At 48.7% G+C, this 70,000-nt stretch overlaps 4 protein-coding genes and 2 pseudogenes across 9 annotated transcripts in view; 1 reads left to right on the top strand and 5 right to left on the bottom strand.

The window, feature by feature from the left end:
- Positions 1–813, bottom strand: part of LOC100834244 (magnesium/proton exchanger 1) — a 5,373-nt gene extending 4,560 nt beyond the window's left edge. The window contains exon 1 of one of the 2 annotated variants that reach the window (XM_010239157.2): positions 687–813. The gene's annotated coding sequence lies outside the window, so the exon portion shown is untranslated. The remainder of the gene's footprint in view (positions 1–686) is intronic. The other variant, XM_024454807.1, reaches the window with a different exon arrangement.
- Positions 814–20,845: 20,032 nt separating this feature from the next.
- Positions 20,846–27,806, bottom strand: LOC100844600 (annotated as a pseudogene).
- A 1,157-nt stretch (positions 27,807–28,963) lies between these two features.
- Positions 28,964–33,451, bottom strand: LOC100833931 (probable LRR receptor-like serine/threonine-protein kinase At3g47570). The gene is made up of 2 exons (XM_003577221.4): positions 29,727–33,451; positions 28,964–29,599 (listed from the first exon to the last, which is right to left on the bottom strand). Exons 1-2 carry the CDS (start codon positions 32,632–32,634, stop codon positions 29,211–29,213), a joined length of 3,297 nt encoding a protein of 1,098 aa, XP_003577269.1. The 5' UTR covers positions 32,635–33,451; the 3' UTR covers positions 28,964–29,210.
- A 699-nt stretch (positions 33,452–34,150) lies between these two features.
- Positions 34,151–38,642, bottom strand: LOC100844297 (probable LRR receptor-like serine/threonine-protein kinase At3g47570). 3 transcript variants are annotated; one of them, XM_010239156.3, is made up of 3 exons: positions 37,488–38,634; positions 34,860–35,411; positions 34,151–34,729 (listed from the first exon to the last, which is right to left on the bottom strand). In XM_010239156.3, the coding sequence occupies exons 1-3, from the start codon at positions 37,903–37,905 to the stop codon at positions 34,338–34,340; spliced, it is 1,362 nt and encodes a 453-aa protein (XP_010237458.1). In that variant the 5' UTR covers positions 37,906–38,634; the 3' UTR covers positions 34,151–34,337. The 3 variants fall into 3 exon arrangements, with proteins under 3 accessions (XP_010237458.1, XP_024318807.1, XP_010237457.1); XM_024463039.1 differs by having other exon boundaries at positions 38,366–38,634; XM_010239155.3 differs by having other exon boundaries at positions 34,860–38,642.
- Positions 38,643–39,808: 1,166 nt separating this feature from the next.
- LOC106866673 lies at positions 39,809–56,825 on the top strand (annotated as a pseudogene).
- A 1,968-nt stretch (positions 56,826–58,793) lies between these two features.
- LOC100843690 (protein MICRORCHIDIA 6) lies at positions 58,794–68,036 on the bottom strand. 3 transcript variants are annotated; one of them, XM_010239151.3, is made up of 21 exons: positions 67,880–68,036; positions 67,668–67,737; positions 66,298–66,660; positions 65,461–65,535; positions 65,306–65,340; positions 65,124–65,202; positions 64,926–65,015; positions 64,775–64,850; positions 64,107–64,182; positions 63,717–63,851; positions 63,345–63,443; positions 62,874–62,975; positions 62,648–62,794; positions 61,759–61,851; positions 61,216–61,264; positions 60,885–60,996; positions 60,445–60,650; positions 60,263–60,372; positions 60,147–60,178; positions 59,499–59,541; positions 58,794–59,324 (listed from the first exon to the last, which is right to left on the bottom strand). In XM_010239151.3, the coding sequence occupies exons 3-21, from the start codon at positions 66,650–66,652 to the stop codon at positions 59,184–59,186; spliced, it is 2,055 nt and encodes a 684-aa protein (XP_010237453.2). In that variant the 5' UTR covers positions 66,653–66,660; positions 67,668–67,737; positions 67,880–68,036; the 3' UTR covers positions 58,794–59,183. The 3 variants fall into 3 exon arrangements, with proteins under 3 accessions (XP_010237453.2, XP_014757498.1, XP_014757497.1); XM_014902012.2 differs by lacking the exon at positions 66,298–66,660 and having other exon boundaries at positions 65,442–65,535; XM_014902011.2 differs by lacking the exons at positions 67,668–67,737; positions 67,880–68,036 and having other exon boundaries at positions 65,442–65,535; positions 66,298–66,556.
- Between the last annotated feature and the right edge of the window lie 1,964 nt (positions 68,037–70,000).

The following is a 70,000-nucleotide window of genomic DNA, read 5'->3' as shown; positions in this document are numbered from 1 at the left end:
CCGATCGACAATCCTGTTAAAAAATTCCCATATATTTCAAAAAGAGAGACTTTTCTTAAAATATTCTCTCCTCAAAATTGCCCAACTCCAACAGTTTTCCTAAAATATCTCATTTATTCTCTATTTTAACCATTATAACTTTGATTTTCCATTACCAAAATCTCAGACAAAAACAAAAGGACAGAGATATAGACATATGACAGTACCAACAAATTTATTCAACACAAGTAGGACACGAGCAGCAATTTCATCGACTCCTTGCACAACTAGCTAAATTGGAGCAAAATATAATCATAAACTCTTAGAATTGAGAGCAATTTAGTTAAATATTTCACGAGCAACAACAGCTCCCATCATCTTCTTTCTCAGCACGAGCAGAAGCAACGCCCAGACTTCTAAGCATGAGTAGAAGCAACCATGAATGGAATCGAGCATCTCACCCCTCCCAATCCCTCCTCCTTGCAACACGAGCGGCGGGCTGGCCGCGCAGGCCCCCGACGCCTCTTTGACGCCCGCCCCCAGGGCCCAGTCTACGCCGCTGGCGCCGCCTTCTCCGGCCTCGTTATCTCGTCCCCATCGGCAGCTCGAGCGCGCAGCTCCCCGGCGGCTCCTTGACGACCTTCCAATCCCAATCCCGAGCTCGATTTGGTATCAATCCGAACCAAAAAAACGTGCGGGGGACGTACCTGCCAACGCGCGTGGTGGTGCGGAGGGAGCGAGCGGTTGTTCCCTGACATGGATAGGGGAGGCCTCCACCGCCCCGGTCTGCAGGGGAGAAGGGGGGAAAAGGAGGGGTTGAATGGAGGAAGCCGATCTGGAGCTCCGTTTTTGTATTTTCTTCCCTAAAATGGGTATGAAAAAGGACAAGAGAGCTGCTGGGCTTGCTCTAAGTGGTAAGTCTGTCATTTTATTCAACAATTCGGTCGACAAAATTAACCCTCATGTTAATTTGTGATTAGGTGTCGCTATCTCGTCAAAGATTTGTCTCTCTCAGATGTGAAATACTCCATACGTTAAGTATTGGCACGTGGAGCAGCGTCTGCATCACATGCTTTGTTTTATTTTATATAGCATGAAAAGTCTGCATCCGCTGTGGTCGTGTGGCAATCGTGACCGGTTATTTTACGCTGTCAAATCACAGAATCGGCTCATACGAAGAAAAAAATTAACGATAAATCGCTACTCCGTACAAGTCAAAAATCCAAAACTGTCGTGCAGTTGACGCATTTGAAAATGTTCGAAGTGTTGACATTTCTGCGCATGTGGCCCGGCCCAACTTTGCAGGGCCATATTACTGTTTGGGCCATCTCGAATTTCAAAAAAGAAAAAAGATAGTGTCTAATCTGAGGGAAGAATTGAGATCCTCTCCCTGCAGTCCGTTGGCTTGAGTAAACTCTGTTGTCCTTTTCAGTTTCATATGCTCTTTACCTTTTTCGGCAAGCAAAGGTGTAGACGATTTAAATCACGAGCAGAAAATTGTCGGCCACTTGAATGAGCAGAGAAAATAGACGATCAATTGTAATGAAGGCGACGCTTCGTAATCTGCCTTTCATATTTCATATACTCTTTGCCTTTTGGGGGTGTATACGATTTATATCACGAGCAGAAAATTTGGCCACTTGAATGAGCAGAGAAAATAGGTGATCAATTGTTATGAAGGGGACGCTTCGCCTATAAACATGTCATTATCAATCTTAATTAATAAACTCTAGTCAAAGATGTTGTTTGTTCTTTAGTATAGTTCGTAGGCCATTGAGACCAAAAGAGGTAGGGTTTGTTTTCCTCCTCCAGAGACATACAGGTCAGAGGTGGTAGCGTCAGGAAGATCCTATATATATTCCTATATATTACATGTGTGGGCTATCGATCGACCTGGGCGGTGCACTTACTTAAAGTCAGGATTAATTAATTAATTAAACGTCTAATTTGAACTAGTCACTCATCAGCTCAAGAGTGTGCATATGTGGCCGGTGTTTTATATATCCAAGAAATTAACTTCATGTGCTTGGATATTAGCAGAAGGCGTACACAATGTCGACCCTGCTGATTCAAAGCGAAAAATATATAGTTGCATTTTGCCTACCATTTTGCCTAAAAAACTGTTGTAATATTGATCATTTTGATCAGGTAATACTGATTACAAGACACACAGGAATGGATAATGTTGTAATATAATAAAATGCTTACATGACCGGGCCATAATTCTACGTGGCGACGACCAAGTCAACAAATTCCAAAGACCGGTTAAATTGCCAACTAGGCGCCGATCAAAGGAGTCAACAAGTCAAGCATGTCATGCCATGGTCAAAGCAGAAGGGAGCTTGAGTAGGGGCCAAGAAAAGATGTAGGAAGGAGTTTACCACTTTGCCTTCACTTTCCCTCTCCCTCAAGGGTAGCCATGGTTTTTTGTCATGAACCCCTAGGCTATAAATACCCCCCCATGGGGGCATGTATCGTTCACTCTCCATTGGAATAAGATCAAAGGGAAGAGGGCTACAGCAACCTAAGGAGCCCGCTCTCGAGTGCTTGGGTCGAGCTTAGTCTCGACTCGACCTCGGAGACGCGACTTGGGAAGCCTAGTTTCGAGGTTCCGGGCCGTCTAGTACGACCTCGACTCGAAGTAGAGGGATCGGGTTAGAGTCTCGAGGGTATCCCAACCTCGCTACTTGGGAAGACAAGTTCGGCCCAAGTCCGAGGCGGCCCCTAGAGATCTCTCGCCATAAGTGATTTGGGAAGACGAGTTCGGGCCAAACACCCGGCTAATGACCCCCTCGAAGCCTCTCCTAACATAGGACTAAGTCGTGCCCGCAGGGTCGATCGAACCTATTCAAAAAATATCGACGTGTCAAACTTGTCCAAGTGTACGGCGACCTTCGCTATAAGGCCGGCGTACACACCCTACATACTATTCTCGCACTTGAGCCATCGAGCATTGGCACCTCGTACTCCTGTTGTTTTCTAGAACAACAACAGTGGCGCCGACCGTGGGGAACCCTCGCCGCAATTGAAGATTTGATGGCACCGACGAAGCCTACTGGATCGGGTGCCCAACTTCCCGCGAAATCTACACGGTTACAAACGAAGAAAGCAAACGCCTCAGGGACTCCCGAGGAAGGAGAAATTCTCACCAATCCGGACGTCGCCGCAAGCATGGGCGCTACGACGGAAGTCGTGGCCGCACCCCCGCTCCTGGCCGTCCCCGAAGGAGCCGAAGCACTCGGAGCCGTCGTAGGCGGTCCTTCGGTCCTCACCAACGTGGTGGCAAGGATTGGCGAGCTACTTGCGATTACCGCCCCCGCAAGGGACGCAGAACTCGGTATGCCTCGTTCGATGGGCTTTGCGCCAGCTCCCTTGCAACCGGTGGTAACCTTGCCCTCGGAACCTACAAGGGGAAACAATGTGGCATCAGGAAGATCCGCGCCGGAAAACCAAGGAGTCCCGGCTTACGACCCCTCAACCCGGGACTACCTCCATTAGCGCTCGCCGCGATCGCCCATGGAGCTCCTTGGTACCACCCATATTGGGGACTTCCGCCGCATGGCACTCTCCAAGTCGCACACGCTCCGAACCAACCTCGCTTTGCAAGCGCCCCGCAAGCGCCCCTTGCTCCCCCCGCCAGGGCCGAACAAGGTGGCAACCAAGCTCGGCTTCAAGATGTGCCCCGCGGAGAACGAGATCCCAGCGTACACGGAAACGAGCTTCAAGCCAAATCGCCAACCCGCCGTCAACGATCGTGATCGACGCTTGCATGCAAGGCCTTCACCAAGGAGAAGTGAATCGCGCTGTAAGTCGCAACCCTCCAAAGACGACCGAGGAGCTCTATCGAATCTTGCAAGAATATGCTTGGGGCAAAGATGAAGACATCACCAAGAAGGACACGCCACGCGGCACGCCCGAAGGGACTCCCTCATCAGATCCGCCCCAGGCATCCGTACCATCTTCCAAGAGGAAGAGGAGGCGGGGGAAAAAGGCGCCCGGCGATCAAACCCGAAAGATCTTCGCTGTCGAAGGGCAAACCTCGTCCCAAAAGACTTGGCAGCCCAAGAAGCCTCCTCGCACCGCCAAGGGAGGTGCCGGAAGATGCCTTATCCACAACTCGGCGAGCCATAGCACCGAAGAGTCTGATACACTCATCGCAGCTCGTGAAGAGTTCCAAGCACGAATGCAAGCCCGACGTAGGGATGAGAAGGAGCCCGAGGCTTCGCGCCCCACCAACGTCCTCCTTGCCGACCCTGCGCCCAAGAAAGAGAACTTCCCGTTTCAAGAACCCGCTCACCATGTCGGGGTGATACTCGGGGGCTCCGCCACAGGCCGAGGGTCAAAGAGGCAACGCAAGGAGTACGCGGGCGAAGTTAACGTCATTAGAACCTTCACCCCAACACCACCACCCAAGTGGGGGAGTGTAACCATTTCCTTCACCGAAGAAGATGCTAAGAGAATACGCTTCCCACACGACGACGCCCTCTTCGTGACGGCCATCGTCTCAAATTGCGAGCTCAAGAAAATACTTGTGGATGGCGGAAGCTCCGCCGACATCTTGTACCTGAGCACGCTAAAGAAGATGATGGAGCCACAAGGAGGGTACAAGAACGGTTCCTTGCAACCGTCGCTTTACCCCCTAACCGGCTTCATCCCAGGCAAGTCCATCTAGCCGCTCGGCCAAATTGAGCTCCTCACGACCTTCAGAGATGCCACTAATCACCGGACCGAGCTCATGCGTTTCGATGTGGTGGACATGGAGGCCTCCTTCAACGCCATCCTTGGCAGAACGACCTTGAACCGCCTCTGCGCTGCCGTCCACCACAACTTCCTATGCATGAAGATCCTGGGCCCGAAAGGCGTAATCACGGTCCGTGGTGAGCAATCCTCCGATAGGAAGACGCTATATCGCCACGAGATTAAGTGCGCCGAGAAGGGAGAAGCATCCAAAAGTGTCCACATGCTCTCAGGCACAGGGGAGTCCAAGACCGATCACCCGGAACGCCACGTCCCTAAGCCCCTTCCTGAGGGAGAGCTTAAGGAGACACACATCTCCGGCAATGACTCCACGCGCGTCGTGAAGATCGGGGCCGACCTCTCGATCGAACTCGAGAAGAAGCTCATCGACCTACTCCGGGAGAACTCCGACCTTTTCGCCTGGTCTCCCTCCGACATGGGAGGAGTCTCACGCGACATCATGGAACATCAACTCGCCTCCTGACAAGACGCCCGTGAAGCAAAAACTCCGGAAACTCTCCACGGAGCGAAGCGAGGTCATCAAGCAAGAAATTGCGAAGCTCTCCGAGGCTGGACTCATCCGAGTAGTTTGGCACCCCGAGTGGTTGGCCAATCCGGTCTTCGTGAAGAAAACCAACGACAAGTGGCGGATGTGTGTCGACTTCACTGACTTGAACAAGGCGTGTCGCAAGGACGACTACCCTCTCCCGCGGATCGACCAGCTAGTCGACTCCATGGTGGGATGCGAGAGGTTGAGCTTCTTGGATGCCTATTCGGGGTATCACCAAGTCCACATGGCCAAGGAAGACGAGGAGAAGACCAGCTGCATCACTCCCATTGGCACTTTCTGCTATCGCAGAATGCCTTTTGGTTTGAGGAACGCCGGTGCGACATTCCAACGCCTCGTCAGCCTCATCCTCAAAGAGCAATTGGGGAGAAAGTCGACGTTGATGACGCCGTCATCAAAATTTAAGTGGCGAATATCCATCCCGAAGACTTGCAAGAAACCTTCAACAACCTCCGCAAATATGGCGTGAAGCTCAATCCCGAGAAGTGCGCGTTTGGAGTTCGAGGAGGAAAACTCTTGGGTTTCCTCGTCTCCCAACGGGGCATTGAGGCCAACCCGGAAAAAATCCAGGCCATCCTGGAGATGGAGCCTCCTCGCTCCGTCAAAGAAGTGCAGCACCTAGTAGGGAGGATGGCGGCATTAGGACGATTCGTCGCCCGATCAGCCGAGAAGGGTCTCCCTTTTTTCAAAGTCCTGAAGGGCCTTAACAACTTTGAGTGGACCGATGAAGCTCAAAGGGCCTTCGAGGAACTCAAAACCTATTTGTCGACTCCTCCACTCCTCACGAGCCTGAAGCAGGAAGAACCTTTACTCCTGTACCTCGCCGCGACTCCGGTCGCCGTGAGTGCAGCCCTCGTGAAGGAAGAAGATGGGTCGCAACTTCCGATGTACTACGTGAGCGAAGCTTTGGGAGGAGCAAAGGGTCAATACACCCAGATCAAAAAGATCGCGTACGCCCTCCTCATGGCCTCTCGAAAGCTCCGTCATTACTTCATGGGCCACACCATCATGGTGCCGATGGTGTTCCTGCTCAAAGAAGTCTTCGACAACAAGGAGGCCACCGGGAGAATCGCCAAATGGGCAACGGGACTGGCCCCCTTCTCGCTGGAGCTCACCGCGAGGACGGCTATAAAATCCCAGGTCCTCGCCGACTTCGTGGCCGAGTGGCATGCACCGCTAGCCCCGCCCGAAGAGACGTCGCCCAAGACAGGGCCCCCCGAACCACATTGGATAATGAGGTTCGATGGCTCCAAGCGCCTCAACGGTGTTGGGGCTGGAGTCGTACTCATCAACCCCGAAGGGAAAACCTTGGAGTACGCCGCCCACCTCGACTTCAACGCAACCAACAACATGGCGGAGTACGAAGCACTCCTTCTCGGACTTTGGTTGGCTAAGGCCATGGGTGTTCGACGCCTTCTCCTCCAAGGTGACTCCCAGCTGGTGATAAACCAAATGGACAAGTCATATGAATGCCTTGATGAAAGGATGAAGAAGTATATTGAAGAAGTTCGCAAGATGGAACGGTACTTCCTGGGAATGGAGGCGTGACGCATCCCACGAGGAGAAAATCACCTCGCTGATAGATTGGCCCGAACGGCCGGTTCAAAGGAACCTCTGCCACTCGGCGCATTCTTCGAGGTGATCCATGCCCCATCCATAGGAGAAGAAGCGGATGACTCTGACAAAACTTTGAAGACCTGCATGGTCATCGACAATTCACCCTCTTGGATGACGCCAATTATCTGCGCCTTGAAAGGAGAGGTGGATGAGGAGGCGGAAGGCCCAAGCGCTAAAACTTTGCTTGCAAAAGAAAAAAATTATGTCCTCCTCGACTGCACCCTTTACAAGAAGGGTGCGGCCGCGCTACTCAAGTGCATAACCCCCGACAAGGGGGCTGAGCTCCTCCAGGAGATCCACTCCGGAGTGTGCGACCATCATCTTGCGCCAAGAGCCACCGCGTCGAAGGCTTTACGACAGGGATTCTATTGGCCCATCATGGTGCAAGACGCAATCACAATATTGAGAAGATGCGAAGCTTGCCAAAAAATGGTTAAGTCAATCCACGCGCCAGTGACGACCCTAAAGAATATCCCAATAACTTGTCCATTTGCACGCTGGGGAATGGACCTTCTCGGGCCTTTTCCCGCATGCATCGGGGGCTGCAAATATCTCGTGGTGACGATTGATTACTTCTCCAAATGGATAGAAGCTGCGCCACTCGGCAAGATCACGTCACAGGCCATCCAGAATTTTTTCTGGGAAACATCATATGTCGATATGGTTTCCCACGAGAGCTAACCGTGGACAACGGCAAACAGTTCGACTGTGCAGAATTCATCAAATTCTGTGAATGCCTCGAGATCAAGCTGCACTTCGCATCCGTGGCCTACCCTAAGAGCAATGGCGCATGCGAAAGAGCCAATGGACTAATCTTCCAAGGACTCCGCCGAAGGGTAGAACACACGGCCAGCAAGGCAAGAGGAGCATGGGGGGACGAACTCGCCAACGTGGTTTGGGGCATACGCACCTCCGTAAGCCGTTCCACAGGCCGAACACCATTCTCTTTGGTGTATGGCGCCGAAGCAGTTCTTCCCGCCGAGGTAGAGTTCCGCTCACCTCGGGTTGAAAGACTCCAAGAAGCTACTCCACTCGCCTTCATCGAAAATGAAGAGCATCACAGGACGGCCGTCGATCTTGTGGAAGAAGCTCGTGACAAAGCCCTCATGAGGCACGCCATCTACGAGCAGAGCGCCGCACGCTTCTACAACACGAGGGTGTGGGAACGAGCTTTCTCCCAAGGAGGCCTCGTGCTAAAAAAGAACGTCGACCCAAAACTCCAACGCAAGCTCGACCCTAAATGGGAAGGACCATACCGCGTCGCCGCGGTATTGGGCAATGGTGCATACCACCTCGAGAACATTGAAGGCAAAAACCTCGTCCATGCCTAGAAAGGCGACTAACTTCGGCGTTTCTACGCCTAAGGAGAAACCTCAAGGACGACCCTCGCTGCTCCCGAAAGAAGACTATCAGCGCCCAACCGGCCACTTCCCTACGAAACTTTGGGGCATCGTAAGCGCCAACGAGGCCACGTCTACATAAGGCTTGTAAGTACTCGTCGAGCCATACCTTAAGACACGCAAGCGAGGGATCAATAAAAACAAGTCCTTGATAAGAGTGACACGAGACACTCATACGACCCACCGTCGTAAAGGGAACCTCGTCGAACGGCAATGTCGCGAAAGGGCAATCCCCAAAACCGAGTCGCTGCCCTAGTGCCGCTCACCAAGGGACGCCGAAAGGCCTACGCTGGCCCAGGCATCACCTAAAAATGTTTTCGGACATAAGTCGCCACCAGCGACCCGTTCCTTGGTGGATCCTAGCGTGCCTCGAGGCCATCCGTCAAGTAGAACCAAGTCCCCTGAGGGCCGGAAGCTCCTTAAAATGCATTTAAGGAGAACCACAAATAAGCGAGTTATGCATGAGCTTACTTACCTCGGAGAACCGTGCTACCCGCGTGCGAGACGTCGTGCACGGGCCTGCATGAGTAACCGAATTAAGGCTCCATAATAATCGCAGGAAAGCATAACTTCCTGAAGTCCGAAGAGGAGAAATTCCGCATGAATTTCCCCGAACAGCAGGTCGAGACGTTTGGATCACTACCGGCGTATCGATAGCAACCCCCACAAGGGTACTAGGATCCATGGCTCGTAAGCATGGCCTAAGGCACCGAAGCCAAGTCGTATCCCAACGGCGACAGCAATTGATTACGCAAAAGCATGATCATAGCGAACCATCGCGAGCTGTATAAACTGAGGAAGTATAGTACTTCGGCAAGAAGGAAATATAATACTCGAAAGAACACATGTTGAGCCAAGTTAACATTTTCGATAATGTTGACTACATGGTGAAAACATGAGAAAATACATGCCGAGCTAAGTTGACATTTCCGACAATGTTGACTACATAGCAAAGCATGAAACACATCAAAAAAGCTGCCTTACAACCGCTATGTCTAAGCCTAGAACATGCAAGTCATGAATGGATATGCAACATCGCATAAGTAAGAAGCCGGGGTACCTTGTCGCCTCAAAAGGCAACAAGACTCAAGCCCCACCGTCGCTCTCCTGAAGAGCAGGCTCAAGGCAACGCACGAAGCGTCGAACCAAAGCACGAAGAGGAGCTCCCTGGTCCGCCAGAAACTTCTTCGCCCCGTGAGTCATCTCACCCTCAAGTCCACTCGTCCCGGCATCGCCGTCCAGGACAGCCGCGACTGCCAACGAAACAAGTCGAGCACCCGTACTCAGCAGGCACCTCTTCATGGCGGGCTCAAGGAGCTCCACCTGTGAAGTGAGCACCCTACTCGCCTCATCCGTCGTACGACACGGGGGAAGATCTGGCTGAGGGGAGCCCTTCAAACAGAGTATCATCTCTCAAATCTCCAAAGCCTGAGCAAGCAGGAGCGAGACCACCTCCGGACGGCTGTCCGAGGGGGCGCGAGCACGAGGGGCAAACACCGGTCCGAACCCGGCGTCCTCCGACTCCGCCTTGCGGGAGGCAACCTCCGCTCGAGCGTGCTCCACGTTGAGGTTGGCCACCACCAAGTCCTCCTCGGCACGACGGGTCTTCACGATCGCATCCTTCTGGCCTTCCTCGGCAAGGTGAGCCCTCGCCTCCATGGCTGCATGCTCCGCCGACACCCGAGAAAGCTCAGTCTCGACGGCCTCCCGCCACGCCCTCTCCGAAGCCAACTCACTCAGGGCAAAGGTAGTTGTTTGACACGAAAAATACTTAAAAAGTATCTCTCATGCGCCGGTGGAAGATAAACGCGGACGTGTGCCAGTGTACCTAAATACACAAATAAAACATAGGGATGCATTTTCTTAATCTCAATTTGAGAAACAAAATTACAATTTCCCATAATGGAGTGCTCTCCGTGGCCTGCAAGTGTGGCCAATATGACATGGGCGATTGTGGTGTCTTGGTTCACGGGGCCTCGTAAAGCTCCCGCTTAATTACTCCCACAGCTCGAGCTGCGAGACACCTCCGATTAAGCTGCTGCAATGGTCGCCATCTTCGAGTCTCTCTTCTTCTTGATGTGCTTGGTGTAGACGATAGTGGTGCAGAGGTGAAGGCGAGTGGTGGAGTAGTTCGCCCATCACTCCGGCGATGCTGAGCCATAGCGCTGCGGTTTGTCATGTCCGATGATGAAAGTATCTATAGCCTCGTCGGCTTAGACAGGTAGGTGGCCTTCGCCTTGTCGGTGCCGGGCCTGGTGATGTCCGCCCTACCGATGTCGGACGGGATGACTTGCTAGCACCTCATCGGTGCAAGCAAGTAATGGGTTACCTCATCGAAGAAGGACTAGTCGGTGGAGTATAGCTTTGCCTCGTCGGTTCTTGGACAATGTCGAGGATGACTGTCAGAGTAGATATCGGTGGCGGTGTAGACTGCGATGTGCCATGGTGGACGCCGTGTATGGCGGTGTCTCGACGATGGACACCGTGTGGAAGGCCACCTGAGCGGCAACGTCTAGCACGACGCCAGGTTGATGAAGAATACGCCAAGGCGGGCACCATGCATGGCAGGCGTGAAGAAGAATATACCGGCATGCTGCGAGTCACAGCCCGCGGTGACATGTCACCACCATCTCCTGCAGTGACCAGCAGCAGCCTTCGCAGGCCGGCGGTTGACCACCCGGCATTGAGCATACCGGTGGCCGGCAATCTCGTGGCGAGGCCTGGAAGCATGTGTGCACAAACACAAGACGACTTTTATCTGCATAAAAAATAGTTAGGTTCTAACCTGAAGTCGTGTGCATGTCCAAGCTAGGACACACGCAAGAAGGGATCAACACCCTTGGTTACGATCTGGATTTAGGCGAACAACACCCGTGGGGTGTCGATGGTGAGGGCGCGTCCATGGCGCCGATAGTGATGGCCACGCCCGGGTCGATGGCGTTCATGGACCGCGCGTCGGCGCCATTGCTCTCCTAGATGGCACGCACGCCATCTCGAACTGGCACGGGATTCCTGTGGCGATCGATGCCGCGGCTGGCCGGCGACGAGCAAGGCGCTATGGGCACACGCCTTGTCGTCAAGCTCCAGCTGCTTGGTGTCGTTGTAGCTGCAGTAGCTGCCTGCAACCACGTCCTTGATTCTGCGTGTGAAAGAAACATCAGAGGACATTACCTTCTCGATGCATGGCCACTGCCCTTTGTCTCACCTCACGGCTGAGGCTGCCATGCCCAGACGCGGCCTGGGGCGCCCGGCAGTTGATCCTGTACGTGAGTTGTGGTTATTCTCTTGTGCGGCTGGCCGCCGCCCATGCCCTGGGCGTCGCCGCCGGGTCACACCTCCTGGCCGAGGTCCCCGCCCTCCGTCTAGGGCACGCGCTGCCGCCCTTACCTCATGGACGAGGCTGCTGTGCACCGCCGCCGCCTGGGGCGCGTCCACCTCCGTCTAGGCGCTGCCGCACCCGCGCTCCTGCGTTTCCTGGAGGTGGCTCTCCCCCGTTATGTCCTGGTTCCTGGTATTTATAGACACGGCAAAGGCGGTAGGTTTCAAAGAAGAGAAGGCAGTCCGGAGGATTTCCAAAACAACTAATATTTTGTGATTGATTGCCAATCTCGCTGATGCTTTCCAAAGTAATTGACAGCTTTTCATATTTCCTTCTATGAGCAGCGCCAGAAATCTTCACGCGCACGTAGGGCATGCAGCGTGTGATTGATCCTCCTTGCATGCAGCTAGCATATGGCCGATATATACACATGCATGTGCTGCTCGTGGTATTTAGCTAATTGGAGCTCACACACGTATATGCATGCATGCGTAATATGGAACTATGGATCAAATTAAGGAGGACTGCATGCGTATTGTCTGAACTTGTACCCATGTAATATATTTTTATGCATGTCTAAAGATATAAGAGTTAAATGCACAGGAGGTCCTACAAGTATTAGCGTTGTGTCATCTAGGTCCTAATAGTATGAAAATGCAGTTTTGGGTTCTAAAAGTACTTTCAGTGTGTCACCGGCGGTCCTAAGCACGCCGGAGAAGGTCTGACCTGTAGACGTATCATGTTGACCCATTTTGACCATCCACGTAGGATTAAGAAAGGGCAGTAGGAGGCCCAGCCTTCCCCCGGAACGCGTTGAGGTTGAGCCGGTAGGTGAGCTCCCCGAGGGGTGCCACGACGGCCGTCTCCATCACCTTCTCCGGCGGGCGCTCGTTGGTGGCAACGTGGATTGGGTTCCGCATGGAGACGTTGGTGGTGCCGGGGGTGTGGTAGAGGCTGCCTTTTAGTGGGGCGGAGGTCGAGCATGGAGATGAAGGGTTGTCTCATGGTGCGTTGGAGAGGTAGACGGAGAGGGCGTCGGAAGGCGTGAGGACGATGGATTCGTTGGTGATGATTCGGGAGTCGTCGTAAATGACGATGGTGGACCGGCGGGTGGCGCCCAGGTAGAGGTCGAACTCCGGGAAGACGACACCGTCGTCGGTGCCGCCGCCATGGTCGTGGAGGAAGGTGGCCCGAAGGAGGTAGCAGGTGCAGGTGGTGACCTTGAGGGTGTAGCAGTACTTGTTGCCGTCCGCCGGGAAGTAGCGCAGGCTGCTGTACTAGGTGCTGCTGCGCTGAGGAGAGGAAGAAGAAGGGGGGATGGTGATGGCGGTGCCGGAGGTGATGAGGCCAGGGTATTTTTAGGGGGGCAGAATGCAATTTTAACTCCCCTTTATTAATCCTATGTGGCCGGTTAAAATGGGTCAACATGACACGTGGGCAGGTCAGACCTGCTCCGGCATGCTTAGGACCGCTAGTGACACACTTAAAATACTTTTAGCACTCAAAACTGCATTTTCATACTATTAGAACCTAGATGACACTACGCCAATACTTTTAGGACCTGCAATGCATATAACTCGAGATATAATTGGGTACAAAATCTCATTGAACAGCCTTCGAGGTCTCGGCATCCAAAGCCGTCGAAAGAACCCAACCTGAGCCTTGAGAGCGGGAAGAGTGCCCACGGCCTCGACCAAGCCTCTCACCTGGCAAAGGAAGAGAAATCATGAGCGCTGACCGACAAAATGGACCTAGCAAGAAGGGAGACGAGGAAAGAACACTCACAAGCTCCAACGCCTCGAGCGGGTCCCTCACTCCACCGGAATCGGGGGCTCGGCCTCGGGAGCATCAGGCGCCGCAGGCCCCGTACCTGAAACAAGACAAGAAAACTCCGTGAGAACATTGCCGAAAGGGAATTAAAATGCTTGACACGTGCGCACTCACCGGTGGCAGGAAGCTCCTCCTCGACAGGCCCACGAGCCAAAGAGAACACGGGAACACCCGCGCGGCTGGCTTCCGAGGAGGTATCCACCACAAGCTGAAGCCCGGTCCTCTGTGCGAAAACCGCATGCTCGTGAGGCGACGGAGGCAGGATCTTCTCAATGTCGATCTTCCCGGCTAGGTGCATGTCCATGGACCCTCTCAAGGGAGACCTCGACTCAACCACGTCGGCTAGCTCAGGAGAATGAGCCTTCCTCTTGCGTGAACTCGGAGGACGAGGGATCTTGGGCATTGGGGCCACCGGCACACCCAACCCAAGCACAACCTGAGGTTTCACCTTCCCACAAGTATCTCTAAGGTGAGAACCAACGGCGATCATCGACAAAGTTGCAAAACGAGAGTACCGCTCGCCGGCCTTGATGAGCTTCCCGAACTTGGGATCCGGGCGCATCGGTACCGAGTCATCGAAGCACGCCGCCACGATGTTGTGGCATCCTCCCTCATTGATGGTATCGACGTAGGCCCAATGCTCCACCGAGTTGTACGGTCCGACCATCTGGGAAGCCCACTCGGCCGCCTTCTCTCGGAAGAAAGCCGCTGAAAAACAAGCACAAGCACTAACCAGGGTTAGTGTCAAGCAAGCAAAACTACTTGAAGCAACGACTCAAGTGTCACGAAACTCACGCTTAGCCGCACGGCGTGGGTGACGAAAGGCCAAGGGGATCGCCAACTCTGCCTGTGGTCTTGCCCTCATCATGAAGTGGCCTGCCATGACCATCTCCTCGAGAAGGTCACGGAAGCTACGCTTTGAACGAGCCGACTTGGTCCCAGCAAGCTCCCACTCCTCGACCAAGGACGTGCCCATGGGACAGACGACATCCCGAAGCCCCCCAGGCCCAGAGTGTCGAGGGAGCCTGCCGGAGTGACGCAAGCTTGTCTCCGAAACGTCGAGGAAGAACCACTGCGAGTCCCACCCGTTGAACAAGCGCACCGCGCTCTTGGCCGGCATCAGGGGGAACTCGTCGTGGAAGCCGGGACGGAGCCTCACGGCGACCGACCTGAAGGCACTCCAAGTACTCTCGTCAAGGGTGCGGCGCTCCTCCACGTGGACGGTGAACAGCAACAAGAACAACCTCATGGTCGGAGGCTCCCACAAGGCGGTCTCACAAAGCCACCTGAACACGTTCAGACGCAGGATCGCCAAAGGAAACAACTGCGCCAACTCGATACCATAGGTATCCAGGAACTCCAGCAGGAACGGGTGTACGGGCAAGCACAGTCCGGCGTGGAACCAGCTGGAGAACACGACGATGTGCCCTCGACGCCTGTGCGACCCCAGTCGAAGCTCACCATCGTCAGGGAATGAGTCAAGGCCCTTGCGGAAGTAGCCCGGCTCCACGAGGTCCGACAAAACCTTCTCGGTCGTCACTGACGTCGGAAGGATGTCGGGAACCCGTCCCGGCACGGCCGGAAACGGCTCAGGTCGAGGTCCTCTCTCCGGGCATGTGACCTTCTTCGACCTCCGCGGCTTGCCCCCCGACGTCCGCGCCTCGGCCCTGCTCCCATGGGAAGCCTCCCTCTCGATGCTCCCACCGGCGCCGTCGCGACGCTCCACGTCGGATCCCGCCATCTTGCCTACAAGAAGATTCAAAAAGATTAGTACAAGTTGCATAAAAAAACTCCTAAGGAAGCAACTAGGGAAAATCTACACCACGAGGCCGCGCACAACCGCCGGTAAAAAAAAAGAAATGAAGAGAGGGAGGAATCCCCCCAAAAACGGCCCAAGGCCCGGGTACGGCCCGGCCGGTCGAAGCCACCTCAACAAAAAAAGGGGAGCCCAGCTCCCCCCGCCACCCATGGCCCGCCGACCTCCGGTCCGCCTCGGTCCACGGAAAAACAGGCCCGGAAACCTTGCGCGCACAACCGCCGGCCTGAGACGCCCCCCAAAAAAAAGGAGAGAGGGAGCCCAACTCCCCAAGGAGCAGTCCATGGCCCGCAGCCCAGACGCTGGTCCGGCCTGAATTAAAAAGGAGAAGATGGGGAAGGGGAGCCCAGCTCCACCAGCGTTGTCCAAGGCCCACTACCCGGCCATTGATCCGGCCCAAGGATGGAGCAAGGGGCAGCCGCCCGCAGGGTGTTCCGTCAAATGACCGACACCCCGGTCCGCGCCATGCCGAAGCCCCGACTCGCCGCGGTCGACACCGGGACGCGCCCCGTTTCCCCCACTTTTTTCGTCGGCCGCGTGCCTTACTCAGGCGCAGCACACCGGGCCCCGCGCACGCACCCGTGACCTGCCCTACACGTCAGTCGGCCACGCCCGACACGCCCAACCTCGGCAAGCACCGCGACACGCTCGGGCGCCCGCCCTGCCGCATGGTGGACCAGCGCCGCGCCGGACGCACGTGTCCGTGACGCGTCCTGCACAACCTTCGCCCGCGCCGATCACGCCCCCGCGTCACGCCGGTGCCGCACACAAGCTACTCGATGAAATGACGGCGGCCGGCGCCGCTTCGTCTCGCGTCACGGAGAAGCACCCACGGTAGTGCTATCTACTCCAAGGAGATCCGCCCGAGCAATGCTCACCTCAGCAAGGACACGGAAGAAGCCGCGTGCCTCCTTGTCTCGGCTCAAACTGCAAGCACCGAGGGCACCTCTCAAAGCCGGGGACCCTCTGAAAACTCAAACCCCACGAGGCTCTGACAATCTTCAACACCCACGGCGGGCTAGGCAACCTCCTGGACGGGCTATGCGCTCCCGAGAAGCCCCTAGTCGCCACCGGTCCCGTCCTGTCCTTCAGGTGCCGCCGAGCTCGTCTTTGGCACCGGAAGGGGAGGAAACAGGAGTGGGCGTAGTCTCCCAAGACTCCCACGGCTCCATTTTATAGGCCAATGGACCCCCTCGGCGTCCGGGTCCGACCACCCAAAGATCGACACGTCGCCGGCTTGGGGACAGACATTGTCCAACGCCAAGACAAAAATGAAGGGAAAAAAGGAAAAAGGAAGCACCGGGGGGAGGAAGAGATGGTCGGGTGGTCTCCCCAGGACCGGTCCACGCCGCCCCTGCAAGGGCCGTGGCCGCCGGCGTCACCCGAGGTGACGACGTTGTCGCTAAAAGAGGAAAGGAGGACGGCTTCCTTTCCCGCCCCGTACAAAGGAGGAAGATGACCAGCCGCCGTCCGACCTAGGGCATCGGAGCGCCCACAGCCATCCGATCAGACCACTAATGCCCAGACCGTTACGCTGGCCTAGTTGGGCCGGACAAGCCGCGGCCCAACTACGCGCGAGGAAACCCTTATCGGGCCCGGTCAGGTTTGGCCCGCATGCCCAAGAAGCCCGCGTAGCCGTTGCAGCCCGAGAATGCTTGGGCGCGGGGACGAGCCCTGGCTCGAGGATTTTTTCACAAAAAAGCCCCTCAAGGCGTGGGAATTTCAAGACACGCCCTCGTTGCCGCAAGATAAAAATCACAAAAAAGCCCCCGCGGCTCTGAAGATTGACACCAAGCCCCTCCGGACTTCCCGAAAATCCGCGGGGGAGTTTTCAAGTTCAGAAGTTCGCAAGATCGGCCTTTGTGGCCTTGGTTTCTCGCAAGGAAGACCTCGAAAATGTCTATTTCTTCGGAAATGGACTTCAAGATCGGCGAAACCTCGTGAAGGAACCCACCTGGGCTTGGTTTCTCATCGAGAAACTAGTCTAGCCGGTGGTTCTCCATGCCGAAGATTCTAAGTTTCCGCAGGAAAAATCCCTAGGAGCCCTTGGGATGCGCCAAAACTCACAAGGCCACAAAATTTGTGTAACAAGCCCACCTAGGTCTACTTTCCTACTCAAGGAAGGTTACCTAGCCGGTGGCTCCCCAATGCAACATCTTGAAGGTCACTCCCGAAACTACAAGTATCTCACAAGGTAGCCCACCTAGGCCTGGTTTCCTCGTAAAACCTACCTAGGCGGTGGCTCGCCCCAAGGAGAGCTACGCTCCGGGTGTCGGAAGAAGAATCTCGGCACGCCATCAACGTTGAAGTTGACCTGAAGGCATTCCCAATGCCTTCGGCTCAAGGGGGCTACTGTTGTAATATCATAAAATCCTTACATGGGCCGGGTCATAATCCTACGTGGCGACGACCAAGTCAACAAATCCCAAAGATCGGTCAAATTGCCAACTAGGCGCCGGTCAAAGGAGTCAACAAGTCAAGCCTGCATGCCATGGTCAAAGGAGAAGGGGAGCTTGAGTAGGGGTCAAGAAAGGTGTAGGGAGGAGTTTACCACTTTGCCCTCACTTTCTCTCTCCCTCAAGGGTAGCCATGGTCTTTTGTCATGGACCCCTAGTCTATAAATACCCCCCATGGGGCATGTATCATTCACTCACAATTGGAATAAGATCAAAGGGAAGAGGGCTAGAGCAACCTAAGGAGCCCGCTCTCGAGTGCTTGGGTCGAGCTTAGTCTCCACTCGACCTCGGGGACGCGACTTGGAAAGCCTAGTTTCGAGGTTCCGGGCCATCTAGTACGACCTCGACTTGAAGTAGAGGGATCGGGTTAGAGTCTCGAGGGTATCCCAACCTCGCTACTTGGGAAAACAAGTTCGGCCCAAGTCCGAGGCGGCCCCTAGAAATCTCTCGCCATAGGTGATTTGGGAAGACGAGTTCTGCCCAAACACCCGGCTAACGACCCCCTCGAAGCCTCTCCTAACATAGGACTAAGTCGTGCCCGCAGGGTGAACCGAACCTATTCAAAAAATATCGACGTGTCAAACTTGTTCAAGTGTACGGCGACCTTCGCTATAAGGCCGGCGTACACACCCTACATACTATTCTCGCACTTGAGCCATCAAGCATTGGCACACTGTACTTCTGTTGTTTTCTAGAACAACAACAGATAATTACTCATTGACCAAGGAATAACTATTTTTCTCAATCAACTGGACAAATAACCATTTCATTTATACCCCCTCCGTCCTATGTTAAGTGACGAAATATTACATGTATCTAGACGCTTTTTGGGTATAAATACATTCATATTTGGTAAATTTGAGTCACTTAATATGTAACGGAGGAAGTATAATGTATTCCATGGAGTACATCTATCAGCTCTTATTGTCACTACATTGACCGGAGTCTTCAACATATGGCTAGATAATTAAAAAAAAGAAACATATGGTGATGGAATTTAATTTGGTGCTGGAAAAACTAAACATTATTTGTGTGCACGAGAGAAAAAACAACATCGAGATGGCCGATTAATTATTCAATTTTTAGCCACCACCGCCTCATCATTAATCCTGACATTGAGGAAGTCCACGGTGCGGTCGCCCACCGCAAACGTGTCCCAATAGCCATCGGCCAAGGTTTGAACCAAGCACCTCTTGAAGAATGGCGGGCGCTCCTCATGAACAAGTTCCCCGGGAAGCCCTACGATCCTCTCCGGCTCCGGTTGGTAGAACACCACCAGGGACATCCTCTCCTTCTCGGCGTTCGTCACCACGTGGTGCCACGGCGTCTTGAAGACCGTGTTGCTAACGATCTATGCCGATGATGTGATGATTTTCATCCAGCCATCTATGCCGATGATGTGATGATGTGCCATCCAGCCACTGGGCCTTTTTGCACAGTTCCCGAGAAGGGCAATATCTCGTACCACCATCTATGCCGATGATGTGATGATTTTCATCCAGCCATCTGTTCTTGAGGCTTCTGCTGCGGCTTCCTTATTGAATCTCTTCGGCAATGCCACCGGCCTGAAGATCAACTTTGCGAAGAGCAGTTTGTACCCGATCCAATGTGGGGAGATTGATCTGGGGCGGATCTCCACGGCCCTACCATGCAGCATTGGGTCCTCCCCCTGCCTCTATCTCGGAATGCCTCTCTCTAACAAGCGCCTCTCTAGAGGAGATTTCCAGCCTCTCAGCGACAAGGTGAGCCGGAAGCTGGCGGGCTGGCAAGGGCAATTCATGAGCCGGGCGGGGAGGCTTGTGCTTATAAATGTAGTGCTCTCTGCCTTGCCGACGTTCCAGATGGTGGTCATTAAGAACCCCGTGTGGGTGATCAAGCAAATTGGCAGGCTCTGTCGTGCTTTCCTTTGGTCTGGTACCGATCATACTCCTGGCGCTAAATGTCTGGTGGCCTGGAATCGCGTCTGTGCGCCTAAGCTTCTCGGAGGCCTTGGTATTCCTTGTCTACAACGCCACTCCATGGCCCTTCGGGTGCTGTGGCTATGGAAAGGCTGGGGCTCCCCCGCCCAGGTCGAACCCTTTGGTCAAGACCGGCTGTCTAGGGCGCTGTTCGAAGCTTGCTCCATTGTTGTCATCGGTAATGGGTTGAAGGCATCCTTTTGGTTCAACACTTGGCTCAATGGCTCCCCCCTTCACTCTCGCTACCCACTGCTATTTGCTCATTCGCTCAAGAAGAAGACCTTTGTTGCTGCGGCGCTGCACCAGGGGGGTTGGATCCAAGCAATCAAAAAGGATCCCCCCCCCCCAGCTGTCTTGAACCAGTTTGTCGAGCTCTGGGTGCTCTTACAAACTGTTCAGCTTTCTGATCAGGATGACAGGCTCGTATGGAAATTGGGCGATTCTTACTCTGCGGCGAGTGCATATTGAGCTCAGTTCTTGGGCAGGACCCGTTCTCCTCTACATGCTCTCGTCTGCAAACCAAGATCCCGCCGAAGGTGCAGTTCAACGCCTGGCTCGCGTGCCTTGGCAAATGTCTGACGGCGGATCAGCTGGTGAAGCGCAACATTGCTCATGTTACCACCTGCCAGCTCTGTTTCACGCAACCTGAGACCGCCCTCCACCTTTTCTCGGCCTGCTCCTTCACGGTCCAGGTGTGGAACTCCCTCCTACCCTGACTGTGGCTTGCGTCGCTCCTCTGCGCTGCCGCTCCGGCCTGCGATCTTATCTCCTGGTGGGACAAGGACGCCTCCCACCTCACATGCGCCGCCGACAGGGAGAGCTTCGGCGGCCTCATCATGGCGTCCTGGTGGTTCGTTTGGCTTGAAAGGAACCAGCGTGTTTTTAAATCCTCAGGTCGCCCACCCTCCGCTGTGGCTGCCGATGTTGTTGAAGAGGTCCGCCTGTGGCAGGCGGCAGGCCTTCGCGGTGTCGCCAAACTCTAATGGATGAGAAGACTTGGTTCGAGACCGTGAGACCCCCCGAGTAGCCGCTAGGGTTTACTATTCCTTACTTTTCCCTGCTCTGTAGCTCTGTCTCTTCCGTTTTGCTTTGCGCTTTGCGCTTGTATATTCCAACTCTTAATTAATGAATCGGCGCCGCTGCTTTGGTAAAAAAAAAACCACAACATCGAGATGGCTAATTAATTATTCAGTTTTTAGCCACCGCCGCCTCATCATTAATCCTGACATTGAGGAAGTCCACGGTGCGGTTGCCCACCGCAAACGCGTCCCAATAGCCATCGGCCAAGGTTTGAACCAAGCACCTCTTGAAGAATGGCGGGCGCTCCTCATGAACAAGTTTCCCTGGCGGCCCTATGATCCTCTCCGGCTCCGGCTGGTAGAACACCGCTAGCGACATCCTATCCTTCTCGGCGTTCGTCACCACGCGGTGCCACGGCGCCTTGAAGACCGCGTTGCTAACGATCTGTATGCATACATAAATTTGGTCAAAGAAATTTAACTTAGGACAAAGCTAGAACTTCTTATATTTAGAAACGAAAGGAGTACTTCATATGTAATCGAGCACATATATACCTCCATCCCCTCGTCGCCGCCGACGAGTAGGTCGTGACCGAGAACAGGAACGTCGATCCAGCTGCCATCTTTGAGCACCTGGAGGCCGGTGACGTCCTTGTCCATGAGGAGGAGCAGGACGACGGAGTTGTCCGTGTGGGGCTTGAGCCCGTTGACGAGGTCCGAGCGCGGGCAGGGCGGGTAGTAGGTGAACCTGGTGTAGGATTTGAACCTCTCGCCCACCATCTCGATGAAGAAGTCCTCCTTCTGCCCCACAAGCTTCGCCATGGCCTTGAGCACCTCCATGGTCACTCTCCCACTCTCCAGCGTGTGCTCGTGCAGAAGCTGCTTGCCAATGCAAATCAGACATTCACTCATCACATTATATGCATGCTCTCCAAAAAATATAATACTACTCCGTACCTCCGATCCATATTAATTGTGACTGACTTAGTAAAAATCAAAGGTAGTAGCATAAATCTTGGACTGAAATACTGTCTACCTGAGAGGTTGTGGCCAGAACTGGAGCCTTCTCTCGTCCTCGGGCTGGAGCTGGAGCCAGAGCCGGTCGCACCAGTCGAGGACTTGCTCGTCCGAATCAATGCGGTCCACGCCATATCCTTCGTTCTGGAACTTCAACTTAGCCTTGTAGAGAATTCGAGCTGGACCTAACACACTACGAGAGGGCCTATTCACCTATACCAGCTAGTTGATTAGTCCCTTTTTATTTCTACTTACTTAGTGCAAGCTTCCGGGCGGCAGAGCCACTCACGTTAAAGCAAGTCTTGAATCCGGGCGGCTATGCCACTCACGTTGAAACAAGACCGTTGTGATTCCGGGCGAATCCGCTCACGTTAAATCACAACTTATATGCACTAAGTACTTAGAAATAACAAGGCCTAACCGGGAGACTTATATGAACAAAGTAGTACTATATTGCTTAAGAATATTAGTACAAGAGAGAGCATACACACCTTACACTTGCTCACACCTTGTTCTCCACCTTCTTCACCTTCTTATTCTCTACTACACAAGGTGTGAGGCAAGGGCCTCTATTTATAGAACTACATGGCCATTGGATCTTTGACATGTGTCAAAATCTTAGCCATTGATACAAAATATCTAAAGCCTTCCACACGCTTCTACATAAATATCTAGGTACTAGAAGGTTTCCTATTTATTTATTTTAAACTCCTATTCTAGAGTATTCCAAAGCTTCTACATAATTCTTCATGCATATCTAAACACTAGAAGGTTCCCTCTTTTATTTATTTTATATTCTAGAGTATTCCATAGTAATGTCTTCTTTCTTGTAATATTGAGAACACTCTAGAAGCTTGCATTGTATTCTCCAACACTCCCCCTCAATGCAAAGCTTCTTTGGTGACCATGCCAAGAGCTTCTCGAAACTTCTCGAACTTTGATTTGTTGAGACTCTTGGTGAGGATATCTGCAGTCTGGTCTTCTGTCTTTGTTGGCACCATCTCAATTTCCCCCTTAAGGACCTTTTCTCTAATGTAGTGGTAGTGCACCTCTATGTGCTTTGTCCTTGCATGGAAGACAGGATTTTCTGCTAGCCTTATGGTGGATAAGTTATCACAGAAAATCCATACCTGATCTTTTAGAGTTTGATGAAGGTCTTCCATCAATTGTTTAAGCCAGGTGCTTTCTTGTGCTGCCACTGCCGCTGATCGATATTCTGCTTCAGTACTTGATAGTGCCACTGTAGGTTGCCTTTTGCTGCACCATGTTATGGCTCCCGATCCAAGACTGAAGAGATATCCAGTGGTTGATCTCCGTGTATCACAATCTCCGGCGTAGTCGGCGTCGCAGTAACCAATAACCTGGCATTCTTTTGTTTTCTTATATAGGATGCCATAATTTAAGGTGTCTTTGACATACCTAAGTATTCGCCTTATTGCATCAAGGTGAGGCTTCTTTGGTGTGCTCATGTATCGGCTTGCCACTCCAACGGCATAGGAAATATCTGGCCGACTAAGTGTCAGATAGATAAGACTCCCGACCAGTTGCCGATACATGGTTGCATCCTCCAAGTTCTTTCCTTTGTCTTTTTGAAGTCTTGCGTTAGGATCCATAGGAGTGGAAATAGGTTTGCAGTCAAGCATCCCATACCTCTTAAGAAGGTCCTTCGCATACTTTTGTTGGCCTAAGAATATCCCATTCTTAGTGTGCTCCACCTCAAGTCCAAGGAAGTGTCTTAACTCACCAAGTTCCTTCATTTGAAATCTCACGGAGAGATTTTCCCTTGTCCTTTCTATCTCCTCGGAGTAATCTCCCGTGATGATCAAGTCATCAACATAGACTAGAACTATTGCTAGTCTTCCTTCCTTGGCCATCACAAATAAACTAGAGTCTGATGAAGCAACTTTAAAGCCATTGTGTACTAGGAACTCACCGATCTTTCCGTACCATGCTCTTGGTGCTTGCTTTAGCCCGTAGAGTGCCTTCTTTAGTTTGCAGACATGCTCGGGGTATTTCTTGCTCTCAAACCCCTTTGGCTGCTCCATGTAAATCTCCTTGTCAAGTTCTCCATGCAGAAAGGCATTCTTAACATCCATCTGCCACAACTCCCAAGACTTGCTGGCAGCCAATGCAAGCAAGACTCGAACTGTTGTGATTTTTGCCACCGAACTGAATGTTTCTTCGTAATCCAGTCCATACTCCTGCGAGAAACCTCGTGCCACAAGTCGAGCTTTATACCTTTCAATTGAGCCATCTGTTCGGGTTTTCACTTTGTAGACCCATTTGCAGGATATTGGCTTCACGTCCTTTGGCTTTGGCACTAAGTCCCATGTTTGGTTTTCCTTTTGTGCCTTAATCTCTTCTTCCATCGCCTTTTGCCACTTAGGGCCTCGTGCTGCTTCTTCATAGGAAGATGGCTCAATAGGTAAAGACTCATCGGCAAGAGCAGCATTAGCGTACCTTGGATTGGGCTTCCTGGGTCTTGTTGATCTTCGAAGTTCTTGATCATGCTCCTCGGTTTGTGGCTCTTCAGGTTGGTGTATGCCAGTCTTCCACGGACTCTTGGTCTTACTTGGTGAGCTCATTTCTCCTTCACTTGGGGTTTCTAACTTCTGATCTCTTTCTTCTTCTATAACCTCCTCCACGTCAGGTGATTCAGGAATCTCTTCTTTCTTAGGGGACCACCATGAAGAAGCTTCATCGAACACAATGTTCCTTGAGGTGTGACATTTACCTGTGGTTGGATCACAACACCTCCATCCTTTTCAAGCATCATCGTAACCAACAAAGATACACCTCTTCGACTTCTTTTCAAACTTGGTTCTTAGGTGATCTGGCACAAAGATATAGCATACACAACCAAATACCTTGAGGTGGCTGATGGCTGGTTTCATCCTCCAAAGCTTCTCATGTGGTGATTTGAACCCCAACCTCACTTGTGGTAGCTTATTAATCACATGAGCTGCAGTCCTCATACACTCGGCCCAGAATCTTCCAGGAACATTTTTGGCATGCAACATACTCCGACAAGTTTCCGCAAGGTGACAATTCTTGCGCTCCGCTACTCCATTTTGTTGTGGAGTATTAGGGCAAGTTAACTGCCTTTTTATCTTATTTTCTCGAGATAGATGGTGAACTCATTGGATAAATATTCTCTCCCATTGTCAGTGCGTAGGCACCGTATCTTATACTCGAGTTCACCTTCTATCATATCCTTAAATTCGTTAAATTTCATAAAGGTCTCAGACTTCTCCTTCATAAAGTATACCCAAACGTACCTTGAGAAGTCGTCGATGAAGGTCACCATGTATCTCATGCCTCCAAGTGATATTTGCTTGACTGGGCCAAAGACATCTGAGTGTATGAGCTCTAGAGGTACCTTTGACTGATGCTGCGACTCCTTGTATGGCAATTGGTGGGCCTTGCCATACTGACATCCAGCACACACCATGTCTGTACAGATATCAAGATCAGGAAGCCCCTTCACTACGTGCTTCTCCATCATCTCCTTCAACTTGTGGTAGCTGACGTGTCCAAGCCGCACATGCCAAAGATCAGCCGTCTCATTCTTCCGAGTCTTGTCTACATATGCTGACTCAGCAGAGAGCACAAAGAGTGAGTCTCTCTTTTTCCCTTCCATAATGGGTGTGCCGATCACCTTGAGCCTTCTGAAGATTGCTACTTCTTGTGGACCAAACAGAACATACTTCCCTTCTGCTGTCAGTTGAGGTACTGACAACAGATTCTTTTTCAAGCCTGGGACGTGATAGACTCTCTCAAGTTGGAGTTGTTGAGGACCATACCTTGGAACGGCTGTCTTTCCAACATGGGAAATCGATAGCTTGGAGTTGTTAGCTGTCAGCACCATTTTTCCTCCCTTGCACTCGGTCATATCTTGCAGCTTGTTGTCATCATTAGTCATATAGTTGGAGCACCCAGAATCAACGATCCAATCATCTTTGTAGTTGATTTTTGGATCCTTGATTGCTGCAAGGGCTAGCGCCTCCATGTCCTCCTCCAACTCTTTTTCATCCGTTGCAAAGACTGGTGGCTCCATGTCTTCCTCCAACTCTTCTTCATCCATCGCAAAGGCTGGTGCCTCCATATCTTCCTCCAACTCTTCTTCATCCATTGCAAGGGCTGGCACTTCCATGTTTTCCTCCAAGTCTTCTATGTCAACCTCTTGAGAGTATCCAGCTTCGGCGTCCCATTCTTCTTCGCTCATGGATGCTTCTAGAGTGATCTCCTCTTTCTCTTTTGTGGTGGCCACATTCCCTTCATAACGCCTTCTTGGATATCGACATTCTCGAGTAAGGTGACCTTTCTTACCACAATTGGAGCATCCATAATTTGACCTCCTTCGAAATCGGCATTCTCGAGCAAAGTGACCTGCCTTGCCACAATTGAAGCATCCATCACTTGGTCTCCTTGCATTCTTCTCGTACCATTTTGGTCCTTGTCTTTCTCGTTGGTCTCCCCCTGAAGAGTTGCTTCTCTCCTTTGGATGTTCTTTCCCACCTTCTGTCCACTTAGGCTTGGGCTTCCATTGTTTTTGGTGTGGGCTCTTCTTCTTAGTGAAAAGTGCCTCCTCTTCTTCCTTTATGGTTATGCTCCCCATCTTCTTAGCTAACTCCTCTTGATTTACCAATAAATTCTCCAACTCCACTACTGAAGGTGGAGTAGGCCATCCCATCACCGCAGCCATAAACCCATTGTATTCGGGTCTAAGACCGTGGATGATGATTCTCTTCATCCGAGTCTCGCTCACCTTCTCATCCGGGGCAAGTTGGGATATCTCACGGCAAATAAACTTCACCTTCGAAAAATATTGACTGATGGATAGATTGCCTTGTGAGATACCTGCGAGCTCATTTTCCAAGAGCTGGAGCCGTGCTTCATTTTTCCTTGAGAATAGCTTTGCCAAAGTCTCCCATGCCTCCTTAGGTGTCTTCTCATCACGGATGTGCTCCAATAGGTCCTCTTCGATGGTCGTCTTTAATACAAACATGACCTTCCCTGACTTGATCTTCCATTTCCGCAAGGCATCAGCATTCTCTGGAGGAAATGCTTCGGTGCCCGCAACGACCTCCCATAGGTCCTGACCTTGTAGGTAGGACTCCATGCAGGTCTGCCAATAGCCATAGTTGTGGCTATTAAGCTTCCTGATCCCGCTGCTTGAGCTAGCAAGATCCGCCATGGTGACTTGCGCCCAGCGTCAAGTAAGCTTTGGTCCCGGACCAGCTTCACAGTCCTAGACTGTGCACCAGCAGAGTCTCCCCTCAGCACCTTCTTGTTGCACCGAACAAAGCAAGCACCCCGTGCTTACAACTCTTCCTCCAAATGACGGTCCCGGACCGCCTGCTCTGATACCAATTGTAGAGAATTCGAGGTGGACCTAACACACTACGAGAGGGCCTATTCACCTATACCAGCTACTTTGGTGTAGTTGATTAGTCCTTTTTTATTTCTACTTACTTAGTGTAAGCTTCCGGGCGGCAGAGCCACTCACGTTAAAGCAAGTCTTGAATCCGGACAGCTATGCCACTCACGTTGAAACAAGACCGTTGTGATTCCGGGCGAATCCGCTCACGTTAAATCACAACTTATATGCACTAAGTACTTAGAAATAACAAGGCCTAACCGGAAGACTTATATGAACAAAGTAGTACTATATTGCTTTAGGAATATTAGTACAAGAGAAAGCATACACACCTTACAAGCCTCATCGTCGTCGTCGTCGTCGATCAGGATCACGTTGCTGCACTTCTGCTTCTGCTCAAGCGGCGAGTGGAAGAACTCCCTCGTGGCATCAAGAATCTCATCCATGAACTCCTTGGACATGCCATGGCCGGTGGCCACGAAGGGGCCCCATGACTGGAGCGCCGAGCCGAGCTTGGCGGCCTCCTCAGGCGACTCGGCCAGACGGCTCACGTCCACAATGGGGATCGTAGCAGCGAGCTTGCAGGACGGCTGTGCAACAGTAGTGTTTGGGCGCTTCTCTTCGCTTAGCACGTACCTGTCCGGAAGTCCGCCATTGAGAAGCTCGGCGGCCACCTCCTGCACCATCTTCCCCTGATCCCCATGAACCATGTTGACACCACTAGGACCAGAATATCTCTGTGTAGTCTGGAGTACTCTAGACTTCACCGCAACGTTGTTCTCTGCGGTAATAATTGGAGGAGGCCGCCAGCACGCATATACATAGGGGAAGTCTTGAGTACTCCCTTGACTCAAATTTGTACATGGATGCATCTATATCAAAAACGTCGGGACGTGTAATAATAGTCACTTAATATGCGACGGAGCGAGTAAAAAAAATCGTGGAGATCTCACTATACACCAGGTACTTAAATTAAAGGGCGCACTTTGCTGCGCGCAGGCAGCGTTTCATATCGGTTATTTTTAGAAGGCAATTTTGCATTAGTGCCGTTAATTACGAGTTAATTGCCGGCAAATTTACAGACTTGCCGTTGAAGTTTTATTAATTAATTACCGGCAGAATATATATGAAATCGCCTTTGAAGTTTGCATGGTCTCGTGTGTACGGATATATATCTCGTGTGTACGGAATGTGTCGTTTAATTAGGACATGATGCCATGTATTGAAACAATTAAGAATCTCCAATTAGGACTATATATATCTCTTCGATTTCGTCAAACATCGATCATAGTATTCTATATATCTCCTCATAAATAATCTCCTGGTTTATACTGTGTATCTACATATATTAAATGTCCTATCAATATGTAAGTATTAAATTGTTAATTTGTTGCCAAGTTTTACCAGAAGAACATAGGTGATGCCAAAGTTTCCGTCAGCTCTGGGCGCTCCGTGCAATTCGATACGTGCTGTTGGGTTGGACGTGATGTTCTCGATGCAAATGCGATATGGGCTGGGCTGGGCTGGTCGAGATGTATTATGTGGGGACTCACGTACAAGGCGTTATTTTTTTTTAGTAAACACAGTACAGACGCAAGCACCTACACACGCACGCACACTCATCCCTATGAACGGACGCACGCACACCCTACCTCTATGAGCATCTCCGAGAGACTGAGCCACCGGCCGATCATCTTGAGTTTGACGAAGTCACCGCAGACGACTCGTAATTGACGCACGCACACTCTACCCATATGAGCACCTCCGAGAGACTGAACCACCGACCGATCATCTTGATATTGACGAAGTCACCGCAGGCGCCTCGTAGTTGACGGGTACGTCACTCCCACTGAAAGCACAACGCAGGTTAAAGTCTGAAATAAATCCAGAAAATGCAAGCACTCATACCAAGTCTGGGACTTAAACCTTGGTGGGCTGATTCCTACCTGAGCTAGGCTCAGTTCGCCCAATACACAGACCCATCTAGCCCAAGGCAGCAAGGCCTTGTGTTGTTCTTATTGCAGAAGAACCTGATACATCCCTATCCGAAAAGAAAAAAGAACAGAAAAGGGAATCCACAAAGAGACATTGACGGATATAAAAAGGGTGACGAATCACTGCTGTGCTGCTGTGCGGCACTCGGAAGTCTGCACCGCCGCTCTCCGTTTGGTGTACTCCGTTTTGATCTTCCTGAGCTTCACAACCACATCGTTCATCGTCATCCTTTCCTCGGGCGATTCACAAGAGCATAGCAAACCTAGCTCGAGTACGGGCACAAGAAAGTCGTTGTCCACACTGCAGCTAGAGGAGGAGTCTTGAAGCAATTGGACATCAGCGACATGGATAAGCTCTCCAGGAAATGCCTTGTCAACCCACTGCCTAAGGCTTAGTTCTCCGTCGAACATTGCATCTGTGGGCCTCCGTCTCGTGAAGACTTCAAGGAGCATGATCCCGTAGCTGAACACGTCACTTTTCCGTGATGCTTTTCCAAGAGACCCATACTCTGCCAAAAAATTACAGAGAAACAATTAATATGTAGTTGTTCAACCATATTGTACAGTGGGTTCACAATTAATCAACGGCTTAATCAGTGCATTTGGTAAGATAACAAGGGCTAGCTTATTGAGTACCTGGTGCCATGTACCCAATTGTTCCAGGCATGCCCGCAGATATCATGGAGTTGTCATCACCTAGAAGCAACCTGGCAATGCCAAAGTCCGCCACATGTGCAGTCATGTCGTCGTCAAAAAGCACATTGCTAGGCTTCAAGTCACAGTGCAGTATCACCTGGTAGTGCTCATGGTGCAAATATTCCATTGCCATCGACACATCGAGCATGATGCCCAGCCTCTCAAGGAACCCCAAGTGAATTGTACTATGATATTGGTGTAGGAGCGTCTCTAAGCTGCCATTTGGCATGTACGGAAGCACAAGCGCTCTGAAGTCTAGGTTAGAACAGGTGTTGTGTATCCGTATCAGGTTGCGGTGCCGTGCCATGCTAAGGACTCGACATTCGGCATCAAAACTACGGATGGCCTGGTCCAGCTGCATGTCCAGAACTTTTATGGCGACCACCAAGCCACTGTTCATCTGGCCCTTGAAGACTTTTCCAAAGCTTCCTGATCCCAAGATGTTATCTTCACTAAAATTGTTGGTGGCACGAATGAGCTCGTGATAGGAGACTATCTGATGGCCTATTCCATCGGTTGGATGGGCAGAAATTTTGATCTCTCTCTTTGTCTTAAGTTTCTTTCTGATCCATAGGTATAAGAAAACAGCAATTGTGCTAAAAGTTATGATGACAGCTGGGAGTAGAAAGTTCATCAAATGTCTATTACTTGAAAGAGATTTATCAAGACATGGAGAAAATCCAAGGCGTGGAGCCCCACAAAGCCCAGGATTACCAATCAAAGATTGCAATGTGAGGTTGAAGAAAACACCTCCCTCGGGTATCTGACCATCTAGCCTATTAAAGGAGAGGTTCAAGGTAGTCAAGTATGTGAAATTGGCAAGAAATCTAGGAATGGTACCAGAGAGATTATTGGAGGAGAGATCTAACGATGATAAGCTAGTTAGCTTTTCAAGTGAGTCTCGAACGAGGCCTTCAAACGAGTTGTGTGACAAATTTAGGTAGGTTATCATCATAAGTTGTCCAAATGATTCTGGGAGTCTTCCAATCAAGGAGTTGGAAGAAAGGTCTATTTGATTGATTTGTGTTAGCTGACCAACATCAGCCGGTAGCGCACCAGAAAAGGAATTGTAAGAAATATTTAGTTGGATGAGTCTGTCAAGTTGGAACAAGCTTGCAGGTGGCGCTGAACTTAATAAATTACTGGATAAATCAATATATTCTAACCTGCTGAGGTTACCGATGTTGCTTGGAATAGAGCCAAGGAATTTGTTTCCATCGAGAAACAGTCTCTCTAGACTCTTGAGCATACTGATTTTTGTTGGGATAGGGCCTAGAATGTTATTTCTGGACAAATTAAGCACCACGAGATTTTCCATCGAGGTGATGGATTCTGGGATTGCCTCAGTGAGTAGGTTGTAAGAAACATCTATCCAGTTTAGGTTGCTTAAGTTTGAGAGTGTAGATGGAAGTCCACCAGTTAACTTGTTGTAACCTGCACGAAAAGTGATTAATTTAGTAGAGAGGTTTCCCACACCTTCTGGGATGGTACCCGTGAAATAATTTTGCGACATGACAAGGTCTTCGAGTTTTCTGCAATTGGAGAGAGCAGGCAAGAAGTCCAAATCTCCCTCTAAATTGTTGCTAAATAGAAGAAGCCTTTTCAAAGCTGCAATTTTACCAAGCGTTCTAGGCACTTGACCGGACAATTGATTTGCTTCTAGATATAGGTAGGACAATTTGGACAAGTCACCAAGGGAAGCTGGAATTATACCTGTTAGTTGGTTGCCTCCAAAATGGAGATACGAGAGTTCCTGCAATAGACCTACTTCTGGCGGAATCTCCCCTTTCAGGTTGCCGCGGTTGAGGTCTAGTTTACAAAGACCGGTGAGATTGCTAAGACCAGACTGGATCGAGCCAACAAGGTTGTTAATACCCAAGGAAAGCCATTTGAGATGTTGAAATTTGGTTACCCATGTCGGTACAACATCTGTAAAATGATTGTCGGACAGAGAAAGTATTTCAAGGTGCTGACACGAGGCAAGCGCCAAGGGAAACCGCCCGACAAATTTGTTGGAATTAAGGGAAATAATTTGCAACATTGGTAGGCTAAAACTTCGATTGTCCGGAATTGGCCCCGTTAAGTCGTTATACGGGAGGATCATCGCTTGCAACTTGGACATGTTGTACATGGCTTGTGGGACCGGGCCCAAGAGCTGATTAAATTGCAGGTTCATAAACTCAAGCTTGGAGAGGGAGGCAACACTGTCAGGTATAGGACCTGATAAGCTGTTGTTTCCGAGGCGGATGTACCTCAAGGAAGGCGTGTTATTGAACATATTGGGTGGTATCTGGCCACTCAAGTAATTCCCCTTGAGAGAAATGTTCCTAAGGTTTTGTAAACACAACAGCAGGTCAGGAGGGATCTGGCCCGAGAGTTGGTTGCGACCTAGATCAAGGAACTCGAGCTTTGTGAGGTTTCCAAGGGCTGGAGGAATACCATTGGATAGGGTGTTTCCACTGAGAGAAAGATATCGAAGCCAGCTTAGCCTACCAAGTTCGTCTGGGATGGAGCCTGCGAGGTTGGTGTTGGTCAGGTTGAGGACGGAGAGGAAAGTGAGATTACCGACATGAGGAGATATGGATCCAAGGAGGAGAGTGTCCGGCAGCGACAACGCAGTCACACGTCGCCGGCGGTGGCTGCAAGTGATCCCAACCCAGAGGCAGAAGGATCGGTTGGCTGCCCAGCTGCCGGCGAGGATGCCGAGAGGGTCAGCGATCTGGGCTTTGAAAGCCAGCAGCACGGCGAGGTCCGCATCGCTGCCATTGCCGCTGATAGGACCCGGAGAAGAAGCTGAGACGGCCGATATCAGCGCTAATAGAGCGATGATGGGGATGCAAGAGGCCATTGATCAGCTGCCTGTCTGTCTGTCTATTGATCTGTTGTGATTTGCTTCTGTGCGGTGCAAATTAAAGTGGGTGGTGAATTATATGGACTTCAATTTCTCCAGGATCTTATCCTGTTTTTGGTGCCACACCTTCATCAATCATTCAAGTATAGTCAACAGTCAATAATATAGCTATCAGACCATAATGTTAGTGCCACACGTCCTGGAAATATCAGGTCAAGCTAGCTAGGTCTGTCCTCTTCTCAAGTATATAGTTATCAGACCAAAATGTTTGTACCCCACACACACACATCGATCATCTAATCCTGCGGTCCCCTCAGGTCACGGTTAGCATCGCTGTCATAGTCCTGACCCAAGTGACACGCAGGGTACTTACAGTGTAAGTCAGTCAAACAATCTTTCAAAGAAAAGAAAATAGTCAGTCAAACATGCATCCGAATGCACGTCCAGGGAAAAGAGTGGTGGTGAATTTGGTACAAGCTGGTTTAATTTTGCAGACATTACGGGATTTCTACATGTAGAACAGAAAATCCTGCTTTGTGTTTCAAACAAATCGATCATAGTGACCCCCTTGCGGTCACCGCAGGGCACGGTTGTTACCATATTTAGCATGTAAAGCAAACAATTATAGCAGTTAAACTTCATTGAAGTGACAAACATGTGAATCATGTGACCTGCTAGATCCTAATCGCAGACTCTACGAAACTCCCAAGACCTAATCACTTGGTGCTAACCGTACGTGCTACCAACCATATGCTACCAACTCGACGAGCAGTATGGGACTAAAAGTGAGATCAGTGGTAGGTAGGAAAGTTGCGCTCACCCATCGGAGTAGTACTGGCCGCCGTCGACTACGCCGCTCGTCGCCGCGCGGGAGGGACGGAAATTAACTTAACCGTCGACGCGAGCAACCTCCGCCCCTCCTCCTCTCTCCGGTCCGCGGAGATGCTGACCCAGCCCCCATCAGTCTCTTCGATCCGGCTTGCTATCACCGCGAGAGGATTCCGGCCAGCCGGCCGGCGGCGTTCTCTGGGATTTGAGGAGGACGACGCCTTTCTCTTTTCTTTTATTTTTTTGAGAGGACGACGCCTTTCTTTTTTTCTGAGAATGGACGACGCCTTTCTCTGTACGAAGGGTGCGTGTGGGTCGCAAGTTATTGTTGTGTGGGCTGGGCTGGACGAGATGGCGGCAGCCCACTGGTGAGTAGAGGCCCATCATCTCGTGGATCAGCTCAGCCTATATAACAAGGACTTCCCGACATCCAATTGCAGTTTTGCAGCATATCATATGGGGACAGAGACCTATTCCACGGTTATTACTAGGCCCACGCCCCCCTCAGGCCGGTGATAAGAGGAGTACCTTCCTACATATTTTTAGGATTCCCTCAAAAAATGGTCATTATTTTGCGGTCTTTGACGAATAATTTTTCCCTTAATATATACCTTTGTACGGTTCTTTTGATTTCAATACTGTTACCATTCATAAGATCAGTTGTAGCTATTTCCTTTTATCAATATCACAGAGCGCTAAATATTTTCATCTTCCCATAAAATGACGTAATGACAGTTGTTTTTGTTCTTATAAAAATAAGGTCGTATGTTGTTTGACTAGTTTACTGATACCTGATACATCCTGACCTATCCGAAGAGAAAATATAAAGGAATCCACAAAGAGACATTGATGGATATAAAAAGGGTGATCAATCACTGCTGTGCTGATGTGCGGCACTCTGCAGTGTGCACCGCCGCTCTCCGTTTGCTGTACTCCGTTTTGATCTTCTTGAGCTTCACAACCACATCCTTCATCGTCATCCTTTCCTCGGGCAATTCACAAGAGCATAGCAAACCTAGCTCGAATACGGGCACAAGAAAGTCGTTGTCCACACTACAGCTAGAGGGAGAGGAGTCTTGAAGTAATTGGACATCAGCGACATGGATAAGCTCTCCAGGAAATGCCTTGTCAACCCACTGCCTAAGGCTTAGTTCTCCGCCGAACATTGCATCTGTCGGCCTCCTTCTCGTGAATACTTCAAGGAGCATGATCCCATAGCTGAACACGTCACTTTTCCGTGATGCTTTTCCAAGAGACCCATACTCTGCGCAAAAATTACGGAGAAACGATTAATATATAGTTGTTCAACCATATTGTACAGTGGGGTCATCATAATTAATCAATGGTTTAATCAGTGCATTGGGTGAGATAACAAGGGCTAGCTTATTGAGTACCTGGTGCCATGTACCCTATTGTTCCAGGCATGCCCGCAGATATCATGGAGTTGTCATCACCTAGAAGCAACCTGGCAATGCCAAAGTCTGCCACATGTGCAGTCATGTCGTCGTCAAAAAGCACATTGCTAGGCTTCAAGTCACAGTGCAATATCACCTGGTAGTGCTCATGGTGCAAATATTCCATTGCCATCGACACATCGAGCATGATGCCCAGCCTCTCAAGGAACCCCAAGTGAATTGTAGTATGAGATTGGTGTAGGAGCGTCTCTAAGCTGCCATTCGGCATGTACGGAAGCACAAGCGCTCTGAAGTCTAGGTTAGAACAGGTGTTGTGTATCCGTATCAGGTTGCGGTGCCGTGCCATGCGAAGGACTCGACATTCGGCATCAAAACTTCGGATAGCCTGGTCCAGCTGCATGTCCAGAACTTTTATAGCGACCACCAAGCCACTGTTCATATGTCCCTTGAAGACTTTTCCAAAGCTTCCCGTTCCCAAGATGTTTTCTTCACTAAAATTGTTGGTGGCGCGGACGAGCTCATGATAGGAGACTATATCATGGCCAATGCCAGCAGTTAGATCAACATAACTTTTGACCTCTCCCTTCTTTTTAAGTTTCTTTCCAATCCATAAGTATAAACAAATGGCAATACTGCAAAATGCTATGGTGACAACTGGGAGTAGAAATTTTAGGAAATGTCTATTACTTGAATGAGATTTGTCAAGACATGAAGAAAATCCTAGGCGTGGAGCGCCACATAACCCGGCATTCCCAATAAATGATTGCAATGTGAGATTCAAGAAAACACCTCCCTCTGGTATCTGGCCACCTAGCCTATTGAAGGAGAGGTCCAAGGTAGTCAAGTAGGTAAAATTGGCAAGGAACCTGGGAATGGTACCTTGTAGATTATTAGAGGAGACATCAAATGATGCTAAGCTAGTTAGCTGTTCAAATGGGTCTGGAATTGGACCTTCGAAAAGGTTATGTGATAGATTTAAGATGGTGAGCATCTTAAATTGTCCGAATGATGCTGGAAGGCTCCCAACGAATAAGTTGGAAGAAAGGTCCATTTGATCAATCTGTCTTAGCCCGACAACATCAGCCGGCAGGGCACCGTCAAATGAATTGTGAGAAAGATTTAATTCGATAAGTTTATCTAGGTGGAATATGCTTGTAGGTAGCGTGGAAATTAATTTGTTATTGGACATGTCAATGTATTCTAACCTGCTAAGGTTACCAAGGTTGTTTGGTATAGAACCAGAAAGTTTGTTTCTTTGGAGATACAACCGTTCCAGACTCTCCAGCATACCAATTTGTGTTGGAACAGGGCCTGAAATGTCATTGAAGGAGATATCAAGCCACACGAGGTTTTGCATCATGGTGATGGATTCTGGGATTGGCTCCGTGAGTAGGTTGTCAGAAAGATTCATCAACTGAAGCCTGCTTAAGTTTGAGATGGTAGCTGGAAGTCCACCTGTTAACATGTTTCGACTTGCGTCGAAAGTCATTAATTGGGCAGATAGGTTTCCGACATGGTGATGGAGGCTGCCTGTGAATGAATTGGCCTGTATGGATAGGAGTTGGAGCTGTCTGCAATTGGAAAGAGTTGACAAGAAGTCTGTATTACCCTCTAAATTGTTCTCATACAAAAGAAGCCTAATCAAAGGTGCAATGTTCCCTAGCGTTGCTGGTACTGAGCCAGACAACTGATTTGCTTGTAAATATAGGTAAGATAATCTGGATAAATTTCCAAGGGAAGATGGAATTGTACCTACTAGTTGGTTGCCCCCAAGATGCAGAAACGAGAGTTCTTGCATTAAACCTATTTCTGGTGGAATCTCCCCTTTGAGGTTTCCTAAAGAGAGATCTAGGGCATTAAGATTGGTGAGATTACTGAGAATAGCTGGGATTGAACCAACAAGATTATTACGACCCAAGGAAAGTACTTTGAGGTTTTGCAGATTTACTAGCCAAGTTGGCACAACATCCTCAAAAATATTGTAGGACAAGGAAATGTGTTCTAGGTACTGACATGATGCAAGACCTAATGGAATTGGACCACCAAATTTGTTATTACTGAATTCAAAAATTTGTAGCATTGGGAGGCTAAAACTTTTGTTTCCAGGAATTGGTCCAGTTAGATTATTGTTGATCCCGAGTATGAAAGCTTGCAACCTAGACATGTTGAACAGGGCTTGTGGCACTGGGCCAGAAAGCTGATTGGATTGCAGGTTCAAGAACCGGAGCCTGGACAGGGAGGCCACGGAGTGTGGTATAGGACCTGATAGGCTGTTGTTTGCAAAGTGGATGTACATCAAGGAAGCAGTATTATTGAATAGATAAGGATGTATGTGGCCACTGAGAAAATTCATTTTCAGAGAAATTTTCTCAAGGTTGTGCATGTGCAGTAACAACTCAGAAGGAATTTGTCCTGACAGTTGGTTCGAAGGTAGATAAAGAAACTTGAGCCTTATGAGGTTTCCTAGGGCAGCAGGAATAGAATTCGAAAGACTATTTTGACCAAGATCGAGTGATCTAAGTCGAAATAACCTGCCAAGCTCAACGGGGATGGATCCCGTGAGATTGGCGTTGGTTAGGTTGAGGTCAGAGAGGAAAGAGAGGTTACCAAGGTGAGGTGCCACGGATCCAACGAGAGGCATGCCGGGCAACAGTAGAGCAGTGACACGCTGCCTGCGGCGGCTGCAGGAGACACCAATCCATTGGCAGAACGACGTGTCACTAGTCCAGTTGCCAGCGAGGATGCCAAGAGGATCGGCGAGCTGGGATTTGAAAGCCAGCAGCGCAGCGAGGTCGGTGTCGCTGCCGTTGGTCAGACTCGAAGAAGACGGAGAAGCTGAGACGGCAAACAACAGTACTGTCATGAAGATGGTAATATGGGCAGATGATGATGGAGTGGCCATTGAGCCAAGACTGTCTGTCTGGCTGTTTAGCTGTGCAATGAACACTGATAGTAGTGGTGAATTTATACTGCATATATCGGCAGCAGAACCAAAGTCAACAATTTGTGCCGCACATGTATACATGAGCTATCCAATCAGTCAACAATTTCAACTGGCGGTCAGCAAAGTCTCCAGATGCTGAAACTGGCGGTCATCAGTCAGCGTTATGTGTGGTTTAAGGAGGACGCCCATGTCGGCAGTGTGGGTCTGGTTGACTAGAAGTAGTGCTCGACAAGTATTCTATGCTCAAACAAAAATAAAGAACATGCCAGACAAATAAAAGGTACTGTACTTGTGCTTTTGCATCCATGGCTAATGCTTCCTTAATTGTGCACCACTGGTGTTAAAAAAGAAGTGTTAATTGTGTGTTATGCCCAAGTAAGTCGCACTCAAATGGAAACAAAAATCCTGCTCTTAGGATGAAAAGTTGAAAACAGAAGCAGGGGTGATAGCAATGTGAGTATACTACAAACCCATCTAAGCCTACACACTAAAACGCGTCTACATGTATATGGGAGTAAAGGGATTTTGGCGGTGGTAGTACAGCTGCGCTCACACGTCGGTCGGAGTAGTACTGGCCGGCCTCCGGAGACTCCGCCGCCCGCACGTCGTCCACGCGCCGCTGGCGCGAGCAACCTTCGCCCTTCCTTCTTCCTCCTCCACTCCGGTCCCCGGCGATGCTCGCCCCCATCAATCAATCTCCTTTCCCCTCGCTTGCTAGCACCGCGGGGGGGTTCCGGCCAGCCGGCGGCGGCGTTCCATGGGGATTCGATTCGAGGAGGACGCCTCTCTCTCCCTTTCTCTGCACGAAGAGTGTGTGTCCGTGTAAATTTCTGTTATGTGGGCTGGGCTGGGCTGGACGAGATGCTAACAGCCCAATCGTGTGGGCAATGGCCCAATATCGCGCGGATCAGTTCAGCCGGTCAGCCCGTCTATAGCCCTGAGAACCTCTTCCCGAAATCACCTGTATTTGGAAGCTTCCTCTAAAAAAAACAGTATTCCGGCCAACTTCGACAAGCCTTTAGTTTTGCAGGGAAGAACAAGGTTAAGAAGAATGGAGAAGGAATTGCCAACTCTGCTAGTACATTGTTAGGCAACCTAGTCCGTTTGGGTGAAGGGGAGTGTGAATATTATTAGTCAGGCACGCCAGCTACATTCCCCTGCAAGGTGCCATGGGGAACAATCTTAAAAGCCACTAAGTTGAACATAAGGATACAAGTCATATATTGAACCGTACGCATTTTTGAAGTGTTTCGTTTACCTTTGGACCAATGGACATGATTTGCAATCACATATCTCAAAGGGAAGAGCGGCCAAGGACAGGTTCTGTAGCCACCACATTGCTGTGGCAGAGGTTTTGTCTGATGTTTGGGTGATAGATTGGCACGGTATAAAAAACTCACTAGAACAGAAAACCATGCAAGAATAACATAGCTATGAGCGTCTCTTCCGGAGGACCGTTGGTGGCGACTCCTGGGCGGTTCTGGGCGCTGGACGATGATGCGTCCGGCGACGAGGCCGGGTGCTTCTCTGCTGCCCTGCGAGCTGCTGTTTTGGATGGGTCGCCGGCTGAGTTCGCACGTTGCAGGCTATTCCCCGCGGAGTGCCGTTGTTTTGGGGCAGGAGTACAAGCGCCAGTCGCGACTACCTGTCCGACGTCAAGTTGCGCCATCGGGGCGCCGGTCTAAGCCGTGGAAGGGCCCGCTCCCGCCGCGGCGGGTCTCTCCTCCGGTTACCCTCGGGGATGTCAGTTGGACGGTCGTCTCGCGCCGTCGGCGGCGGCCATCTTCGCCAGTCTGCCGATGCCTGTTGCGTGTGCAGCGCAATCAGCGGATTTCGAATCTCGTGGTCTTGGGCTGCCTCCCAAGCGCGTGAGCAAGTTCAGGGCCCAGGTAACTGGTGCGGCCCAACATGGCGTGAGGACTTTTCCACGCGAAAGAGTGGCAGGGCACTAGGGCTCACCGCTCGAGTTGTTTCTGTCAAGCGGATGGATCCTTCTCTCGGCGGCATTCAGGGTGGCGGCGTGGGCGATGGCAGTGGTGCTCCTACTGCTGTGCTGACGGGCGGCGTCCAGGGTCAGACCGGCGGTGTCCTCGTTGCTGGCCCTCCGGCTTCCGGTGGCGGCGGCGGTGGCTATGTGGCGGCGGCTGCTTCTGCTCCAGCGTTCCAGGGTGGTGGCGCTGCTCCTGCGTTCCAGGGTGGTGGCGCTGCTCCTGCGTTCCAGGGGGGTGGTGCAGCTCCTCCCTTAGTTGCAGCGGGTGGTGCTGGAGGCGGCGTCGCAGCGGCGCAAGGTGACTCCCATGGCAGCTATGGTGCGGGCTTCCGCGGGGGTTACGGAGGCGGGTACCGCCATGGCTATGGTGGATATGGTGGATACCAAGGCGGCGCCTACGATGGTGGATATGGTGGGTTCTATGGTGGCGGCTATGGCGGAGGCGGTGGCCGTGGCCGCAGCTTCCGGCATGATCCTCCACGCGGGCGTTTTTACAATAATCGCCGTGGGCGTGGTTGGGGTCGTGGCCCGGGGCACCAGCAGCGCGAGGGGCGTCAGTTGGCGGTGGCGTGGTCGCTGGCGGGGTGTCTGCCGGTGCTGGGGCGTCGTCGGCAGCCGCTGCTGTTGTGGGTGGTGGACTGCAGGTGCAGACTGCACGGGCTGACGGCCAGCGGGTGCTGGCTGGGTTGGCTGGCGGCCAGGAAATGCAAGTTGCTGTGTTGTCGGCACCTCCTCCGGCGAGTACGCGGATGATCGGTCCTCCCCCGGCGGCTGCTCCTGTGGCTGCATTGGCTGGCCTGGTGCATGCTTCTTCTTCAAGCTTGGGGGCTTCTTCTGAACCCGCCGTTGTTGGTACCCCGGCTCCGGTTCCTGTGGCTTCAACGACTGCTTTGGCTGGGGTACATGCTGCCGCTCCTAATAACCCTTTGGCTCGCTATCGTTGCTTCCGTTACGAACAGAAGGGCCATCTCTCCACCATGTGCAATGCTGTCTTATGTATTATTGTGCAAAAGCCGATCATTGTTCTGCAGACTGTGAACTCCCTCGACTTCCGAAGCTTACCGTCCGGTCATGTGGCACGGTCTCGGATGATTTATTCTTTTTTGAACTGCGGGAGGAGGCTTGTGTTCCACCAAAGGTAGAGGGAAACAGGAAGGGTCTGATCCGTGTGGAACGAGGATCGCTTTCTGTGAAGAGGGTTGTGGAGGAATTGGAGCGTCTGATTCAGGTGCCCAACTTCCAGTGGGTCGCGAGGCCACAGGGAGTGTCTGCTTTCTCGGTGGTGCACTACTCCAGAAAACACCTCCAATGACGGTCAAAAAATGGGGTTGGTGGCGGTGATCACGCCCGCCACCAACTCTGCGTCACTGGAGATATTGGCACCGGTAGCGGGTAAAATACCCGCCACTGCTGCTCCGAAATCATCAATGGCGGGTAAAATACCCGCCACCGAATACCCACAAACCGCCACTGTAAATCGCTCCGGCACCACCCGAAAAATGCGTGGAGTACATCAGTGGCGTGCGAAGTACCCGCCACTGGATATTTTCCAGTGGCGGTCTATGGCCACGGCCACTAGAACCTTTTTCCAGTGGTGGTCCTGCCTAACCGCCACTGAAGGTGGTTCTTAACCGCCACTGGTACTATTTTTTTCCGAAAAAAAATAATAAACTATTTATAAAAATAAATATTCCTGTAGCACAGAAATAGCAGGAATACAACACAGCACAGATAATAACAGCAGCACAATATACACCACCAAAGAAACAGAAATAGCAGCAAATATATTACAAAGTTCCACACGAGTTAAACATTCAAGTCACATGCATGTGTATACAAAGTGTTTGAAAGTATGAGCCACAAATAAAAGTATTCCACACAATTTGGCCACTTTTGGCAACAATCCCGCCGTCGTAGTAATCCCCGCTCGATTTGAGGACCTCCTTGTTGAGGATTTCGCCGATGTCCTTCTGAATCTCGTACACGAGAATTTCAGAGTTGTTCCCTAACTCGGCGTTGGCCAGAAACCAATTCCTCACTTCTTCGAAGGTCTTCTTCCCCTTCGGCTTGAAGTCGTTGATCATCTGCTGAATAGTGTGCGTGCAGTAGTAACCGCAGTAGACGGATCCTTCAGGCTGTTGCTCGCAGGGGAAGTTGAAATTGTGCCTGAGGGGAGCGTCAGGATTGCGGCTGAAGCCAGTCATCCCATACCATTTCATCGCGTCGTGATACGCTGAGTCGATGACATATTTGATGGGCTCAAAGTCGCGTTGTGATTCATTCCCCTTGCGTCTTAGTGGATCAAAATATGTGACCCCTCCCATATCGAGGCAGATGGCGATTGTCACCCAATGGCCGCTGTTTCACAAAAAGAGGCACATTGTATTAGCCAAATAATATAACAAGCAAGTCTTCCGACAGAAAAAGATTTATGTATTCACGCGAATTGAAAACAACTTACTGTAGATGGTACAATATCAATACGAAATGGTGGTCTCTGTGCTTCAAGATGAATTGAGTGAGGTATTCAATCGCCAACCTTCTAATTTCGGCCAACAATGGGTCTGGACCAAGCAAAGTGGCGCTGAAGAGTAGGGGGTCGGCGACGGCCATCCCATATTGCTTCACCCTATAGGCCTCCCTCGTGTAGTGTACGCACCACAGTCTTAATATGACGTTGTCGAGGCACTTGCGGTTGAAGAGGTGAAACAAGTCAAGGAAGTCAATGCCGAAGGTAACATCGTTTTCCTTCTCGATTTCCCCCGTATTGGGGTCGAAGAAGCCATAATGCTTTGGCACTCCAACCCTGATTTCCAGATTCGGGAGGTCTGCGCCTGATGATGCCACATTCATGTATTTATCATGGAGCTCTTGCATCTCCCGTGGCAGGCGATACAGGTCATCCTGGGTCACCATCGGTTGTCCGGGGTGGAACAACAAAAATTGAGAGAATCGCCTGTCCATGAAATAAGACCCATCAGGCAATCTATCTCCAACACGGGGGTGGGTGGGCATCTTCAGAATGTCTGGCCGCTCTTCCCAAATCTCTTCTATCTGCGGCGCGGTCTTTGGTTGTCTTCCTGTAGAAGACGACTCTTTTGCCTCCTTGGTGGAGCCCTTGCTTGCCTTGCCGCCTGTCCCCCTTTTGTTTTTCCTGCGTCTCAGGAAATCGGAACTGTCCAGTTTCTGAGGGACCTACATCCCAGCAGGGGCACTTGGACGGCTCTCCAATGGGGCCGATTGTGCTGCGGCTCTCCGAGGGACGGGTCTTGGTGCGGATGGCTTCGGGGCTTCGGGTTTGGGCGGCGACGGAGGATTTTCGTCTTCATTGTCGTCGCTGCACTCCGCCGCAGGTGAGAAGTCTCGTTCCGCGGGCTCGTAGTCGAAAGGACCGGGTGAGGCGCCAAGCGGCGACGGAGACGTCATGCGTCGGGCGGGTGGAGACGGACCGAGGCGGGGGGACGGAGATGGAGACGGCTCCGTAGCGAGGACCACCAACCTCCTAGGCCAGATGAGGTAGGAGTTGACGCAATCCCTTAGGGTCGTCGCCTCTTCGTGCGGAGGATAAGGGACCGGTTCGTCCTCGAAGCCCCTGAGCACGGAGTCCACCTGCACCCTGACCATGTCGTCTCGCAGGGTCACGTGGTGCACCACGGCCGTCGCGGCATCAGCAACCCGCGCGCGCCCAGAGGGATCCCCACCGTCGGCATGTGTAGCCGGCATTTGACGCCCTTCTGCGCATGACAAACATGGCAACATCATTAATGGATTGGAGCATGATAGTGGTATTTCTCAATTTTTTGTAGTGGGTGAAGATGCTTACCGTGAGGTTCTCGTCGGGTGGCCTAAGCGGGTCAAGCTGGCACTCGGTGCCGGAGCATGAGGTGCTCTTATTCCCTCGTGGGGATGGATCCGATGCGGGTGGGGTTGGTTGGATGGGCGCCTCCGGGAAAACACCGTGATCGATGAAGTTGTCGACGTCACGCAGGTCTCTTGCAAACCGCGTCAGCTTCCTGAGCTCCTCCCTCGCCAACACCCGGATCTTCTCATCTAGGTCCGCTGAGCTCTGTTCTTTGCTGGACGCCCTTCTGCGTTTGCGGGAACCTTGCTCTTTTGCCATCTGCCTGCGAAAAGGCCCGGAACTGACACCTCGCATATGGCCCCCGTGCTCATTTCGTTGTAGAGCGTAGCTGATGGCATCATCCCACTGTTGGTTGATAGACGAGTGGGAGCCATCCGACTCCCACTCTGCCATTGCACCCTGTATACAAAAAACAACATGCTCGGTGTTAATGTTACATGTGAGTACAAGAAGCCCAACCGATAAAAGAAGATGTCAAGGCGAGGCCTTACGAGTGCAGCCTCTTGCTTCTCTGACATAGGCTCCAGGCACTACTACAGAAAACCCCATCCGTGATCCCCCTCCAGTGGCGGTTGAAACGGACCAAAAAACACACCGCCATTGGAGGCCTCTCGAGGCATCCAAGAGGGCCACCAGTGGCTGTGATTATCACCGCCACTGGTGCCTCACCACCAGTGGCGGTGAATAGTGTCCCGAAAAAAGTCACCGCCACTGGTGGTCCATCAGCAGTGGCGGTGATAACCACCGCCACTGGCGCTGCCCATGGAAAGCCTAAAAGCTACCAATGGCGGGCGTCCAAAAGAACCGCCACAGATAGTGATCATCATAGGTGATCACAATACCCAGTCGTCAGCATATTCCGTCAACGGAACGGGAAGACACTGACGACTGGGTATCAATGATCGATAAGAGGTGCAGCTGAAGCCTTTTTATGCTGGGAAGGCCGTACGTAAAGAACCGAGGTGGGACTAAACCTCAAAATTGCATACCGCAAGAGCACCAGTGGCGGGCATATAGAATAACCGCCACTGGTAAACCACCCGAATGGCGGGTTTTTCAGGTGCCCGCCATTGCTAACAAATGGGGCATCCACGAGCGCCAGCAGTGGCGGTGATTTTGTTCACCGAAACAAATCACCGCCACTGATGCTGTAGCACATGATGGGCTAGCTACTCAGCCAACCGTGACCTTCCCTTGACCGCTGCAGCACCAAACTGCTCTCCCGGGCTGCCCCCACTGTCTCTGGAGCTTCCCCTCACCCTAGTGATGAACCTCCCTCTCTCTCTCGCTTTAATTTTGCTCGGATGAGCTCCCTCTCTCTATATATATCTCTCTCTATATAGCTGGTATGGGGGAGCTTAGCCCCTGGGGGTTAGCCCTAGGGTTAAGCTTATGTGTGTAAGCGTTCGTGCCGTGTATTTCTTATGTGTGTAAACATATTAAATGTGTGTTGACACCGGCCTTCGTGCCGTGTATTTCTTATGTGATGTGATACCGGCCGTCGTGCCGATGTGGGTGGGGGTAATTTGTTTTTGATGCAGGCATCAAATTTCGTAGTGCAAAATGCTATTTTTTTAGCAAAGGTCATGCCAAAATTTTCAATTTTTGTCGATCAAGCTGATTTGTTTATTTAAAAAAAATTGTGTTGTAGCTCGATGGGCCGTGCTTGGATGTACGAGGACAGGTTACGTGTTGAGTGGATAGAGCGGCTGAAGACTTTTGTCGATGCCGGCGTGGAAGATATGCATAGGAAAGGGGGTGATAAGATGTGTTGTCCTTGTGTGAGATGTCGGAATAGCAAGCTGTACGAGGCAGAGGATGTGGAGATGCACTTGCTCATGCGGGGATTTGTGTCAGGTTATTCAAGGTGGACTTCTCACGGGGATGATGGCATTGAAGCCGATGGCGGCATTGAGATGGAAAACATGGAGTCTGACGACCAGCCTGGTGAAGAAGCATACCGTGACCTAGATCCAGTACAGGACGTTCCAACCAGTAGGATGGTTGAAATGCTGGACGATGAGCATCTGCAGAATCAGTTGGATGACCTCGGGGATGAGAGGGTGTCCCGTAAGTTCGAGAAGCTGAGGGAGGATGCCGAGACACCGTTATATGAAAATGCCGGCGTGGATAAGAGTGTGCTAGAAGTAACGCTCGAGCTTTTGCATATAAAGGAAAAATACAACATCGTGGACTTGAGATTCACGGAGATTCTGAGTTACCTACGTACGGTACTTCCTCCGGGCAACAAGTTGGCTAAGAGCACGTACGAGGCGAAGAAAGTTACATGCCCACTCGGGTTAGAGGTCATCAGATACCATGCTTGTCCGCTGGACTGCATCATATATAAGGGCGACTACAAAGACATGCATAGCTGTACAGTATGCAAAACATCCCGATACAGGAAGAAAGACCCCAATCCTGACGGCAGCGAGGAGGAAGAATTGAAGCGTGGTGCGGCGGCAAAGACGGTCTGGTATCTCCCGTGTGGCACCAGGCTGGAGCATTGGTTCCAGAACGAGAAGGAGGCCAGGTGGTTCATCTACCACGACGCGACTCAGGCGGATATCGATCCTGAGGGCGTGTACCGCAACGATGATGGATTCCTCAGACACCTCGCAGATGCGGCTCAATGGAGGACTCTGGATGACGAATTCCCCGAGTTCGGCGCAGAGCCCAGGAACATCAGGTTCGGGATGAGTACGGACGGGATCAATCCGTTCGGAAACTTGAGCAGCAAACACAGCACATGGCCGGTGATCCTGTTCATATACAACCTCCCCCCGTGGCTTGTCATGAAGAGGAAGTACATCCACCTATCAATGCTCATACAGGGCCCTAAGCAGCCTGGAGCTAATCTGAACGTGTATCTGGAACTGCTGAAGGATGAGCTCAAGGAGCTTTGGGAGAAGGGTCGAAAGGTTTGGGACGCTCATAAGAGGGAGGAGTTCACCCTTCAAGCAGCTCTCCTGACATATGTGCATGACTACCCGGCGAACGGGAACTCATCGTGCCAGTCAACACATGGGTACAAAGCGTGCACAAAGTGCGGGGACGAGACAGACGGGTTGTTCCTGCCAGAATCAAAAAAGATTGTGTACATGGGACACCGTAAGTGGCTGGAGATGAAGGACCCGTGGAGGGATGATAAGAAAAACTTCAACGGGAGGGCAGAGAGGCGGCACAAACCGAGGGAACTGACTGGACACGAAGTATACGAAATTGTCAGGGACCTCGAAGTCGTGGCTGGGAAAGCACAGCCGGCTGCAGGTCCAGATGGTGGCGGCCTTACGTACAAGAGGAGGTCCGTGTTCTGGGACCATCCTTACTGGAGGTTCTTACAGAGCCGTCCCACCATAGACGTCATGCATGTCGAGAAGAACGTGTGCGACAGCCTGTTGGGCTTGATGATGCACCACGCGGACAAGTCAAAAGATGGACCAAAGGCACGGAAGGACCTGCAGTGGATGGGGATAAGGGAGAAACTGTGGCCGATAGAGGCGCCGCAAGAAAACAAGGATGGTGAACGCACGATATATATGCGATGCAAATGAAGCGACCGCCCCCTTACAAGGGTTCGATCTTTGTGCTTTAGTGCTAGTCCCTGGATCGACTCACTGGCACACACAGTTTCAAGATGTAATATCATAGAACAAAAGTCTCAATATTACAATGTACCATCCAGAATATAAAAGGGTACTTACAACTCGCATAACCTCACGGGTTAGCTGGAAATAAAACAACTGTTTAGCAGCGGAAAACGGAAGATACAAGGGCACATCAACACCACGGTGAGATCGTGTTGGAATGTAAGCCCGTAACCCAAACATGCAGAACGTACATCTTACTCGTCGTCAGAGCTTCCTGCATCATTAAACGATGCAGCCACTAGGGTCAATACATTGAATGTATTGGCAAGATTCACTAGGAGTTATACCAGAGCCTACCAAATATATGCATAATGTGGCAAAGTGGGGTTCAAGCTATTTGCATAAAAGCTTAGTTATTGAATCCTATCTTTTAATCAAATAGAATTTTATCACTATTGGACACGGGGTAGACACACCCATGCTCCTATTATCCTAGAGCACATTGATGTGGATTCATCAAGTGCCCCTACCCTGTTCAACCATTCATTTTATTTAAGAAGTTAGAATGAGTGAGACTTTCCTTACAGCTCCACATCTAGTCGCTCAAATTGTCCATTGCCGGGGACATGGCTAAGTACTTAGTTTTGACGCTCTCGAGAGTTTGTACACATTCCCCACAAGAAACCGACGTGTTAATCCCTTGCTGTCCTCAGGGTAGAGTAGCAACGGCATCGATTACGAGATTTTCAGAGGTACTTCCCTAAACCACGAGAGAATCACGCTCCCCCTACACGGCTACCTCAGTACAATTCTTCGGGTTTAGGTTCATACAACTTACTCTTGTCTCGCCAGAGCCCATATAGCATTGTGGTTGTACTAGAAGCTTCTAAATAGGAAACTAGTCCAGTCTCAGTTACCCCAGGTGGCATTCCACATTTGCAACGTAGGCGCTCCCCGAATCCACGGGAGAGACGTCCATGGACGATCCATTCCTGAATCCACAGGAACTCGACTCAGAGGGACTCATAGAAATGGACCTGACGCCGCTAATCCTCAAAATCTTCAAAGCTGCCCACCCAGGACGATTCATTTAATTAATTGTTTTGCCTTACATCTAATAAAACATTTCATATCGCCAAAGGCATAACAATATCATAATGTAGTTATTTCCCCCACGATATTACCATAGCCTAGCATTCAACTACAATCGATGGCAATTCTGGTAGCAAGGTAATGGCGAGGGTAAACTATACTGCCTGGGATTTATAGCTAGCATAGAAGTACGAGTAATATTCCTGATGCATCTAATAAAACATCTAGTGCATAGTAAAAATATTTAGGAGAATGATCAAAGTGAACTTGCCTTGTCCAAAGTTGTGGTAGTTCTCGCACTTTTCGCAACAACAATGATTACACTCCACACAATCTAAAATAAAAGGAACACACACAATAAACACAACACTCAATACAAAATCATGCCATGATGCATATGCTATGATGATGCACAACGAAGGTTACTTCTAAAGTAAAAAGTTTCGTTTCCGTTTTGAAAAGTTTTCAAATGATTTGGACAGATTATACAACATCACAGTGGTAATTAATATGCATGATACATGAATAGGGTTTAAAACAAAAGATTGTGCGGCTTTTGCAACATAGAGCATTATTTAACTTGTATGCCATGATTATACACAAAAAAAATTCTTCTCTGGTCCTAATGGATAGAGAACAACTTAAATAATTTTACAGCAAGATAACATGCTCAAAACTATTTTGAAACAATTCATTTGAAATTTGAACCATATTCAACCATTCTGTAAATAGCTACTGTCTAAGTTGTTCAAAACTGAAAATAAACAGTGCCAAAATATTCTACACGTTGTGACGATTCCAGAAAGGTGTGGATCGTAAATTTTGGACAAACGGTTTAAAAGATATGGGGTTTTGAAGTTGTAGGGGCTTTTCTGCAAAATTGCATTATCCAATCCGGCCGAATTAAAATAAAATAAAAAATAAAAAAACTCGCCACGTGGCGAAACCTGACTGGCCCGGTTCTAGGGTTCCGGCCGGCAGACGAGCTCGCCGGCGGCGGCGCGGGGCGGCGTGGCGCGGGCGGGCGGCGCGGGAGAGCAGATGGGGCGGCGCGCGTGGGGCAGCTGCGGGCGGCGCGGCAGGCGGCGCGGTCGGGCGCGCAGGCAGCGGCGGGCGGCGGCGGCGCACGGGCGCAGCGCGGGCCGGCGGGCGGAGCGGTCGGAGCGGGCAGAGGCGGCGCGGCGGAGAGCGCGGGCAGGCGGCCGAAGGCGGGGGGACTTGGGCGGCGGCCGGTGCCGGGGAAGATGGCCGGCGCGGGCGGCCGGAGGCGGCGGTGGCGGCCAAACGCAAAGGTGAGCGCGTCACGGCGTTCGGAACGGGGAGAGGAGAGAGGCTAGGGGAGTGGCGCGGGGAGAACCTCACCGGAACGGCGGAGAAACGCGAAGAACGGCGGTGGCAGCAACGAACTCCGGCGAGCAATTACTTTCTAACCGGTGCGAAATTGGACGTGGGGTTTGGGGGAAGTGGTAGAGGAGTTCGGGGGCTTCGATATGACGCGCGGGGTTTCGGATTTGGATGTTCGTGCGCGAAGAAATCGGAACGGAATTGTGGGTGACTCGGAGTCGTTCGTGGCCGGGCTTCTCGGGCAGACGGGTGGAGAAGAAGATGAGCGCGGGTCCCACCGGTCAGTGAGAGCGGGCCGGCCGGTTCGGTCCGGTCCGGTCCGGTTTGATCGGTTTCCTCCGGGTTTTTTTTTAACTATTTTCTGTTTTTGAACCTCAAAATTGATTCGAAGCTCCAAATCACTCCAAATAAAATACAATTTTTTTTTGTAAAATCATATTTTCATATGATCTAACTTTTGGAGCAAGAATTTTCTCAAAATAAAATATTTAAAAATACATTTGCCTATAAAATGGCTTTTAGGCCCCTTAGGCTATCGAAACAAATTATTTTTTCAAAATACTTTCAAAAGCCAATTTATGGGATAGCTCTATATATGCATTAAATCCCTTTTTACCACAATACCCTCATGGGTTAAAGATGCAAATACTCAAGAGCAAGATCAAAGCCCAAAATCAAATAAAAGCATTTTTGCAAAAGGGTTTTCTGGCCAAACTTTAGGGTTTTGAAAGTGATCAAATGCAAGGGTGACATGATGCTTATGATATGCAATGCATATGAAGGGCTTTGAAAATTGGGATTTACAGCAAACCTGCGTGTTACAGTCTGAGCAAAGCCGAGCTGCATAGAATGTGCAAGTGTCTCCATGGCATCGAAGTTCCATCGAACTACTCATCCAGCATCAAGAAACTCGTTGACATGAAGAGCCACAAGCTGGTTGGCATGAAGTCTCATGACTGCCACGTGATTCTCACGCAGCTACTTCCGGTTGCAATAAGAGGCTGCATGGAGCCATGGGTGAGAGAGACGGTCATGAAGCTCTGTGACTTCTTCGACACGATCGGCCAGAAGTCCATCACGGTGGACCGTTGCCTGCAACTAAGGGACGCAATGATACTGATATTGTGCGAATGTGAGATGTTCTTTCCCCCAACGTTCTTCGACATTATGGTCCATCTGATGGTCCACGTCGCCGATGAGATCTTATTGTTAGGGCCATCGTTCCTACACAACATGTTTGGGCCCGAATGATACAACGGGGTGCTGAAGCCCTCTGTTACGAACATATCGCTTCAGCACAATCTTAATGGGACGCCCTCTGTTACGAACATATCGCTTCAGCACAATCTTAACGGGATGCCCTCTTTCACCAGTGGCGGGCAAATAGAATAACCGCCACTAGTGACCTCCAGCGGCAGGCGGAGAGACAAACCGCCACTTGAGGCCTCAACGGTTGGCTGAGTAGCTAGCCCATCACGTGCTACAGCATCAGTGGCGGTGATTTGTTTCGGTGAACAAAATCACCGCCACTGCTGGTGCTCGTGGATGCCCCATTTGTTAGCAATGGCGGGCACCTGAAAAAACCGCCATTCGGGTGGTTTACCAGTGGCGGTTATTCTATATGCCCGCCACTGGTGCTCTTGCGGTATGCAATTTTGAGGTTTAGTCCCACCTCGGTTCTTTACGTACGGCCTTCCCAGCATAAAAAGGCTTCAGCTGCGCCTCTTATCGATCATTGATACCCAGTCGTCAGTGTCTTCTCGTTCCGTTGACGGAATATGCTGACGACTGGGTATTGTGATCACCTATGGTGATCACTATCTGTGGCGGTTCTTTTGGACGCCCGCCATTGGTAGCTTTTAGGCTTTCCATGGGCAGCGCCAGTGGCGGTGGTTATCACCGCCACTGCTGATGGACCACCAGTGGCGGTGACTTTTTTCGGGACACTATTCACCGCCACTGGTGGTGAGGCACCAGTGGCGGTGATAATCACAGCCACTGGTGGCCCTCTTGGATGCCTCGAGAGGCCTCCAATGGCGGTGTGTTTTTTGGTCCGTTTCAACCGCCACTGGAGGGGGATCACGGATGGGGTTTTCTGTAGTAGTGCCTGGAGCCTATGTCAGAGAAGCAAGAGGCTGCACTCATAAGGCCTCGCCTTGACATCTTCTTTTATCGGTTGGGCTTCTTGTACTCACATATAACATTAACACCGAGAATGTTGTTTTTTGTATACAGGGTGCAATGGCAGAGTGGGAGTCGGATGGCTCCCACTCGTCTATCAACCAACAGTGGGATGATGCCATCAGCTACGCTCTACAACGAAATGAGTTCAATGATGATGTAGATGACATGTTGGATGATATGAGGGGCGTGGATGATAAGAAGGATAGTGATGATCGGTCTGGAAAGCGCTCCCGGTCTTCTCTATTGTTTCAGCCAACGGAGGGCCTGACTGAGTCTACCTCGGCGCCTCCGACAAGCAAGTCTGGTGCGCCGTCTTCTGGAGTGATTTTCCGAAAAGGCTGGAACACTGGGGCTGGTTGTGTGCCACCCGTCTCTCTGCAGGTTGCTTCTTCTCCGAAGGCCATGGCGGAGTCAGCTGCGCTGCTCGCTTCTCGGCCTGGGTTGGAGGTGCCGGTGGCTGGGGATCTGGGGCAAGTGGCCCCGATGTTCGCGGCTGCGGCTTCAGTGGCGCAGGTCGCAGCTCCGCACCTGTCGGTACAGGAGGTACCGGTGGCGGCGGCGCCGCCCTCGCCGGCGCATGCGGCTTCAGAGAGGCTGCCAGAGGTTGCTTCCTCGCAGGTTGCTGTGCTGCCCACGGCGCCTGCGCATGCAGCTCTGCCCAAGTCGGTGCAGGAGGTGCCCTCCTCGCTGGTGCAGGTGGCACCGGTGCTAGTCCATGCGGGCAATGTGGAGTTGGGCTCGTGGCTGGGGGTGAGGGCGGCGTCGTCACGTGGCTCTCCCTCACGGTCGCCCTCGCCGTCGTCGGTTCTGCCGTGCGTGCCTGAGCTGTTGTCTCCTTCGCCCACGGAGTCCAGGTTGCGGCTGTCCTCACCTGTGGAGTTTCCTCCGTTGGTGAGGCCTTCCTCGGGTGAAGGGAGAGTGGGGCAGGCGGCTCTCACTTCTTCCCCAGCTGCTGTGGTTGGCGAGCATACGCGTAGCTTTCCCGTTTCAGTGCACGGTTGGCCGCCAAGGGGGACACGGAAGAGGCGTCCATTAACAAGGCCATGCGACTGGCCAAGATCCACAACTTGGAGATGTCTACAGGTATGTCTGTTGATTTTGATAATTCTATTCTTTCTATTTCGGGTGATGAATTTATTTCTAATACGGAGAATATTGGTGTCTCTCTGGGCAGGAATAGTACTGAAGTTGCTAGTTCTAGTAAGGAAGTTGAAAACTTTCCTAGCAGTTCTAATTGTCTTGCACTAGATTCGGTTGAACATTTATGTAAGGATTTATCAGATGGGGATGGGGAGGAGGAGGCTCTGTGTAGTCGACCTCCACCTCGATCTAAAGGAATTCTTGTGGGTTCGAGGCAGACCAAGGTGCGGTCGGCCTCCAAAATCAAAAAAAAAAATTTGTTTCGAAATGAAAGGAATTTTTTGGAATAGCAGAGGTCTTAGAGACTTGGCTAAACACGGCTTCTTGGCTGACATGGCTCGTTTACATAATCTTGATTTTGTGGCGCTTTCTGAGACAGGGCGTGCTCATTTTTCGGCCGGTTTTCTTAATCATATTGGTGGTGGATTAGATTTTGCTTGGCATTGTCTTCCTTCGCATGGTCGGTCTGGGGGGGATGTTGTTGGGTATTAATTGTACAACTTTGGAGGTTACCTCTGTTGAGGCTGGAGACTTTTGTGTTAAGTTTGGCCTCAAATCTAAAGAAGATGGCTTTAGGTGGTCTTTGATTGCCGTGTATGGGGCGGCTCAAGCTCAGTTTAAGGCTGATTTCCTTACTGAGCTTGTTCAATTTTGTTCTTTGGACTCTCTTCCCCTGTTGGTGGGTGGAGATTTCAATATTATCAGGCGTCGAGAAGAGAAGAGTAATGATGCGTTCCAGGAGCGTTGGCATTCCTATTCAATGCAATTATGGAGAGCTTAGATCTTCGTGAGATCGACCTTTCTGGTCATCAGTTTATTTGGGCGAATAGTTTGGCTAACCCTACCTTCGAGAAGCTGGATCGTGTTCTCATGAGTACTGAGTGGGAGACTAAGTACCCGTTGGTTTCGGTGCATGCTTTGCAACGAACTCTTTCGGATCATTGTCCTCTTTTGTTGGATTCTGGGGACGCGGCTCATTTGGGTAATCAAGCCCGTTTTAGCTTTGAACTATCTTGGCTGACCAAAGATGGTTTCTATGAGCTTATCGCGGAGGAGTGGTGCAAGGTTTCCCGAGGGATGAATGCGATGGAGAGATGGCAAAATCAGATTCGCCACCTTAGGCAGTTTCATTGGGGATGGGCTAAGAATCTTAGTGGGGAGTTTAAAGTTGAACGGGATAGATTGCTTCGTTTAGTGGAAGAGTTGGATGTGTTGGCTGAACAAGGCCCGCTTTCTTGTTCGGATTGGGAGGCAAAGCGACTGGCTGATGACCAGTTAGCAGGCCTCTATAGAGATGAGAAAACTAAATGGTCTCAACGGGCAAATATTAATAGTGTTTGCAATGGTGACAATAATACTCGGTACTTCCATTTAGTGGCGAATGGTAAGCATCGTAAGAAGCGCATATTTCAGTTAGAGCAGGAGGAGGGCACGATTGTTGGGGATGCGCAGTTGAAACTGTATATCACTAATTACTATAAGCAGTTGTTTGGCCCATCATAGTTGAGCTATGTTACGATGGACGAAACGTTTGTCCAGGACCTTTCTCGTGTGAGTGTCGAAGAGAATGAGATTCTCATCGCCCCTTTCACTGAGGAGGAGGTTCGCCAAGCCGTTTTTCAGATGGAGCATAATAAAGCACCTGGACCTGATGGATTTCCGGCTGAGTTTTTTCAGAGGTTCTGGCCGGGAGGTTATTAAAGAGGATTTGATGGCCCTCTTTGCTGACTTTCATGTGGACCTTCTTCCAATATATAGGATTAATTTTGGGATCATCACCTTGCTTCCGAAGAAGGCGTATGCATCGCAAATTCAGCAATTTAGACCGTTTTGTTTGCTTAACGTTTGTTACAAGATTTTTACGAAGGTGTGTACTAATCGTATTTAAACCCACTCAATCGGCTTTTATGTTAGATCGCCACATTCTGGAGGGTGTGGTTATCTTACATGAGACAGTTCATGAGTTGCACTCAAAGAAAATGGATGGGGTAATTTTTAAAATTGACTTTGAAAAAGCGTACGATAAAGTTAATTGGTCTTTTCTTCAACAAACCCTACGGATGAAGGGCTTTGCTGAATTATGGTGCAAGTGGATTGATGGGTTTGTTAGGGGTGGCAATGTTGGGGTCAAGGTTAATGACAAGATTGGCCATTTCTTCCAAACTAGGAAAGGTTTGTGCCAGGGGGATCCTTTATCCCCAGTTCTTTTCAATATCGTGGCTGATATGCTCGCTGTTCTTATTGAGCGCACTAAGGAGACTAGTCGGTTGAATGGGGTGATTCCCCACCTTGTTGATGGTGGGGTTTCTATCCTTCAGTATGCCGATGACACGGTCATTTTTTTAGAACATAATTTGAAACAGGCTAAATATCTTAAGATGCTTTTGTGCGTCTTCGAGCAATTGTCTGGCTTGAAGATTAACTTTCAACAAAGTGAATTGTTCTGTTTTTGACGTGCTAAGGAGTCGGAGGCCCAATATATGCAACTGTTTGGGTGAGGGATTGGATCGTTTCCCTTTCGTTATCTCGGAATACCGATTCACTATAGAAAGTTGTTGAATAAGGAGTGGAAAAGCGTTGAGGATCTCTTTGAGAAGAAGCTCAGCAGTTGCAAAGGAAAACTTCTCTCGAGTGGTGGGAGGCTTGTCCTGATTAATTCGGTCCTCACAAGTCTGCCTATGTTTATGTTGTCTTTTTTTGAGGTTCCAAAGGGCGTAGCTAAGAGACTTGATTTTTATAGATCTAGGTTTTTTTTGGCAATGTGATGAGCATAAGGATATGCTGCATAGGAGACATTGGAATGTGACAAATGACTTTACTTGTGTTTTGTGTCACTCTGGCTCTTGGGAGGATTGGCAGCACTTATTTTTTGGGTGCCAATTTACTCAGCGGATTTGGAATTATCTTCAGATTCAGTGGTCTGCCGGTGTGGATTTGAAGCAACTTATAAGAGACACGCAAAGATCTTTTGGTCATCCTTTCTTTGTAGAGGTGGCTGCCATGTGTTGTTGGCATATTTGGAAGCAGCGCAATAGATGTATTTTTTATGGTATGAGGCCTTCCTTTAGATCCTGGAAGAGAGATATTGTTGAGGACATTTCTTTGCTTCAACATAGATTTAAACCTCCCTGGATAGCCCCCTTCCTCCTTTGGCTGAGGTCTTTACCTTAGTCTGTAATTTTAACCCTGTACATATTTTTGTGATTAATGAAAACGACTCACTGTCGGGGCCTCCCCTACAGTTTCCGGTCAAAAAAAAAATGTGATGAGCATAAGCGGAAATATAGACTAACTAAATGGGACATCATCTGCAGACCGCGTGAACAAGGCGGTCTGGGTGTTAAAAATTTAGAAATTAAAAACATTTGTCCGCTGAGCAAATGGTTGTTTAAAATTCTGGATGGGGAAGGACTTTGGCTAGAGTTGCTTCGTAATAAGTACCTTTATGCAAAATCTCTGTCCCAGGTCGAGTCGAGAGCATCTGACTCCCCTTTTTGGAAGGGTTTGTTGAGGGTGAGACCATTTTTTCCCTCATGTTTCGTTTACTGTCAATTGTGGTTTGGCTGTGAACTTTTGGAAAGATAGGTGGTTGGGGCACGTTCCTCTCAAGGATCAGTTTCCCTCTCTTTATAGGATTGCGTTGAATCACTAGGCTTCTGTTGCAGAGGTGACGACGACTATGCCTCCAAATATTGTCTTTAGGAGGAATATTGTTGGGGCGAGATTATTTGTCTGGGAGGAGTTGTGTGCAAAGCTTGCTACAGTTCAACTTGTTGACCAAGCAGATTCTTTTTCCTAGGTGTTGTCTTCTTCTGGGTCATACTCCGTGAAATCTTTTTATCAATTCTTGATTAATACTGATTGTCAGTTTCGCCATAAAATTATTTGGAAACTTAAGATGACTCTCAAGATTAAAATATTTGCATGGCTTCTTTGCCGAGGGGTTGTACTTACTAAGGATAACTTGGCTAAAAGAAATTGGCATGGTTGCAAAAGGTGTGTCTTTTGTGATCATGACGAAACTAGTCATCACTTTTTTTTGCAATTGTCCTATGGCGCGCTTGGTGTGGAGAGTTGTCTTTGTGACTTTTAATCTACCACCACCAACTTGCATCTCGAATATGTTTAGTCGTTGGCTCCATGGGATGGAAAAATCTCTCAAATCGCTCATTCTTGTTGGGTCTTGTGCGATTTGTTGGTCTATTTGGAATTGTCGGAATGACCTTGTTTTTAACAGAAAGAAAGTTTCCAATTTTTTGCAAGTGATATGTCGGGCGGCGTACTGGCTCCGTATTTGGTCCCCACTGCTTCCGATGGGGGCCAAGGATTTTATGGATTTTGGGTGCAGCCGTATGGAGACGGTAGCACGGGCTTTCTACAGCCAGTTTGGGTGGCGCGCCGAGCGTAGGCTGGATAATGGATGATCTTTTCAGCCTTTATGTTTTTCTTTTAAGCACTCTTGAGATGTACATGTGGATGCTGTTACGATACTTGACTTAATAATATTATGGCTGTGTGCATCGATTGATGCAGAGGCCGGGGGTATTCCCTTCTTTTTGAAAAAAAAAACATCGACGACCATGGTTCTATCGAATTGGTGCTATTTCCTGAGAAAATAAATATAAATATGTTCTTCCTTACATAAAAAATAAAAAGGGGCGCTTTTAATCTTTTATATAGTAGTATGAGCCACCCTAACACGCACAAGAAATCATAAAAGATTTAAAGAACTATCATAACCATGATATATAGCTCCCTCTTCAATAAATATAAATCGATGAAGCTTATTTGCAGGGGTATGGACCTCTTCCGATCTTGGCCAGCTTGCAGGCAAAGCCGGGCTCTAGCCACGACCCGGGATCCCGGACCTCGACGTCGAACGCCGCCTCGCCTCGCGGGAGCTCTCTGGCGAGGCGTTCCCGGAGGAACCGCGGGACCGCCACGTCGACGCCCCACACGACGGCGCCTACCTCTCGCTCCTCCGCGTACTCCACACAGAACCCCGGCCAGGCGGGGTCCTTTGCGAGGATCGCGCGGTGGTACGACACGGCGAGCTCCGCCGTGCTCCCCCCCCCCCCCACGCACACCGTGCCCTGAAGCTTGTCCAAGTGCTTGACGCCAATCGTGAGGTTGAACACCGGCGAGAGCAATGACGACGACGGCGATGGATCGTCCGGCAGCAGGCCGTCGGCGCTGGTGATGGCGACCGAGTATTCGACCTCGCCGGACGTCTTGGACTCGTAGACCAAGTAGATGATGGGGCTTAGGAGGAAGAGTATGAGCAAACAACAGCCGACCACGGCAAGAAAGCAACCGCAGATTACGCCGCAGGTTTCCCCCGAGCTGAGCTGCGGGCGGCGTCATGATCGTCGTCGGCAGCGGCGGGTGGCGCAGGTGAGATCAACGGGGCTTGGAGTTGCTCCGGCGGCGATGCGAGAGCACCCATTGCTAGGTAGATTAAGCTGCTGGATCGGGAAAAACCCGTGTTGCAAGTTAGGTTTAGTCAATTCGTCCGATCGATCTAGGTTTGTTTATATACTACGACGATATGCAGATGCGCGCACAACATACTGCATGCGCCTACTTCCCAATTTTAACTGGAAAATGGGCTCAGGGTGGGCCAATTGGGCTTTGGCACTTTGCCCCTGCCTAGCACTGCTGGGAAAAAAAAATCCGCACCTGTCCACAAGGGGTGTGATTGATCTAAGCTCCACTATCTATCGCCAGAAACACTCATAAAACAACAAAACATTGGCATCCAAGAATATATATGTATGCAACTAATGAACTAAATGGATGGTGATTAGTAATTTCCTGGTATAATGCCATGTCCACATGACTACAGCTCCCTCCTGTTCGCAAAACATGCCGTTTTCGAAATCATCATATTCTCCCAAACTTTTCTACTGTGAAATGGTTCAGTGAGCGAGGTAAATGACAACAGTACGAAAGCAAATTGTCAGGATAAATTGCACATGACATCCATGCAATTACCAATCTAACGCCTTCGCCGTGAAAGTAACTGCGTCGGATCCCGTGGCTGTCAGTTGATTGTCTGGAGGGGACTTCATACCATCTTGAGTTAAGAGTCTCTATATACGCAGCAGAAGTAGAGCCAGGTAAGACCTCCACTGCCAGATCCCAGTTGATACTCTAATTAGTGTCGCTGTCCAACGTAGGATCTGCCACCACCGGGTTGATGCTGCAAGGTGCCAAGAACCTCGTAGAACTGCAACTCATCTTCCAGGCCCTTGAGCACCAACTGCCACTTATGGAGATCATTCGTCAAGCTATCTGCCTGTTCGATCAAAAGTGATCGATGATCGAACACATCAGATGCTTGATTATAAAGATGAAAATGCAGAGGGGGCATGTTTTCGTTTCACAGATCTTAGAGAAAACCTCAACTATATAGTTCTAGTACATAAACGTATCCTGTGCTACTAGATGCTGCATTTTACCAGCGCATTACCTTACACAGGAGCTGTTGTGCTGTTGCCTCGAGCTCGGAGCACCTTCAGAACGAAAGCAAAAAATCATTGCTGTGACCATCATCATGGTTTTTAGAAAACAATGATTAACTGTTTTAGTTTCTGAATCAGAGAATGCAGGGATGACATATTTGCTTAGGTTTTACTGTTTCTACGACTCTACAAACATGCCAGCTTGACCAGCCAAACAATTAGCCCCTTCACCTAACAATTGTGGATCATTGCTGAGAGAGAAAACATAGTAATCTACTGCTTTGCAAGAATATGAAATATATAGCTTCATCACAAAAGTTTTATGAAATATTTGGTGCATTAAGACAGGTATCCACGTTTGCAAAGTTTTCTGCTATAAAAATAATATTTGCAAACTTCAAGTTAATCCAATGCAAAATGCTGAACTGTATTTATATTCCAATAATTTGCTGTCAAGCTCGATTTAGTTTATCCATGCTCAAACCACAAACATTCATTATATGCTCAAGATCGGTACATAACTTGCCATACTCTATGGAAGCAGCAAAGTAGAGATACCATGAACCACAGGTTGCTTTTCATAGAGATAACAGACAAAAGACATCCATACTTATGAATAAAACTATATGAATTAAATCTAAGAATTCGTTACTCACTCGGACTTCAGAATCTGGCTCCAAGCTCCCAGCTGAAAACATACAATCAATACTAGTGAGTGAAGAAAATTGGCTACCCTATCATCTATCCATGTACTTAATAACACATTACAAACCTCGATAGTATTGACGCCTCCAGCTGGTTGGTTAACATAACCATTAGTGTTCTGCCTCTTTTTAGCCCTCCCATCAATCACTGAACAAGAGTTCCTTCTTTCGCATGGTTCTGCTTCCAGTACACTAATCAGGAAAAAATCATGGGACTCATCAAAGTGGATGAAAGATATCTGATACCAACCAGTCTGGTCAGGTATATTTATCGGCGTTGAAGAGCATGCACCATAGCCCATTTGATCCCTCGAGGAACCAACATGCAAAGGATCTCGTGAGTTGCCTCCATTGGAACAAGGATCTAACATCACAGATGCTTTGGCACTTGAACTGCCAGCACAAGTCTTTGTGGTAGCTCTTCGGGTGTAGTAAATCAAATGACCATTATGCTTCCTGCAATACATATATGGTTTGTTGATTGTTCTCCTATTTTTCTATTGAAAATCACTAAACATATGAAACAAGAGACTAGAAGGATATCAAAACACACACAGAGTGAAGAACAAACAATTCACAACTATCCATCTGTCTGCAAGGTGTGTGTAATTCACAAAAGTGTGCACAACCAAAGGCTAGGATTGTAGCTGCAAGCAGTTTCGGTCCCCCATATAATACAAGTGAACTTACCGATACTCCCTTGTCATGTCTTTTAGTCGCGTCTCGAGCCTCTGGAAAAGTCCTGTCTTCTCAAAATCTTGCTTATCATGCGTAGGTCTTATAAAATTTGCCTCTAAAACACCTAGCAAATAGTATTTAATTTAGCACCAACAATCTCAAGCACATAAAAAGGTGGGACTACTAAATACTCCCTCCGTCCGGTATTAAGTGTCGCAACGATACGTATCTAGACACTTAATACCGGACGGAGGGAGTAGTATTTAATTTAGCACCAACAATCTCAAGCACTTAAAAAGGTGGGACCACGCAACAAACTGAAATCTTCACTAGGAACTTATACCAGCAATGCCTCTGCCATTACTTCTCTCAGAGCCTGCAGGCCAAAATGGCTGAAAGATGAAACCATGGAATTAGTAATAGTATGATGTGGTAGCATTAAGCAATACTACAGAACACAAAATTGAAACAGGTGACTGGACTATCGCAGTGAAGAGGATCTTCAATTTGTAGTATCAGAAATTCAGAGTACCCAGTCGGAAGGGATGTTTAGTATGAGGAAACTCTACGAAGCAAACTTTAAACCAAAGAGGAATCGCCTAAATCCACTTGAAACCAAAATCCACAATACCCACTTTGATGGTAAGTTGGGTAATTGGGTTCCTTATTCTTACTAATATGGTGTTTGAACTTTACTTACTCAGCAATTGCATTGTCATAATCTCTAGTTTCCTAGAAAAACATACCCAAAGTTAAAACGGGACTTTAGGCTATATGCATCATGGATGCAGAGGCCGGGAAATATAAAGCTTCCATTTTCTAAACAGAAAGATAACAATGTGACACACTTAAACGGAGTAGTACATGCAGTATCATTAAATTTTACCAGTATGAGACGGTTCTTATGGTAGACATTGAATCCGTAGACATCCAGTTTTGGAGCACCTTTTAAGAAGCCAATTGTAGTTATGACATCAATCTGACTCAAAACAGATGAATTAGGAGCACGGCATAATTTTCAGGTATCCAAAAGAATAAATTATACTACCTCCGATCCAAAATGTAATCATTTTAGAATTTTACGAGTCAACCATTTCTAAGTTGAACATCTATAAAGAAAGAATCGCTAGCATCCAAAGCATCAAATTGATGATTTATTGTGAAATGTACTTTTGTAATCTATAATTTGTTATATGAGACAACACGTTTAAATATTGATGGTCAAAGTACCATCTTCAAGACTCTGTCAATGTCTTAAAAGACTTACATTTTGGATCAGAGGTAGTACTTGGATGGGTGCAAACTCTATTTCAAACTAGGTTCCTTAATTACTGAGAAATTTCACTGTGCAATAACATAGCATGCGCAATGAAATGCTGTTTGCTAAAAAAGGAATGTAGATGTAGTTTTAGAATGGTGTGCAATCGACCCTTTAAATTTTGACAGCTAGTGTACACAAAATTATTTGGATTGGTCATGCGCAAATGTTTTTTAATGAACTTGTCATGTGCAGATGCTATTACTAGATTTATCATAAAAAAATGCTTCCATGTCATTAAATTTATTAACATGTAATCAGAAAAGGTAATTATCAAAGTTGTATACTGGAGACGGTATCAATGTGACAATGTCCAATACAACAAGTACAAAACATGGCTAGTAAATTAAGTACCTTCTGTGGAGAGTATCATTTTAATCAGGAAATGATTTATAGATGTAAATACAGCTGAGACCAGTTCTGAACTGATATTTGAGACCAGTTTGCTAGAACCAACCTCTGTGCTTACTCCAACTTGTGGTCGATATTTGATACATTCACGGTACATGAGATCACTTGCAATATGATGGGGTTCAATAACTCGTCCACACAAGATGACTTTGAACTGTTCTGGTAGATGAAGGTATAGTATAGATGCATAAACCTGGCAACATTTTAGCTTGTCAGACATTCAGAATAAACCACATGTAAGTTAGAAAACCAGATTAATGCTCAGAGCTAACACGAAGTGAATATCGGAAGCGATTTGCAATATGCATATGATTCAACATTTCTACTTCCTTGTATTCTTGTCGTATCTTGGGTGCTCCCGATATTATAATATCCTGCACCACCATCATGCAACAAAGTTTTCTTTAGTAAAAAATCATATGGAATTTATTCATATAGTGGAACTGGAGTAGATCATAAATATATACTACTTTGGGTGGCGTGCAAGCTAGACTCCTAGGCTTGTAGTTTGGTTTTGGGGATTGACTTCTTTAGATTTCGAGGAAGTCACAGTGTTTGTATTTGTAATAAACTTTAGGCCATATGCATCATATATGCATAAACCGGGGGTAATAAAGCTTCCATTTTCTAAAAACAATAAATCTAAAGTTCCTGTCCAACATTCTCAGAAAACTTCAGTACATACTACGAGAAGCAATACTAAGATCTATGGAGCAATGATTGCAGAGATAAGAAATATCCACCTTGTCGTCAGTTGTAAAGTCGAGCTCTGTTTCCCCCGCACTGTTGAACCACAAGTTGAATACAACAATTTTTGTACCATGGGTTCCAATGTCCCTGAACTGTTAGCACATGCATCAGAATAAGTAACTAGCAGTCTTGCACAAACAAATCAATCTAGATATAGATATGAAAAAAAAAACTTCATTTCAGAACAAAGTCTACACATTCAACTTTAAAGTATTACCTTTTAGGTATAATAACTGAGTTACCATTACTTGTATACCAGCAGGCAATTGATTGATTTTAGAAAGAAAAAAAATTCAGGAAGATTGAAGGAGTCATAGACGAATTGCAGCAAATGAAAATGGTTGAACTGAAAAGTAGCAACTTACTTGATTCAATAAATCGTTTTCTGTAGAAAATGGAGACCACCTCAAAAGAGTGGATAAATTGGAAGAGAAGTGTTTTTCACCATGGTCAATTATCCTCTTCAAAGTACAACTTGATGCATCAAATTCATAGTCAACCTATAAACAAAAATAACATCACTTGGTTAGCAGGAAACATTGCAGCATCATGGTTTGACTCGGTTAAAAGCGCTAAGTTAAATATAAATGCTAGTAATTGATTTTCTGAAGATAGTATTACTAACTAAAAGCTTTTATATTGGATAAAAAATTCAGTGTACTCTTGTTCAATTACTGCTATATATCAAAAAATGGTGATGCTGTTGCAGATACTACATCAATAATGTTATAAGTTAATAGGTTCAACTAACATACTGCTGGCACCAATATGTCGCTGCAGCCGGTTCTTGTAAGGAATGTGTAGGAGAGCAGCCCAATGCTTTGTGTCAATCTACAGTAATATCAAGCATTAAATTAAGAAGTGGTTTACCTAAATAAATCATAGGTAATTGGGAAAAATATTGAATAGAAGTTTGGATAGCAAGTTAAGAAGACATCAGCAAAGACGTGCAACACAAGAAGACATATTCGTAAGTTTTTTATCTTCAAGAGACCACATAGTATTTCATAAGTTGTCTGTAATAAGGTCTTAAATTTGCAAAAAATCTGCATCTTATTAATATTAGGCTTCACTCGGCAATGTGAGCTTCTATTAGCACCTAAATGTCCCCTATCTTTGGATACCTTGACTAACAAACCTACATTTTGGAGCCAAAACAGGGAGCTTTTACTATCATTAAATGTCCACTTAACTAGATTCTGGCAAAGTGCAACAAAAACAGACTTGGCCCTTAACAAAACCTGACACCCGATGGGATATATTTTGTACAGGGAAGGACTAGAGGGGTGGATGCATTAACCGAAAACAATAATATACGGAAAAAAAGTATTTTACCATGATAACTAAAGAGTCAGGACAAACTTATATTTGCTAATGTCAGAAGATTAATAAGAAAATGAGGCAATGCTAAAGTAGGACAAACCTATTGCCTTGTCTGCAGCTGAATACGATAACATCTGCCCCAAGCCTCATTGTGCTGCTTTTGAACCCATTACCATCTGTAGTTGTGACCACACAAGTCAGTAACTTATGTATGTAGCAGATGAACAAATAGCAGGAGGAATTGGCATTACATTGTCCAATTGATGAATCTGTGCTTTTGTGGGAGAACCCAAAGCTCATACAACGTCGAAGATCCTCAGGACTCATACCGCCTCCATCATCTTGAACATAGAATTCAGGTTATAAGTTACTGAAAGACAACCTGACCATAATGCATCCACATTCCACAATGCTAGAAGATACTAGTACAGTACATACTTGTATGCTACCTTGTATCACTAACGAATACTCGCCATGAGGAGAATATTTCATCTTATCTATTTTCACAAAGGATGCCCCATTGTTCACCTACCACGTGTTGCCCATGTAAAACAGAAGAATCAAGAAAAAAAAATCATGAGATTCATGAAAAAACGGTGGTAATATTTTGTTGCTAAATATTGGAAAAAACCTCATCAACAGCATTGTCAAGCAGTTCAGCAATAGCTGTACAATAAGAGTTAACCATACATCAATACGTAGTTAAGATTTTCATAATTAGAAGCACAAACACATGATATAAGCAGAATAAAAGAGGACGCTTTTACTGATGCCATCATGACGCACCACCAAATGCCCATCTATGCGAAGTAGCATTTGAATGAAGAAACTTGGGATGGATCCGCAAACGGCTTGCACCATCTACACAAATTGTAAAGTTTAATTATCAGAATAAGACTAAATAGGTTATACGAATGGGAATTTATTTTATTTAGAAAAATGATACGAATGGGAATGGGGCTGTCAAAACTCAAAGCCACTCTGACCGTCTAATCTGTCAGTGCAGGTTTTTCCTAAGTACTTTTGTACAAATGAATAGAGAAAGAGGCTGGATGGTGTGGTTTGAAGGAGATCAGGGTATTCGGAGGGCGCAAAGATAGACTCCAAAGAAGACTTTGAACAGAAGAGACTTTTCATTAGTGAACCATGGATATATTCTCCCTGTTCTAGGGATGCCATCTCTAGCAGAGTACTTATCCAATTATGTGGAATATATCTAAAGGAAATAAATCCAACTAACAAGGACATAAACCAACTATAGATAGTAGTAACAAAAAACAAGATAGCCTAGGTAAACTACCACTCTATGAATGAGGAATGATGTTATGTAAGCCGGACTGATAAGACGGTATTTCACCTCCAACACTAACCACAATGCAACGTTCTGGCAGTGCAAGTTGGATGCAGCTCAAAAAAAGTTCTAACTAGTGATTCACTGCAAAATATAGAAAACAAGGATCCGTTTTTTTTTTTTTTGACACTACCAATTCTGAGGAGAAAAGTGGAAAGACAGTAGCATCAACCCAACCTGCCACAATAGACACTCTAAACACAACAGGACTGGTGATCACCACTGGTGGCATGGTAAATAGAGTGCTGAGCCTATAAGGGCTAAGAACATACTGTTATTAGCCGCTTGAGCAGAAACCTTGTAATCTCCAGCTTTCCAGAACTCCTTGGGAAATGGCAAAGCTGATGGAATGGGAGGGGGGCGCAGCAATGCAACTGGCTCATCACTCTGGTGTTCTATATTTGGTGAGGATGAAGTAGCACTCTTTTTTGTCACTGACAATGATGTTGTTCTAGCACCTTCTCCTCGTTCAGCCATTGACAAGGATGCTGTAGCAATAACACCTGGTGCTGAAATTGATGAGGATGCTGTAGTTTCAGCTGCATCATCACACTGACCGCCATTATGATCATTTCCTTCAATGCTATCTTCGTCACTGACCAAGTCAATAAAATCCTCTACTGTCATTACTTAACCTGAAACCCCAAAACGTGCGAGTGATGAGAATGGACAGGCGCACAAAGCAGTACAGATTTGACCAGCATGAAAAACAAAAGGTGCTGAGAAAAAGAAAAAAGAAAATGAGCTGGTGCCGATGGTGATTCCACCTTGGGAGGATCCTATCCAATAGGAACTTTTGTATGATTATATATTACACAGGGATGTCTGCACCTTTTTTGCAGAGGCCGGGAGAAACAAGACTTTTCAGTATCTAGAATTGCTGCAGTATCCCTCAGGTCTCATTCGGTTAGGTGGGGTTTGAGGAGGATTGGGAGGGATTTAAGGGAAACAGATCTCAAATCTTGATAATCCATGTTGATCCCCGCCGGAATGAGATGAAATGAACGAGCTCTTAGGTGGACTCGGCACAACATTTTGGCATATAAACAGAAAACTAGAAAAGACCAATTCTTGAAAATGATAAGATCTTTCTTATCCAAATGATAAAGATCCTTATTTTGCAGTAAGTTCCCATGAGGAAGATAATAACACCTCCAGTTTATCTAGCTAGCATGCATGCAACGACCGATCCACATTTGTAGCTTCCTGGTTGCTTTCATTCAAACTATTGTACTTGCTCCATCATCGGATCATGTACTAGATGAATGTCTGTATTAGCACGAATGTGATGGCTGGATTCACAGAACTAAAAACCGGGTTGGTTGGGCTTCCTTTGCAGCAGTGCATAGGATCCAATCTAGATACCCAGCTAATCTTTGATTAGCACAGAAAGACAAAATTACCCCTTTTAAGACCTCATTGAGAAACCCCTTGCTTTTGCGGGGATTTATACCAAACCCTTGAAGCAAGAAGGAAAAACCCCAATTTACAAGAGCAAAAGCTCAATTCCATAAAAAATCTTTCAAGTTGCAACAAAGGCAGCACCGATTGTACTCCACCGTTGACAGCATTGTTTGTTGAAGAGGAATAAAGAGAACAAGGACCCAACTTTTTGGCACCCATGGCAGAGGAATCAACTCACCAATCTATCTGGCCGAGTCCAGGATCAAGCAGGCCTTCTTCCCGACCGCGGCCGCCGTCCCCCGCAAAATCTTTGGAAACAAAAAAACACGCAATCAGTACTCCGGCTCGCAGCAGCGGAGAAAAGCCCCAAATAGCAGCCTGGTAAGCAGAAAGCTAGGGTTCGAAGGGTCACAGAGATTGCTCGAAGCAGAGAAGAAGCCAGAACGAAACCTTGCCGGGCAGAGGAATCGGTCCGGTAGAGGGGAGGAAGAGCCAGGAGGAGAATTTCTTCGAGGTGGCCTCAGGCGAGCTCGACAGAGAGGGCAGCGGGGGTTTAGCGAGGCGAGACGTCTGTGTGAAGTGAACGGGGGATGGAAATGGGCGTGATAGTGAGTGAGACCCCTTTGTTCTGTTTTTTGTTTGGTTAGGCTTGATTAGTGGATTATGATTTTTAGCTTACAAACCAAAAGTAATTTCTTTGGCGTGTTTGGAAAAGCATATTCTAGATAGCCAAATGTCGATGCCAAATTCACTTTTCAGCATTTGTAATCGACGTCCTGCGTTCTCTAGCTGGTGCCGGAGAAAAATTCATGTGAACCGGAGCACTTTGTTTCGATGCCCAAACTCTACGACGAATATAATAATTATATTTTTTCTAAACTCTGACTATTCAACTCACGAAGTACAGAAGTTAGCTTGGTCCACTACTTTTTATCGGTGTGGGCCCTATTATTTTTGGGGGAGTTAAACTATAACGTTGAAAATTTAGACATCGATGCAAGGTGGCAACCTGCCGTCAGAAATTTGGCATTGCAACGCCGGGAAGACCTTACATGTTTTTGGCTTTGGACACTAAAAATATGCATTTTTAATGTGTGTGACTGTATGAGTTAGAACTAAAAGTGGCATTTGAACCAAAATTTTCATGCAAATTTTTAGATGTTTTTTACTTCCTTCAATCCTCTTTTTCTTCTTCCAATATGACAGATTTCTCCATTTTTCAGTGTTGACAATGCAACCGAAAGCTGGTGTCATGTTATATAATGTGTACGGAACTCCGTCTGCAAGGAAAGAAAACAACTAGTTGTAAAATATGTGTATCGTGTTTTTGGTATATCTGTTGCTCAAACCGGCCATATTCTAGTCTTCCTGCCCACGGAAAAAAATAAGCATCTTCACTTACACATTCACATATATGTGAAGGGTTATGATTTTGTTATTACCTCCGGCCTTCTCGAAGCCATTTGTCCCTGTACCGGAACTCGCCGCCATCACCTCTATGACCTCGCAGAACCTCCCCGCTCGCTTCCTCCCGTGCACCAAGGGCGGGTAGGAACACAAAGTGCGTCAATTTAGTTTTAAAGTGCGTCAAATTTATATTCGTTGCATTTTGAAAGTGTTGAATATACTCGTGTTGGCAAAATCTGCGGTTGAAGTATTAAAACTGCGGTTAAAAATCAAAATTAATTACATTTGAACAAAGTGCGGCTAACATAGCGCGGGCAAATGTCTACCGTGAGATAGCGTTAGCATCCCAATTTAACAAGCCAAAGGGCGTGCATGCCACAATTAAAATCTTCGAGTTGGTGTTTTTTGACTGTTTTTTCTTTTGGATAAAATCATAAATTCTTGCAAATAAAATTTAGGAATCAGCAAATTATTTTTGTAAAGCATACAGACGCATGCATGTGAGCTAGTTCTATTTCGGACGAGTGGTGGCTGGACGCGTGGCAAAAGCAGCGGTGACTTAGATGCAGTCTACTACTCCATTTGTGAGGGGAAAAACCCAGCTAATTGCGAAAAATAGACTTGTATTTGTACATGTCCTGTGCACAATTAGACTATGTTTTGGAGGAAAACGTAAGCATTTTCACCTAGAAGCCTACAAAATTAGTTAAGGCATCTCCGGCCTTCACAGGCCATTTGGTAGCGACCAGGTAGCATTGCTTCTCATCAAATTTCTTGAAAAAAAGACCACAGTTTGTTTTGTCAAATTTACATGATTTTGTGTTCAAACGGTATAATTAAGCAGTGAGCCAAGGACGAACGAAGTGGCCCACGAATTAGCACGGCAGGCCAGGTTTTCCCCAGCTGAGTCCTGGTTCGATTCCCCCCTCCCTGCATTGTCCCTCTTCCCTTCTAATAAATGATGTAACCACTGATCCATAAAGAGGCAAAGATACGGGGAGAGGCAGTGAGCGAAGGAGAGGCAAAGCGATGGGTCCTTTGCTCGATCATTTCCCATGCGTACATAAATGCATTGCGGCTGCTCTTCCCAGCGTATTGAAGTCAAAGATATGGGGAGATTTCTGTTGGACAATTGAGCAAGCAAAAGAACTCGATCTCTACTCC

The sequence above is a fragment of the Brachypodium distachyon genome, chromosome 4 (assembly GCF_000005505.3).
Source record: "Brachypodium distachyon strain Bd21 chromosome 4, Brachypodium_distachyon_v3.0, whole genome shotgun sequence".
NCBI lineage: Eukaryota > Viridiplantae > Streptophyta > Magnoliopsida > Poales > Poaceae > Brachypodium > Brachypodium distachyon.
The sequence above is the reverse complement of the archived record's forward strand: the minus strand, read 5'-3'. Positions and strand labels throughout refer to the sequence as shown.

Excerpts from the sequence above, each read along its gene's own strand:
- LOC100833931 (XM_003577221.4), bottom strand. The coding sequence starts at position 32,634 with ATGGCCTCTTGCATCCCCATCATCGCTCTATTAGCGCTGATATCGGCC. Across the intron at positions 29,600-29,726 it reads AATTGGGTACATGGCACCAG|AGTATGGGTCTCTTGGAAAA; the intron begins GTACTCAATAAG and ends ATTTTTTGGCAG.
- LOC100843690 (XM_010239151.3), bottom strand. The coding sequence starts at position 66,652 with ATGACAGTAGAGGATTTTATTGACTTGGTCAGTGACGAAGATAGCATT. Across the intron at positions 65,536-66,297 it reads TGCTCAAGCGGCTAATAACA|ATGGTGCAAGCCGTTTGCGG; the intron begins GTATGTTCTTAG and ends CAATTTGTGTAG. Across the intron at positions 61,265-61,758 it reads ATAAGAACCGTCTCATACTG|CCATTTTGGCCTGCAGGCTC; the intron begins GTAAAATTTAAT and ends TTCATCTTTCAG.
- LOC100844297 (XM_010239155.3), bottom strand. The coding sequence starts at position 37,905 with ATGTATACATGTGCGGCACAAATTGTTGACTTTGGTTCTGCTGCCGAT. Across the intron at positions 34,730-34,859 it reads AATAGGGTACATGGCACCAG|AGTATGGGTCTCTTGGAAAA; the intron begins GTACTCAATAAG and ends ATTTTTGCGCAG.